Source organism: Neolamprologus brichardi, chromosome 16 (assembly GCF_056152115.1).
Source record: "Neolamprologus brichardi isolate AB-2024 chromosome 16, ASM5615211v1, whole genome shotgun sequence".
In the NCBI taxonomy this organism is placed as follows: Eukaryota; Metazoa; Chordata; class Actinopteri; order Cichliformes; family Cichlidae; genus Neolamprologus; species Neolamprologus brichardi.
Window position 1 is genome coordinate 9,922 of NC_142119.1, and position 72,089 is coordinate 82,010.

The 72,089-nt window shown below is 41.8% G+C and overlaps 2 protein-coding genes across 4 annotated transcripts; both read right to left on the bottom strand.

The window, feature by feature from the left end:
* Window positions 1–926: 926 nt before the first annotated feature.
* Window positions 927–4,020, bottom strand: LOC148098085 (uncharacterized; the record flags this gene model as incomplete). Its single annotated transcript, XM_087830004.1, is given in 5 exon segments — window positions 927–2,954; window positions 3,042–3,239; window positions 3,315–3,560; window positions 3,640–3,852; window positions 3,855–4,020. Coding segments are annotated over 5 exon segments (873 nt in total), but the record flags the coding sequence as incomplete, so codon positions are not given.
* LOC102798291 (GTP binding protein 8 (putative)) lies at window positions 927–31,016 on the bottom strand. Of its 3 annotated transcripts, XM_087853125.1 has the most exons (11): window positions 30,901–31,016; window positions 30,417–30,617; window positions 29,450–29,603; window positions 27,529–27,627; window positions 25,499–25,629; window positions 24,719–24,818; window positions 5,335–5,370; window positions 3,640–3,890; window positions 3,315–3,560; window positions 3,042–3,239; window positions 927–2,954 (listed from the first exon to the last, which is right to left on the bottom strand). In XM_087853125.1, exons 2-7 carry the CDS (start codon window positions 30,584–30,586, stop codon window positions 5,365–5,367), a joined length of 660 nt encoding a protein of 219 aa, XP_087709251.1. In that variant the 5' UTR covers window positions 30,587–30,617; window positions 30,901–31,016; the 3' UTR covers window positions 927–2,954; window positions 3,042–3,239; window positions 3,315–3,560; window positions 3,640–3,890; window positions 5,335–5,364. The 3 variants fall into 3 exon arrangements, with proteins under 3 accessions (XP_087709251.1, XP_087709250.1, XP_087709252.1); XM_087853124.1 differs by lacking the exons at window positions 927–2,954; window positions 3,042–3,239; window positions 3,315–3,560; window positions 3,640–3,890; window positions 5,335–5,370 and having other exon boundaries at window positions 21,601–24,818; XM_087853126.1 differs by lacking the exons at window positions 927–2,954; window positions 3,042–3,239; window positions 3,315–3,560; ... (1 more) ...; window positions 5,335–5,370; window positions 30,417–30,617 and having other exon boundaries at window positions 21,601–24,818; window positions 30,901–31,015.
* Window positions 31,017–72,089: the final 41,073 nt, after the last annotated feature.

The window sequence follows — 72,089 nt, forward strand, 5'->3', positions numbered from 1 at the left end:
AGGACACTTAACAATAGAGTAAAACACATAGTAGAACGATGACAAAATGAAGAATATAAAACAAGTTCAAATAAACAAACATTAAGTTCACAGTGAATATGCAGATTTGAACAGATGGGTTTTGAGCTGAGATTTAAACTGGGGGAGAGAACCAATGTTTCTTATATCTGGGGGTAGAGAGTTCAACAGCAGCTAAAATCTCTGCTTCCCATAGTGGTGAGGGGGAAGGAAGGCACAGAAAGCTGGATGGAAAGAAGATGTTTGATATGAGCGGGCAGAAAAGTGCTTAACAGGTCAGAAAGGAGGAGCGAGGATATGAAGGGCCTTGAAGGTGAGCAGAGAAAGCTTGTACAATATCCGGAATTTCACTGGGAGCCAGTGAAATTCCTGAAGGATAAGGGTGATGTGCTGGAAGGAGGGGGTTCTGTAATAATGTGGGGGGCTGAGTTTTGAACTAGTTGAAGCCATGGTGGGATTTTTGGAGGAGACCATGTAAGAGAGAATTGCTATAGTAAATGAAATGGGTAATGAGACTATGAACAAGAATGGACACAGACTTGCTGGAAAAAAAATAGGACTTAATCTGTTAATGTTGTGTAGATGGAAATACGAGATGTGATTGGAGCCAGGCTAGGGGTGTGTCGGAGACGTAAAGAGACGAAAGTCTGTTTAGAAGGATGGAGTGAGAGCCTTGGTTTTGCCATTTAGGAGGACAGAGGCATAATTTAAAGGAGATCTGAAGCGTAAACCCAGACTTCAGCTTCACGGGCTCAGTGTGTTGAGTCTGCAGTGTTCAGTAAAAGTAAGAAAAAGAACAAAAAAACAAACTCAAAGAGGATGTGTCGCTCTTTTAACCACAGCCAGACCACAATAAGCACACGGACTTTCCATCTAACTGATGAGTGGAAAAACACTGTGAGTGCCTCTTTATTGAAAAAACAAAACTTTATTTATTAGATGAATATAAGCATAAATATAGCATATACATATATATGTACAGTGTTGGGAAGGTTACTTTTAAAATGTATTCCACTGCAGATTACAGAATTCATGCCCCAAATGTATTTTGTAACGTATTCAGTTAAGTTACTCAATGAGAGTAACGTATTCTGAAGACTTTGGATTACTTAATATACTGTCATGCTTTTTACAACTACATGAACGTACTACTGCTGTGTGATTTATTAGTATTACTGAAGGCTACTCGCCAACGCACTAACATTGTTAGCTGCCGTTTGCTGAGGTTAGTTCATGGACTGCTTTCAGAACTGCACATGATTATTTGCAGCTAACAGGTTGTTAATCCTATCCATCAAGTCTAACAGTCTGCAGTCTATGAACTAACCTCTGCAACACTGTCGCCAAAGTGCTCGCTCATAGGAGGTTATCTGATTGTTGTGGTTTTCTCTCTTTTCTCTGTATTATTGTACAGAGAACATTCATTGTACTTACAATATAAAGCACCTAAAGGCAACCTTTGTTGTAATTTGGTGCTGCATTAATCAAACTGAATTGAAAACGTAATTGTTTTTATGCAAATAAAGAGCACTGAATATAAATCCTAAAGAAAAGAGAGGTCCCAACGGTTAAGTATTCATAATAATAATAATAATAATAATAATAAGTAACAATAATACAATGTGCCTTTCAAGACACCAAAGGACACTGCACAATAGGATAAAACACATAATAGAACAATGACACAATGAAGAACAATAAAATAAAAGCACAAGATAAAATGAACAAACAGTGGATTCACAGTGAATATGCAGATTCGAACAGACGGATTCTGAGCTGAGATTTAAACTGGGGGAGAGAACCAATGTTTCTTATATCTGGGGGGTAAAGAGTTCCACAGCCTGGGAGCAGAGCAGCTGAAAGCTCTGCTTCCCATGGTGGTGAGGCGGAAAAAAGGCAGGTCAGATGCTTAACAGGTCAGAAAGATAAGGAGGAGCAAGGTTATGAATGGCCTTGAAGATGAGCAGAAGAAGTTTGTACACCATCCGGAGTTTCACTGGGAGCCAGTGAAATTCCTGGAGAAATGGGGGTGATGTGCTGGTAGGAGGAATTTTGAACCAGTTGAAGCTTCTGGAGGGATTTTTGGAGGAGACCATGTAAGAGAGAATTACTATAGTAAATGAAGGAGGAAGGAAGAGAACGAGTCTATGGACTAGAATGGACGTAGACTGGGTGGAAAGAGAAGGACGTAATCTGTTAATGTTGTGTAGATGGAAATAGGCAGAAAGGGTGAGATTACTGATGTGAGATTTATAGGAAAGTGAACTGTCTAGGATGACACCAAGGCTCTTAACCTGAGGAAAAGGGAAAACTGTGGAGTTATCAATGGTGAGTGAGAAATGATTCGCCTTCAATAGGTTGGATTTGTGCCAATAAGGAGGATTTCAGTTTTATCCTCATTGAGCTTTAGAAAATTAGAGCTGAACCAGGATTTTATTTTAGATAAGCATTCTGTAAGAGAAGAAGGTGGGAGGGAGGGAACAGGCCTGCAGGATGTCATCAGCAAAACAGTGAAAGTGAAGATCAAATTTGCGGAAAATGGTACACAAAAGGAGGATGTAAATTATGAAGAGAAGAGGGCCGAAGACTGAAACTTGGGCACACCAGAAGTGAGCACAATATTCATCAATTAAACACTAAAAACATAAAAAGAAGAAAACAAAACTCTCTGTATTCGGTGATTCACATATTGATCCTAAGAATGTATTTAAGAAATTTTACGAGTGAAAAGCAACAAAAACAACTGCTATTAATGTTTTTAAAAGGATTTATGGAAAAAGCCTGACGTTAAGACCTAACAGGGGAAGATCAGGAAGCAGACATGTCTTTGTACAAAGAGTCTATGTTGACTTTTCTAAGCTGCATCTCACACTTGATGCTCAGTGGTCAGTCAAACAAGTCGTCAGGCAACTTCTGTCCAGTGCAGGTAGGTGGTGCTGTTACCAAAGAAACAAGGAGCGCCTGTTAAATAAGGTAATCCCAGATCGAGCTTTAAAAATATTCGAGGGGAATCAAAGTGTTACCTTTGGCTCTGCGTCGACATAAAGACACCATGAGGACAGTGGCAATGAAGTACGGACAGAACACCAGCAGGAGGAAAGGCAGTCTGAACTCAAGCTGGAGGGAGGGGGCATCAGGGTGTGGAGCTGATCCAGGGGTGAGGGATGTAAATGTGGGTGGTGGGGGTGTAGATGTAGGCAGGACTGTGGTTATTGGATTACCTGTAGAGAGAATCCCACCTGTTCAGGTGAATATGTGGATGAAATCAGAGGTGAAATCAGAGTGAAGCTCCTCACCTGTGACAGTGATCCAGCTGGATGGAGACTCTCCATGACCGCTGATGTCACACTTGTAGAGGCCTTCATCAGACCTGGAAACATGCTGGATGGTCATGTGACCTGTAGGCTGCTTCCTGATGAGGGAGCCATCTTTATAGAAAGCAGCTGGGAGGTTGGAAGGAGTGGTCTTTGTTTTTCAGAGCAGAGTGACGTCATCTCCCTCCATCACAGGGAGGACAGGACTCTGCAGGATCACTGATCCACCTCAACACAGAGACAAACTACAGCATTTCATCCATTTACACACAGCTTCATCAACACTAACTCCACACACTCAGCTTACCAGTGACTGTCAGGTTAACCATGTTACTGATGGGACCCTCTCTGGACTCACACCAGTAAACTCCACTGTCCCATGGGAGCGTCATGCTGATCTTACAGGAAGAATTGGACCATCTTCCCCACGTTTCTCCACAGTGACTCTGTCCTTCAAGTGTGCTTCTCCTCAGAGTCCATCCAGCAGAGTTTTCGGCCCCCTCACAGCTCAAAGACAAACGAAGAACTGAGAGCTGTTTGGGTTCACAGTCAGACGAACTGAATGAAACAGGGAAAAAATACTTGGATATGAGAAACTGTCAACCTGAGCACTGATCACAAAGGTCAAGCAAGTTTCCACCGTAAATGTTAAATTTTTAAAAATATGTAAGTCATCCAGTTTTGGCAATCACACTGATCCAGGTACAGACTTTTAAGGTTTATCAAATCTGGATTAGCAGGACTTTAATTAGGATTACTGGCAGTTCCTAAATTCATTCAAAATAAATAATCTTTAATTACCTGTGTTGGGTTTAAAACTAAGAGGTATTTCATTAGCAAGGCATTAATTTTTTTTTACACACAGCCATGTTTACCTCGTATACACAGTGACACAGAATCCCCTGTAGGACCACAAAAGCCACAAATAGGAGAGAAAAAGTTGCCTGCTGCTGTTAGCTAGAAGAGCTAGCAAAAATAACAAATGCTTCCAATACGAAGCACCAATCTTTCCACGCTTTTGTCTTTATGCCTTTACTCCACTGGCTGTAAACATTAAGACCATATGAACAGATTCTTATCTCAACTCTAATCTACTTGTGAGCATCCTTGAATGACTTAATTCATAATATATTTTTAAATGAATGTTTTGACTTTACCAAACAGTTAACAGTTTGTCTTTATAATTCTAATGAATAAAAACCTCTTAATATAAAGAAAATATTGCATACAGTTAATCATTAAAAACCTAAATGTGTACTACAAAATAAATATACTTCTTCTGCTATATTTATTTAATGGTACTGACAAGTGGAGGTGAGATTTTTAATTGTTCTAAAAGCACATATAAGATGTCTCTGCTCCAGTTTTAGTGATTGAAATTTCAGGATTTTCTTTGGATGTCACTTAGCACTAACTGGCTAGCATTAGCCAATAGCTTAGCATTGACCTCTCACCCAAGTACGGTCACTTCTAAGTACGATGTTCCAGATTGAAGCTAAAACTAAAGCTTTAAACAGTTCACTAATCATTAACATACTGTTGTTCCATTTGACTTCAGCCATCTTTTATATACAGTTTATAGTCCCAGACTGCACAGATGAACAAGCTCTGGTCACCTGCTGATGAATTTTCTGCTCTCATGCTCCGATCACTGTCTGTTTGTCTCTGTAACAGCGTCACTTCCTCCTTTTCTGCTTTCATTATCAATGAGGCCACCAACGGGAGCTCTTGTTAAAACCATCTCCTCCCTTTGTAGCTGTTTGTTTCCTTTTATTTTATTTTATTTTATTTTTTGTACCAGCATCTCTTGGTACAACACAAGTTTGACCTTTTTCATGTTTTATACCATCATGTTGCCCTGTGAAACATCAGGGTGAAGCAGATTGTATGAAATGAGAGTTTAAACATGTCATCAATGAGTAATAATAATCAAAACTTTTCCTTAAATCAACACCTGAATGTTTAAATTAAGTTTTTACTAACAAAGACGAAGCTCACTGACCTTGGTTTGTCATGTAGATCAGCAGTGAGGTCAAGACTGAAGACAAATGACACTTGGGTTAGTTTTTAATTTGAGAGGTTTAACGAAGTGATCAGAGGGCAAAGTGGGGAAAAAAAACACTGAAGAAAAGTCAGCAAAGGAAGGAGAAAAAGTGCTGAAAACAAGGAATTGATTCAAACTTGGAGAAAATTTAAATACAATTTCAACGTTTGTATTTATTTCGGCCCTAGCAGGACATAACAGTATTAAAATGTATTAAAATGAAAAACATGCAAACTTCCTGTAAGAGTATCATTACGACCTTTCTGAGTAAGTCTCACAAATTAATCGTAACAAAGCCAAACATCCCTAAAAGCATACTTCGGAGAAATGTTTTTGTTCCCTTTTGCACGTATCTTTAACTAAACTTTGTAGAAATTATTTGGCAGAATAATGAATGAGAAATCCATAGAAGTTGAATAATAGTATAATAATTCTGTTTTCTTTTTATGGCTAAAACAGACTTTTCTGCATCATCCATCCATCCATCCATCTTCATCCGCTTTATCCGGGGCCGGGTCGCGGGGGCAGCAGCCTAAGCAAAGAGGCCCAAACCTCCCTCTCCCCAGCCACCTCCTCCAGCTCATCCGGGGGAACACCAAGGCGTTCCCAGGCCAGCCGAGAGATATAATCTCTCCAGCGTGTCCTGGGTCTGCCCCGGGGCCTCCTCCCGGTGGGACATGCCTGGAACACCTCACCCAGGAGGCGCCCAGGGGGCATCCTTACCAGATGCCCAAACCACCTCAGCTGGCTCCTTTCGATGTGGAGCAGCAGCGGCTCTACTCTGAGCCCCTCCCGGATAGCCGAACTTCTCACCCTATCTCTAAGGGAGATGCCAGCCACCCTTCGGAGAAAGCTCATTTCCGCCGCTTGTATCCGCGATCTCGTCCTTTCGGTCACTACCCACAGCTCGTGGCCATAGGTGAGGGTAGGGACGTAGATCGACCGGTAAATTGAGAGCTTTGCTTTTACACTCAGCTCCCTCTTCACCACGACGGACCGGTGCAGCGTCTGCATTACTGCAGCTGCAGCCCCAGTCCGTCTGTCGATCTCCGGCTCCCTTCTCCCATCACTCGCGAACAAGACCCCGAGATACTTGAACTCCTCCACTTGGGGCAGGACCTCATCCCCGACCCGGAGTGGGCACTCCACCCTTTTCCGGCTGAGACCATGGCCTCAGATTTGGAGGTGCTGATCCTCATTCCCGCTGCTTCACACTCGGCTGCGAACCGCTCCAGTGTGAGCTGGAGGCCCTCACCCGATGAAGCCAACAGAACCACATCATCCGCAAAGATCAGAGATGAGATCCTGAGGCCACCAAAGCGAAAGCCCTCCGCCACTTGGCTGCGCCTAGAAATCCTGTCCATAAAAATTATGAACAGAACCGGTGACAAAGGGCAGCCCTGGCGGAGCCCATCACCCACCGGGAACGAGTCCAACTTATTGCCGGCAATGCGAACCAAGCTCTTGCAACGGTTGTATAGGGATCGAATGGCCCATAGCAATGGGCCAGACACCCCATACTCCCGCAACACCTCCCACAGGACACCCCGAGGGACACGGTCGAATGCCTTCTCCAAGTCCACAAAACACATGTAGACTGGTTGGGCAAACTCCCATGCACCCTCAAGTATCCTCGAGAGGATGAAGAGCTGGTCCAGTGTTCCGCGACCAGGACGAAAACCGCATTGTTCCTCCTGCATCAGAGGTTCGACTAGCGGACGAACTCTCCTTTCCAGCACCCTGGCATAGACTTTCCCGGGGAGGCTGAGGAGTGTGATCCCCCTGTAGTTGGAACACACCCTCCGGTCCCCCTTCTTAAAGATGGGGACCACCACCCCGGTCTACCAATCCACGGGTACTGCCCCTGATCTCCACGCAACATTGCAGAGGCGTGTCAGCCAGGACAGCCCTACAACGTCCAGAGCCTTCAGGAACTCGGGGCGGACCTCATCAACACCAGGGGCTCTGCCACCAAGGAGTTGTTTAACTGCCTCAGTGACCTCGCCTCCAGAAATTGGCGGGTCATTCCCCTCATCCCCAGACTCTGCTTCCTCCTTGGAAGACGCGTCAGTGGGATTGAGGAGGTCCTCGAAGTATTCCTTCCACCGCCTGACAATTTTCTCAGTCGACGTCAGCAGCGCTCCGCCAGCACTATACACAGTGCAGGTAGAGCACCGCTTTCCCCTCCTGAGACGCCTGACGGTTTGCCAGAACCTCTTCGAGGCAGTCCGAAAGTCTTTTTCCATGGCCTCTCCGAACTCCTCCCACACCCGAGTTTTTGCTTCAGCCACTGCCCGAGCCGCATTCCGCTTGGCCTGTCGATACCTGTCGGCTGCCTCCGGAGTCCCACAGGCTAACCAAGCCCGATAGGACTCCTTCTTCAGCCTGGTGGCTCCCTTCACCTCTGGTGTCCACCATTTGGTTCGGGGATTACCACCACGGCAGGCACCAACCACCTTGCGGCCGCAGCTCAATGCAGCAGCTTCGGCAATGGAGGCGCTGAACATGGTCCATTCGGACTCGATGTCCCCCGCCTCCCTCGGAATGCTGTTGAAGCTCTGCCGGAGGTGTGCGTTGAAGATCTCGCGGACTGGGGCCTCTGCTAGTCGTTCCCAGCACACCCTCACTACGCGTTTAGGTGCACCAGGTCTGTCCAGCGTCCTCCCCCGCCACCTGATCCAACTCACCACCAGGTGGTGATCAGTTGACAGCTCAGCCCCTCTCTTTACCCGAGTGTCCAGAACATATGGTCGCAGGTCTGGTGATACGATTACAAAATCGATCATCGACCTACGGCCTAGAGCGTCCTGGTGCCACGTGCACTTATGGACACTCTTATGTTCGAACAAGGTGTTCGTTATGGCCAAACTGTGATTAGCACAGAAGTCCAATAACAAAGCACCGCTCGGGTTCAGATCAGGGAGGCCGTTCCTCCCAATCACGCCCCTCCAGGTCTCGCTGTCGTTACCCACGTGAGCATTGAAGTCTCCCAGCAGGACAACAGAGTCTCCAGGTGGAGCACCTTCCAGCACCCCCCCCAGGGACTCTAAGAAGGCTGGGTACTCTGAACTGCCACTCGGCGCATAAGCGCAGATGACAGTCAGGACCCGTTCCCCGACCCTAAGGCGCAGGGAACAAACCCTCTCGTCCACCAGGAAAAACCCCAACGTACCGGCAGCAAGCCGAGGGGATATTAGAATACCCACCCCAGCCCGCCGCCTCTCACCAGGGGCAACTCCAGACTGAGACAGAGTCCAGACCCTCTCCAGGAGACTGGTTCCAGAGCCCAAGCCGTGCGTAGAGGTGAGCCCGACTATATCTAGCCGGTACCTCTCAACCTCACGCACTAACTCAGGCTCCTTCCCCACCAGAGAGGTGACATTCCATGTCCCTATTGCCAGTCTTGGCAGCCGGGGGTCAGTCCGCCAGGGCCTCCGCTCCTGGCCGCCACCCGGCACACAATGCACCCGACCCCTATGGCGCCTCCTGCGGGTGGTGGGCCTGCGGGAGGATGGGCCCATGTCTCCTCTTCGGGCTGTGCCCGGCCGGGCCCCATGGACTAAGGCCCGGCCACCAGACGCTCGCCCTCGGGCACCCTCCCCGGGCCTGGCTCCAGGGCGGGGCCCCGGTAACCCTATCCCGGGCAGGGTAAACTGTTCCCTCGGTGTTTTTTTCATAGGGGTCTTCTGAATCGCTCTTTGTCTGGTCCCTCACCCAGGACCAATTTGCCATGGGAGACCCTACCAGGGGGCAAAAGCCCCCAGACAACATAGCCCCTGGGATCCCTGGGACACACAAACCCCTCCACCACGATAAGGTTGCGATTCACGGAGCATCATTTCACATGGAAAGTGTTTCAGCCCTTCAAATTGAAAAAAGTATGAAAAGATTTTTTTTTATTGTGAAATACTTGCAGAAAGTCTGAAATATGAAAAAAATGTTAAACTGTGAAACATCAGGAATATAAATAGTTTCATTCTTTACACCATAAAAATGAAGGTTTATTGACATCTAGTGGTTCAAAACAAGAACTGTAGTGAACATGTGTGAGCACTGTCAATCAATTTAATCGAAAAGGTATTTTCTTAAATTAGTAATTAATATTAGAAATCATTTTCTGTGACATGAAGCAGGTAGGATAGGCTGAGACTCTGCACCTGTTTCATATATCACAGTAAAGCCTGTGATATTGTAAAGTGAGGGTTCATTATGTTGATCTGAATCTCTCTGAACCAGGGGTAGGGAACTCCAGGCCTCGGGGGCCGGTGTCCTGCAGGTTTTAGATGTGTCCTTGATCCATCACAGCTGTTTTAAATGGCTAAATTACCTCCTCAACATGTCTTGAAGTTCTCCAGAGGCCTGGTAACAAACTAATGTGATTCAGGTGTGGTGACCCAGGGTGAGATCTAAAACCTGCAGGACACCAGCTCTTGAGGACTAACATTCCCTACCCCTGCTCTGAACTAGTAGAAACAGCAAGATGGAGACAAATAATTTTCTTAGAAGCACCTTTACTCTCAGGACACTTCAACTACAACACTTCCTTTGTCAGCCCCCATGTAACTTCACTAACCAATCAGTAGCCAGGAAATCCTAGACTTAGGTAAATGCAGGAAAACAAACTAGGTAGATTTGACACATAGTTATTACTATGTGTAATAACCAGATACTTGATCAGGAGTTGAGGGGACAGCCTCTGATTGGTCTATCACCCCATGGCCATAGGTGGGAGCCGTTACAGTCTCAGGTTAAGGAAAGGGTTCAAAGAAGAATGGGAAAGGCGATGTTACTGATTGAGAGGTGCTGGATGACAAACCTTAGGGTACCAAAGAGGTTACGGGGCTGTGGCCCTGAACATTCCAGCTCCTCTTAGCTGTGGATTCTAATGTTTTGAAAGGCAAAGCACCTGATAATGCAGTCAACTGATGAAGCTGGGACTGTAGAGATATTTCACCTGCAGGTGATTTGGTCCCAACTTTGGGGAAAGGTTCATTGTAAGGCCTGAGAAGATTATAGTGAATAATTTGAGACTTTGGCAATTGATCAAGGAGGCAACAAATTTTGCATGTGACACCAGGAGTTTCTTTATCGGATCAAAGGCTCTCCAATATCTCAAATGGGGCCCTTCCAATGTAGTGCAAGTTTCATTTAGCTGTTGTGAGGTCATTTGACCACACAAGGTCATCAGGAACGTAAGGAGTGTGTTTGATACACCTATCATACTGTTGTTTCTGCTGGTTGTGGGCACAGTCTTCTGTTCCATGCAGCAGTACTGAAGGCAAACTGAAGCCTCTCAGTTAACATAATCAGCAGGACAACCTGAACCAAATATTTCAGCTGCCACTTTTTGAGAAGTCCATTGGAAGTTGCATTTTGTTCAGTGAGTGCATGTAGGGGGACACTGTGATGCACAAAGATTTTGCAATAACATGAACAGGGCCCCATAAATGCCTTTGCTTCTGTTGCTGTTCGTGGGATAAGCAAGTCTTAAAGAGTGAGAAAAAATACAAACTACTAGAGTATAAGAAAATGTTTGTCAAACATAAGCAATAAGAAAACCTCCATTAATAGAATGAAGCACACCGCTGTTATAGTGTGGGTTTACACTGCGTTTAGAGTTATTTTAAGCTGTTCCAGAGAATGAGAGGATCAACCAGGATCCAGCAGAACAACCAATGAAATCTGTACAGGTGTCAGGCCACATGGCAGGAAGCTATTAGGTCACAGTATAAATGCGCACTGTGGACTCAGTATATTCAGTTTTTGGTCGACCCTAAAACACGAAGGAGCCATATCAGGTTCAGAGTTTAGTTACTGAAACATAATTTATTTAGTTTATATGAAACAGCTCGTCTGTCACCAAGTATCTGTTGTTGAGGAAGTTTGTTTTTAACAGCTGAAGGAGGAAAGCCAAAAACAAGAAGGACATAGTTGTTGAAAGAACTACGTCACTCATCATCTTCACTTTACTGGTTGGGGGCTTGTTGATATCTGCAGGTAAGATTTTAAAACTGAATTTTCTGATTTTTTTAAAGGACACAAGAATTCCCTAAGTTCACTAGCGTAAATTAATTTTTTAGCAAGTTATATTAAAGTTGTATTAAAGCTTTCGGGTCAATTGAAAATGGCGTGTCAAGACTTCAGGAGAGAGAAAGTCATCAGTTTTTAATTAGATTCATTAGATTTGAAATGTTCACCTTGAAACATTGCCTGACATTTGAAAGGGTGTGCAAGGGAGAGAAAAAAAACAGACGGGGAAAAAAAAGATTCCTTTGCTTGGACCTCTGGCGAGAGGGACTAATCCAATTCTCTACAACCTGACTCATTTTCCTCACAAGCCCCTCCCACCAGAGACGCCAGGAGAAAGGAGGAAAATGAGTGAGGCTGTAGAGGAATGAGTCATTTGAGAGGAGGATGCCTGAGGAGAGAGGGAATATGAGGACAGGTATTTAACTCGACTACTCATCTCTCCTTTACTCTACATTTTATTTATTCTACATGTTTACTGGAGCCACATCATAAACAGTTTTCTTACAGCCCAACTACATATGGCTTTATATGAACAGTATTGTGACATTTTTTTTTTTTTTTTTGTGAACGTCTAATTCACAACAGTGAGCAATGATAAAAGCCGCTAAGTGTGAAGACACAGGAGTTAAAGTGGATTTTAGTCTACCTCTACCAACGCCTAAAGCGTAAAACCCTGATAAGGACTACCAAAAACACTATATTCTTCTGAACCACTTGATTTAAGTAACCCTTTAGTGGCCAGGAAGTGACTAGAACTGATTGCAACCATTAAATGTACTTTAGAGACACAAACCTAACTTCATATGAAGAATTAAAAGTATAATGTCAAGTTAAACTTAAATTTAAACTTGCACATTGAATTAACGCACATTGAATATCTAATTTACAGTTTACACTGTATGTCTGCTTTAGAAGTGAGCACTTACTCTTTTATCCCTTCAACCTCACTGCTTTGTATTGTTTTCTCTTTCAGACCAGATAATCATCTCATCTGAGGCTGGACAGAATGTCACTCTGCCATGCCGAGCTCCAAACAACAGCATTCTAGTTGTAGAGTGGAACAGAGCTGACCTGGATTAATATGTCCTTTTGTACCGGGACAGTCACTTATATCCAGACAACCAGCATGCATCTTTTAAGAACAGGGTGGAACTGCAGGACATAGAATTGAAGGATGGAAACGTGTCTTTGATTCTGAACAATGTGACGATTACTGATAGTGGAACATATAAATGTTTTGTTGTCATGGAAATTGGTAATAATAATAAGAGTCCCATCATCACCATCAACCTGAACATCACTGATCCTCCAGGTGAGTCAGAGTTCAGGGAGTCTTTTTGACAGAGCAAGTTTTGGTTATTGTATCCAAAATTTGTGATTCTGTTCTGTTGCTGCTGTGATTCTTTTCACTAAAATGATTTTTAAGCCATGTTTCTCTAAAATTGCCCCTCAGAAAACTGTGCTAGAAAGAAATGTCTAAAAACATCCCTACTTTTATCTGTTGAAATCTTTTTTAATTTTAATTTTTCGTTTGTCATATCAAAAGTAACTGAACAAACAAAAGAATCTGAAATTGTTTAAAAATAGCAGCTTAGGCAAGACTACAAGCACTGTGACACTGTCCAAAAACGTATGAACCTCACTTTAAACAGTTGGAGAAAGAAAGCTGACACATGACAGATGGGGAAACGCAAGCGCGTGCCCCAACCTGGGAAGTCGGCGGATGGGGAAACGCAAGCGGGCCCCAACCCGGGAAGTCAGCGGATGGGGAAACGCAGGCGGGCCCCAACCTGGGATGTCTGCGGATGGGGAAACGCAAGTGGGCCCCAACCTGGGAAGTCAGCGGATGGGGAAACGCAAGCGGGCCCCAACCTGGGAAGTCTGCGGATGGGGAAACGCAAGTGGGCCCCAACCTGGGATGTCTGCGGATGGGGAAACGCAAGTGGGCCCCAACCTGGGATGTCTGCGGATGGGGAAACACAAGCGGGCCCCAACCTGGGAAGTCTGCGGATGGGGAAACGCAAGTGGGCCCCAACCTGGGATGTCTGCGGGTGGGGAAACGCAAGCAGGCCCCAACCTGCCCGTGTGGAAAACTTAAATAAATACCTATTTTAAATGCGTTGTGTATTCAACTTATCTGTTGTTGTATGTTGAAATGTTGGGCATCATGATCCAATCAAAAGAATATGCAGGGGAAAGTGATTTAGATAACTCCAATGCCAAGAAAAATCAAGGTACCAGCATACCCTGCCTGGGACATAGCTACCGGGATCCTAATCTGAAGCCAAGCCTGGGGAGAGGCTCAAGGGTGAACATCAGTTGGCCCAGCCAGGCTCGAGCTGAAGAAGCTAAATGGGTCAATTCTTCTGTGGGACACTACTTTGGGATTTGTGGATCGGGCAGAGGTCCTGGTGCTCTGATGCACACATCTGTAGTGATGGATTGTGAGCTTCCTTCATAGAGGAGTGGGGCTCTCCCTTAGAGATGGGGTGAGGAGCTTGGTCATTTGAGAATAAAGTTGCTGCTCCTTCACATCAAATGAAGCCTGTTGAGGTGTTTCCGGCCTTCTCCAACCTGAAGGAGGCCTTGGGACTGACAGAGGAGATTGTGTGTCATGACTAGATCGCGACTGACTAAATTTCCCGCATATGATCTGGAACAAGTGGCCAGATGCAATCACTCAAATGTGTAGTTACATCTGAACTTAAAACATGAACTTGTTCAACCAGTTGAGTAAAGGTCAGCTTGTGGAGTAAGATTAGTTTTCACTTTTCTCAAAGAACAGCACACAGTACAATACCTACTCAAATTTCAATCTGTCCATGTATGAACTATTGTAAATTAATTTTACTTCCTTTGGTGCAAATAAAAGTGTAACTGTGAAATGACAACCTGAATTTTCTAGGAGCTCACTGATGCCTGATCCAGATTTGAAAGGAGTCCCATGAGGACATTGTCTATCATCCAATCACAAGCTTGTCCAGAAGAATTCTCATGCTATCAGAGTTGACAAGAACACAAACACCAAGGAAAACTAGGTAAAAAGCAGTCGGGAGGTAAAAGGAGAGAGCAACTGTCTGCACCACCTGCTTAAAGATTCCCTTTAGAGCAGTGTTCTTGTTGTGTCTTTTATTTGCACCAAAATGGGTAAAATTAGTTTACATGATTTGCAGTGGTTTGTGCTTGCTGGTAAACAATGTTTAAAAAAACAAACAAGGGAAACGACTTGTTTTTAATTGTTTTTCAAATCTCTTTCAGATCCAACGACATCTAGAACATGATACACCGCCTAGAGCCACCTAGCAATAGCTGAAAGCATAATTTAGCAGGCAAGAGACAGGGTAAGACTTTATAATCGTATTAAAGCATCTATCCGGTTGTTAAGTCTGACGTCACTAGCCGCGTCTGGGCCTAAACTCCGCTGCAGGTCCATATATCAAACGATCACTATGGCATTACTGAGAGTAGAAAAACTGTCTAAAGTCTTTCATCTTTAATAAAATGATCAGCGTTCTGCTCTACCAGGTGTAACAATTGAGTTTAACATCCAGGCATCCATGAAAACGGAATTTATGACATTTAACGGAGTTAGACGTTAGCATGAAGCTAGCTCGCTAGCTTCTATCTAAATACAATATAGCATGTCCTGACTGCGGGGTTTTGGAAACAAATTCAAATGTACAGCTCTGTTATCACTTCCAACATAAATGAAGACAGAAAACTAAACAGCAGTGACGTTTGTAGGGTTACTGAAGTTTGGCTAGCTGGTATATAATGATGTGCTACGTGACCGCTAGCTACACAGCTATGTTAGCATAATATAAACAAGCTAACTTTTTTTCCACTCGATAAAAGTTAACGTGAGTGTTCTCGGTGGTCAGGAACAAATGTAATCGCATGGCAGGATGTTGTAAAAGGACCAAACTTCAGCCAGAAGAACAACTGAGGTAATCCATCCACAATACGAGGTTAGTCATTCAAAATGACTTTTTTTTTCAAAAAAAAACCCAAAAAAAACTTCCGGCGCCGCTCCGAGCTGGCAGCCAGTATCAGCAGCTCCGACCTGACCGAGTCCCTTTTTCTCTTTAATATATGTTTCTCTGTTGTTTTTGTGTTATTGTTTTTGTTTTTCTATTGTGGACTGCTGTCCCCCACAATGGAGCTCAGAATTCTATGGACAATGGTATTCTTTATTACATTTTTTACTGCGTCTTTGTCCGGAGAGCGCGTGGAGGTCCGATCTCCCATTGTTTACAGCAGGGATCAGCTGTTAGCCCTCGGAGCCTCCGCTGCCCTGCCTACCGCTGAGCAAGCTAACATCCCCCGCGAGGTGAGGAGGAAGAGACGCGGTACTCGGGCTGGGATCGGCCGTCGCAGTAAAGTCAGGAGGTACCGGCCAGCGATTCCATCTATTATTATGGGGAATGTGAGATCTTTCCCCAATAAAGTAGACGAACTGGCAGCCCTTACCCGACATCAGAGGAGCTACAGGGAGTGCAGCCTGATGTGCTTCACAGAGTCGTGGCTAACTGCGCTAACTCCGGACTCACACGTAAACATGGATGGTTTTCATCTGATCCGGGCCGACAGAACAACGGAGAGTGGTAAGAAGAGAGGAGGGGGTCTGGCTGTGTTTGTGAACGATAGATGGTGTAACTCTGGGCATTTATCTATCAAAGAGACGCTATGCTGTAAGGACATTGAGCTGCTAGCGGTTAGCATGAGACCATACTATCTACCGCGAGAGTTTACACACATGATTATGATAGCTGTGTATGTCCCGCCCTCTGCTAACGCTGCAGCAGCCTGTGAGGTCCTGCACACTGTAACCAGCAGACTCCAAACGCAGCACCCTCAGGCCCTTTTCCTGATCTCTGGGGACTTTAATCACATCTCCCTGTCCTCCACTCTCCCCACCTTCACCCAGTATGTCACCTGCTACACCAGAGACAATAAAACATTGGACTTACTGTATGCCGACACCAAGGAGGCATACAGCTCATCACCTCTCCCTCCCCTGGGGGGCTCAGATCACAACCTGGTTCATCCCTGTGTATAAACCTCTGGTACACAGAGAACCAGTTGTGAAACGCACAGTAAAGAAATGGTCGGCAGAGACTGAAGAGGCCCTGAGGGACTGTTTCCGTTCTACTGTGTGGGACAACCTCTGCAGCCCCCTGGAGGATGACCTCAACAGCATCACAGACTGCATTACGGATTACATGAACTTCTGTGTGGACAACACCGTACCCATCAAAAAGGTACGTTGTTTTTCTAACAACAAGACATGGATAAATCCTGAAATTAAGGCTCTCCTCAAGAAGAAGAAGAGAGTCTTTAGATCTGGAGACAAACAGGAGCTGAGAGTTGTTCAGAAGAAGCTGAAATGGAAGATAAGGCAAGGAAAGGAAAACTACAGGAGGAAGATGGAAGAGCAGCTGCAACAGGACAACATCAGAGGGGTTTGGAACAGCCTGGAGACAATCTCAGGACAAAATCCAACCCCCCAGGCTGCAGGAGACTTGGGGTGGGTGAATGACCTAAATAAATATTTTAATAGGTTTGATCAAACACCCACCCCTCCCACAGCATCGTCCCCCCTGCTGCATTCTCCTTCATCTTCAGGGACTGCCTGTCCTTCATCTCAGGACTTCACACCTCTCAGCTTCACACCTCCCAACTCCCAGTCATTACACCCACCCCCGGCTTCTGTGGACTCCAACATACACCCCCCTCCCCCAAAATCCACTCTTTCTATCTCAGCACTTCAAGTGAGGAATGAGCTTCGCAAGATCAAGGTGCGGAAGGCTGCAGGTCCAGGTGGCGTCAGCTCCAGGCTCCTGAGATGCTGCGCAGATGAACTGTGTGGCATCCTAGGTTATCTGTTCAACCTGAGCCTGTCACTGGGGAAAGTACCACAGCTGTGGAAGACCTCCTGTGTGGTACCGGTACCAAAGACCTCCCATCCCAAGGACCTCAGCAGCTACCGGCCGGTAGCCCTGACATCGCATCTGATGAAGACCCTCGAGAGGTTGGTTCTAAACCATCTGCGCCCCCTGGTGAGGTCTTCATTGGATCTGCTGCAGTTTGCTTACCAGCCTGGCATCAGGGTGGAGGACGCCATCATCTACCTCCTGCACCGAGCTCTGACTCACCTGGAGAAGCCTGGAAGCACTGTGAGGATCATGTTCTTTGATTTCTCCAGTGCTTTCAACACCATCCAGCCACGACTCCTGAGGGACAAGCTGGAGCTATCAGGAGTGGACCACCACATGTCCCAGTGGATACTGGACTACCTCACAGAACGTCCACAGTATGTGAGGTCACAGGGCTGTGTCTCTGACACGCTGGTCTGCAGTACGGGGCCCCACAGGGAACTGTGCTGGCACCGTTCCTCTTCACCCTCTACACTGCAGACTTCTCCATCAACTCCCCACGCTGCCACCTACAGAAGTTCTCTGACGACTCTGCCATAGTCGGCCTCATCACAGGTGAGGACGACTCAGAGTACAGACAGTGGACTCTGGACTTTGTTGACTGGTGTCAGCAGAACCACCTGCTGATCAACGCCGGGAAAACCAAGGAGCTGGTGGTGGACTTCCGGAGACGCAGACCCACCACACTGACACCGGTGAACATCCAGGGAGTGGACATTGAGATAGTGGACTCTTACAGGTACCTGGGTGTTCACCTGAATAATAAACTGGACTGGAGCCACAACACTGATGCTGTTTACAGGAAGGGTCAGAGCAGACTCTACCTGCTGAGGCGGCTGAGGTCATTTGGAGTCCAGAGAGCGCTTTTAAAGACCTTCTATGACTCTGTGGTGGCAGCTGTCGTTTTTTACAGTGTAGTATGTTGGAGCAGCAGTTTATCAGCAGCTGAGAGGAAGAGGTTGGATAAACTCATCAGGAAGGCCAGCTCTGTTCTGGGATGCACCCTGGACCCAGTACAGGTGGTGGGAGACAGAAGGACTCTGGCCAAAATAACATCTCTGATGGACAGAGTCTCCCACCCCATGCATGTAGATGTTGCTGCAGAGCTGCTTCAGTGACAGACTGCTGCATCCTCGATGCATGAAGGAGCGTTTCCGCAGGTCCTTCCTCCCTGCAGCTGTCAGACTGTACAATCTGAACTGCTCCCAACGAACATAGATGTTTACATCAATGGTGTAACTGCAATATGTTAGTTAATTAACCAATTCGCACCACAACCTGGTTTGCCTCTTACCTGTAATTATTTTTATTTAATTTAATAACTGTACAGTACTCTCTGTTTATAGTAACCATTGTCCTTAATGTAAATATGTAAGAAAAATTGTGTATGTTTCTGCTCGGTGTCCTGTGTACTGTTTGTAGTATATTTATCCTTTTGGCTGCTGTTACAACCAAATTTCCCCTTGTGGGACAATTAAAGGATTACTCTATTCTATTCTAAATGTCTGATGTCCACTGCAGGGATTTCTGAATGTCAGCCAATTCCTCTGCCGGTGGTACATACCATGGAGTGGCCTGTCCTTATATGAGAATTCTTCTCTTTGCTCGTCTTCTTTCTTGGGTTTGTGCTGCCTGAGGTATTCACTAAGCACACGGTTGGTTGTGGCGATCTTCCTGATGTACTTGTGGATGTTTCCGGTCTAATCCTGGACAGTGTTTCTGACACTCACCAGTCCCTGGCCTCTTTCTTTCCGTTTAGCATACAGCCTTAGGGTGGTGGGTTTGGGGTTAAACCCTCCATGCATGGTGAGTAAATGGTAAATGGACTGGTTCTTATATAGAGCTTTTCTACTCTGTCTGAGCACTCAAAGCGCTTTATACAGCTAATTCATTCACCCAATCACACCCATTCACACAAGCACTTCTAAGCATCTAACATTCATACACAGTCACACTCCGATGGATGCATCGGAGAGCAACATGGGGTTAGTATCTTGCCCAAGGATATTTGGCATGCAGACTGGAGCAGCCTAGGATTGAACCACCGACCTTCTGGTTAGTGGCTGATCCGCTCTGCCACCTGAGCTACAGCCACCCCAAAGGAGGAGCTTTGTTGTCTTGATATCAGTGGCCTCTATATGTATATGTGTGTGTGTGCATATTTATAGAAATACAACACCTTATGGTATCATCTTAGGAACTTGGAAAGAAAAGCGTCTAGACTTCTTTAAGTTTCTTGAAGCCTACAATGACCTGGATAACTGAGAAACTCACATACATATTGAGGAACACCCATCAATTAGTATGGGAGTATGTAAGGGAATTTTAAAAAAAAAACGGATTATAGGAACCAGCTCTGTTTCAACATAAGATTTTCTAAGATTGGGACTTCTTCCCAAGAGTTTGCGCCTTGGATCCACGGTGAAGGCACACAGAGAAGAGTTGAATCTATGGAGAGCACAAAATCAACTTCTAAGTGAAAGGATAAGACAGGTACATTTCACTATAGATACACTCTGGAACAAGATTAGTCATACTTCAGGAACTCAAACACTTCTACTCTCCTCTACTTAAGATTAAGTTTTTAAGTTTGTGGACAAGGCTCAGTGGGCCAAACACTTTGCTAAGAAAAACTTGTACTTCACAGTCAAAATCTACACAATACAGACAAGGAAGGAAGACTTCACAACCAATGATGGTCAGGAAAAATGGGTGAAGACCTTTTCAGACAGAAATCTCACTGAACCTGAAAACCATTTCTCCACAACAGTTTCCCATAGTGGACCTCGTCAATACATCAATACATCATATAAGAAACTTAACAAAGTCCAGACGCTTATAGTATGGTATAATTTTCATTTCACAGATAATAGCATGAACAGGCAAACTACTGTAAATGTACTAGTAAATGGCGGTAATGATCAATGGATAAATTATGTTTTGTAGTGGTGGGCTCATAAGGTGGATAAAAACCTGAGTACAAAATCACCAGCATGCTCTGGTGAACCCAGTGACTTGTGTCATTGTGCTGTCGTTCAAAAAGTGAAGCTCCAGGTGGCACTTTAGTTTAATGAGTTTAATGACCAAAGTCATTAAAAATACAATGACGCATGAAACCTTTACTTCGGTTAGCCATTGTTTTTAAAGGAGGCTCTTGGAAATAGCAGGGAGAAACTGAATGTGCTGAAAGAGCAACTGCTAGTTAGAGAAGTTGTTATTGATGTGTTACATTTTTATGAGACTCCCTGGAAAATAACACATAAATTAAAACTGAGTAAACAGTTTTCAAAGTTTCCATGCATGCTCAATCATCCAGGTAAGGAAATTACAAAAAGTTTGATCTGTTCATCTGGACGTAGAATTTTCAGTGAGAGAAACAAACAAACAAAAGAAATCAAAACCTAATTTATCCTTTTCTTGATAGAGATAAACTGGCCTCACAGCCTATTATTTGTCAGCGGGTTCACTCATTATTCAAATGTACTGTTTATAATTTTGGGGAAACCTGCATTCAGCTGAGACTGAAAGAGTCACTTGGATTAGCGACGAAACATTTCTCCCATTGAAAACAGTACGTCCAGAGTAGAATCAACTTTTTGGGAGTCTTCAAAGCAAACACTGATAATTAAAACAAAGCAGTGTCTGATATATAATTTGTAGTTACATTTTATTTTATTTTAGTTTTTTAAAATGATGATCAGTTGTCTAGGAATGGCTCCAAGAGACCTTTCTAACTTGTGTGAGTCTCATCTCAATTCTCATTCTTAGACCGTCATTGAGTGCCTTGGACTTTTCCATTGTTCCGAGTATTGGTCAATTTAGTGAGCGCTGTCAAATAAATCTGTTTTATGCTGACCAGTTGTAGTTTCTAATATCCGCTTTTTAATGAAAACAGATTATGGAGTCTGATATGATACCCATTCTTAAACAGCTCTTTGTAATCACTTCTTCAGCAACTTTTTGTCAGGATCTAGTGAGAGAGTTATGTTGATGAGCTTTTACAAAACGTCTCTCTTAATCCATGCTTCAGTTTTCCAAAGGACAAGATCACATCAGCAGCTGAAAGATTTAAATCTTTAATCATTTCTTTGGAAGCTCAAACTGTAAATGTAATTGGTGGAAAAAAAAAAAAGGTTTGCCTATCACTAACAAAAATTTAATAGATCTTGGCCTTGCCAAGGTAAAAGACACTGTATAAATTTCAACACAACCTAATAAAATAGATATCTATATATTATTTTGCATATGTATATATTCAAACATGTATGTATAATTTTGAGTCTGTGTGGATTAGGTAAAACCTAAATTAAATTCAAACTAACTTTTTCAGTTAATTAAACATGTATGCCGTGCAATCATTCCTCTGTGAAAAAAAAACACTTACAATAAATCACTAAAAATGCCCAAAAGTTACCTTGTGAGGGAGGCTTTTTTTGATCGCACCAGTGTTTTAATAAACTGTAACATATAGTTGAGTAATGATGTTGCTGAATATCAGTTCTTGTATAAAGTGGGCGTATGTAAATATACATAATATCTCTTCTGCTTTTTAGCCCTACTACTTTAATAGGGCACCTTTAAAGTTTTCACGGCTCATAAAGTGTAAAGGTATGTGTGCAGATCAGCTATGAGGAATCATAGTCATCCACTGCAGTGTAAAACAGTTTGTCTTCAGAGGGCGTCTTATCAGTCTTTATCTGGGTTATCTTTTCTGCTCAATCTGACTTGTCCTTCATTCTGACTGCAGTAAACTTTAAGTATGACTTCTCTCCTGATGTGAACGAGCGTGTGAAGGCTTGTTGGGTCATATCTCCACAAATCTGTCTGCAGATAACAATCTAATCTGATAGGATTCACACCGTAGTTACTGCTCTACTGTTAAAAAGAAGAAAAAAAAAGACGTATGTTTTCCAAAGGACAAGATCACATCAGCAGCTAGAAGATGAGTCATTGAATAATTTCTTTAGAACGGGGAAGAAGGGGGAGAGGGGTGGGGGAAAGAAGGTTTGATTCTTTTAGATTTTTTTTTAACAATATAACAAATTTTATTCGCATGTTCAACAGTTATTGGTCTGTTCTTGCACCTTTTTTCACTGTGTCAGAGTAAACAGATAAAAACCTTCATAGAAACACAGCAATAAATTTAGACATTTTAAACCCCAACGATCTAAATTTGCAAAGCTGCTAAGCCTTGCAAAAGAGATTTCAATCTAAGTGGAACGTCCTGGTAAAATAAAGGTAAATGTAAGAGGGTATAACAGAGATCAAGGCATCATGAGTTTTCTTTTTTCAACCATGTAGATTTTTATTTTTAGTTAAGAGGTTTTTATTTTTTTTTTAATCAACAAAAAAAACAGGCCTGAGGTTAGGTAGGGTTAGGGTTAGGACCCACACCCAGTTTCACACCTTGGCTCAGGCGATTAGAGGATCATCAGGGGGTCCTTTGTCCCTCTGTGGGGGGAAACTCCCACTGGGTTTATATCTGGGACTCTCCACCATTTGACCTTAGAACTGAAGAAGCTTCTCGGATGAAGGTGAAACGTCTTCAAGTAACTTAAAGAAGTCCAGAGGCTTTTCTTTGCAAGCTCCTTTGACTACGATGACCTGGATGACTGAGAACCTTCACAGACATTGTGCCATATTATTCCACTTATCTCAGTCTGTCGGCCTACTTGACTTACATAGTTTCTAAAACTAGAATGGGAGACAAGGCCCTCTGCTGTGGAACCAACTCCCAGTTTGGATTCAGGACACAGAAACAGTCTCTAATTTCTCTTCTTTTAAGATTAGGCTTCAAACTTTTCTTTGTGATCAAGGTTATAAATAAGTTATGAATCAGATGATCCTGATCCACTGATAACTTTAAGCTAGTGCAGAAGTGTTAGCACTGTCACCTGTCAACCAGAGGATCCTGGGTTAAAATCCAGGTTGTGGTCTCTGAGTGAAGTCTGACCATTGTCCCTGTGTTTTTTTCTTTGGATGTAGACACCCTCACACAGGCCAAATGCATGCACGTTAGGTTAACCGGCACTTTTAAAGTGGCAAATGAAAGTGCTTGGAATGGCACGAAAGCACGGTTAGAATAGTTTTTTATTCTAAACTGTATTGAGTGCCCAGTAAGACTGGAAAAGCACTATATAAATACTGGTACCTTACATGGACCCTTCCCTTAGCAAGGATCTCTTTCACTTTATGCTTCCTTCTGCCATCTTGAACTAACACAGCAGACTAGCTCTGACACCTGCTGGCCTCTTAAAAACACTGCACTCCCTGATCAGCATTTTAAAGGATTCACTTTGTTGTTGTTCTCCTGCAGTTCAAAGAAATGAACGAGCAACCCGGGGAGTCTAAAATGGGCGCAGCCTTGACTGTAAAAGCTGTAAAGAAAATCCATCGACAAGAGAACGTAGACCTCCTGCCACCTACTACCATGTGACACACAATAAACTTCACTGACAAGTCTCAGTCCTTTGCCTTGTAAATCATTAAAAGAATCCGATCATTTGCAACCACTACTTCCATGTAATCATACTTAAAGTGTGTACACTCCCCATTTCTTTTTCAACTTCACAGAAATATCAGTTTTAAGTTTGAAACTGTCTTCGACTGTGCTGTCACAGCCTTAATGTGTTGCAGTGTTTAATCAGCTCAGAGCATGAATAATTGACCGCAGAGTGCGCAGCGAGCGGGGCTGCTTCATTTTAACGGCCAGTTTTTAAATAGCTGAGTGGGAACGTTCAGCATTAATTCAGTGTGGACATAATGATGAAGGACTGAGAAGAAGAATGAGCCACATGTAAGGCGGAGGGGGAGGCACTTCGATGCTTGTTTCCTCCTGGCGAACACGGCGGGTCTGGGCCCGCGCTGGAGTGGCGGCGCAGTGGCAGGATGGCTGCTGTGTTTGCTCAGGAGTGTGCTGTGGACATGTGCTTTCTGTGCAGAGGAGTTTTTTTGTTTCCTGTTCTCATGCTGTCCTCCCAGGAGCCCAGCATGAGTAGAGGTCTCTTTTTTCCTCTTGTACTTTCCCATTGTAGTGTACATTTCAGTGGTTTTCTGTAACCGATCTCCGACCTATATCCCCATGTGATGTCTGTGTTGTGTGTGTAAGGTCGGGGGCGGGTCCATTCCACTGCAGGGCAACCTGCATGTGGCGAATAAAGCTGATTGATTGGTTAGTGCTCAACAACTCCACCAAAGAGCGCAAACCCAAAGAGACCCTAATTCCACAAAATATTCCACATGAAAGCTGATTAAATTTAGTTACTTTCAATCAACTAACCAGGCTTCACTTGTTCTACAAAACGCAAGATCTTAAACCTTTTTTCGCACCAAATCATCCTGATGATTACAAAACTGAAATTAAGCCAGAGTCCTACCACATACGGACATCCGGTCTCCTCATACATCTCCAAGGCAATCAGGTCAGCCTTCTGCAGACCGACGCTGCCATCGACCAACAGGAACGTCCTCACGAGGCTGAAAGAAGACATGTTACGCAAGTTTTTATTTAGTGAACACCAGGTTCACACCAGGAAGACACGGTCGCTCACCATCAGAAAGACAGGAGCACAAACGCTGAGTGACATTTAAGCTCACCGCAAACGTAGATGTGTCACCTGAGACCTGGTGAACATCCATTTAGTTTTTATTAGTTTCAGTGTTAGTTTGTACTTATTAGGAACTCCTAAATAAGCGGGAAGGATCAAATTAATATAAGAGACTGCATTTAAAAGCTTAAGACTACTAATGTTAAACATTTTCCTTTTTAAAATGTTGGTGGTCAACCACCTTTTAAGTTTTGTATATATTGTCTGTGAAAGTTCTCAGTCATCCAGGTCATAGTACTCTAAAGAGCTTGGAGCTTGGAAAGAAAAGGGCTGATTTTTGTGAACATGTCTTTGTTGGCAAAAACATCACAACAGCAATGACCAATCACTACAAGGCAAACTAAACAGGCTTATATTAGCAGATAGCATTAGCCAAACTGGTTTTTCACTGCAATAAACAACTTTTTCTTACTTACCTCAACCCCTCAGGATAGTTTCATAGCATGATTTCTTTGGCTAACTGTCAGAGGAAATCCTCAGTATTGCTCCATCATAGACATCATGAATAAACAACACAAACAAGTCTTTCATCAGCTCTTCATCACTTACTTTTTCCGTGTGTAGAGGTAAGGCTCTACCATATCCACAAAATCTCTGGGTGCCTTGTGTCCATACCCTGGCATGTCCACGATGGTGAAGGCTTTGCCCACTCTGAAGAAGTTCATCTTCTTTGTGTGACCCTGAAGGTAAGACACAGGCAAAGCTTATGATGTCCAGATATTGATGAACTCAATCATTGCAGCATCAGTGAGTGTGTTTCAACTTTTTAACATTAAATTACAATGTTTAGTTTTTATTAGTTTCAGTCTTTTTATTTATCACAAGGAGGAGCAGCATGTAAGAAGTTCCAGATGGGTAAAACATGCAAACATGTAGACATCCTAGTCTCTATAATCAGGCTGATTATGTGTAAAATTAAAACCATTGAGATTTTTTGGTCTAGTTATTTTTTCCACTCTTACTTTGATTTTCAGATAAGTTTTAAATAACCAGAAAAAATCCTGATTCTTGCTGATTGTTTGTAACCCTCATAACGCAAACACAGAAATGGAAATGGAAGAAAAGATGGAGTAGCATGTCAGTGCAGTGTGTGATCTGCGTACAAGCGAACTTGTAGAACTTTGGCAAACTCATCTGAGGATTTTCGATGTGGCTTCACAAAATTATCACGATCAAAACAACCGTGAAAACTGTTGTATGGACTTTGCTGCTCAATTGCAGCTGCCTGGTCAATGTTTTTCATTAGCAATTTAGCAAAGTTGATGGTGTGTGTGTGTCTGTGTGAGTGAAAGACAGAGAGGGGGAGAGCGAGAGACAGATTTTGTATGATAAGCTTCATTTTATGGACGCACAGTTTGAGCATCAGGCCGTATAGTGTGAGACCTGCATCGTGCCCTACGAACTTCTAACCCTTGCGATTCAATTGTACAGTTTAGGCAGGAGCTGAATTAAGCGACTGACGACAAAGAAAAATAAAAAAAAAGTCACACAGTGTATGCCCAGTTTTAGTTACATCCTAAACAGATCGCCAGTCTGTTGCAGGGCTTAACACATAGAGACAGACAAACCTTTACACTAACATTCACACCTATGGGAAGTTTAGAGTTACCAATTAACTAATGCTCACTAACTGCATGTCTTTGAACTGTGGGAGGAAGCGGGAATACCTGGAAAGAACCAACACAAACACAGGGAGAAGATGCAAACTCCACAAAAAAAAAAAAAGACCACGATGGTGGAAATGAACTCAGGGCCTTCTTATTGTGAAGTTTCTATCTTATTTTTATCCCTGTGGCAAATGTGCATCTTCTGAGCCAATCTCTTTGTAAAACAGTGACTTTTATTATTTTCTACATGTAACACATTTACAGAACACACACTGAATGGTCCCCACACCAACACAAATTCAATTAAAATGTGCACATCATATTACCAACACTTTCTATAGTGCAAAATTTATGTTTTTAACTTTTATGCTCAGTTTTGTCAAACTGAGAAGTATTTTTGATGATAGCAGGGTACTGAACGTACATCAGTACCTTTTTAATACATTTTCAGTAAGATAACTAATGTTTGAGATGACTGATTTATAATAGAGGCAGATTAGAGTTTCCTGTCCAAGGTCCAAACTCATCACCTCCCATCATGTCATGGCAGAGGGAATGATGGGAAATTTGCAGCTTAAACAGGCATGAAACTGAGAAACATGTGTACCACCTGAAGTAGTTCCCAGGATTTGCTCCATTTCTTAGATGCAGGTATAAAAACATGTTATTTTTAGAAAAAACGTTTCTACAAGCTAAGCCTCGTCTGTGTTTAAGTGCGTTGGTCAGAAATTCTTACATCTCCTCCCTCACCGTAAGAAAGAAACTGAATATGCAAAGTGTAATGTGAAGTTTCCACTTCCAAAAAAGGTCATAATTTTAAGAGTATTTAAAAAAAAAGCCATCTAATAGCATAGAGAAGATCATTTTAAGTCATTTTCACAGCCAGAGTGGCCAAAGAACAACAGAAAATCAGCAACAATCAGGTGTGAATGTAAATACAGCATTTTATAACTGGAGTGACGAGTTACTCACTGGAGTTTTAGAGACTCGGACTTCCACCTCAGGGGTGAGAGAAAACAGAGCTTTGATGAGAGACGACTTGCCCACGTTGCTCCTGCCGATAAAACACACCTGGAAAACACCAACAGGGAGTCAGCTGCAGATTTGTGTGCTGTAATTTACAGTTCTGTGATTTTTATCCTGGAATCTTTTTCCTGCTCCAGTTGCCACCATATCGCCTTTAGTGCCATTTAGCCACGTGGCACACCTGCCAGGTGGACACTGTCATCAAGCTTTGAACGCTTCGCCTTCTGGAGAAGGCCGAGTGGTAACTGAGCCTCTTGGTCCTGTTAACACTCGCTGCCAGAGCTTAACGTTCTTCTCCATGAGGTTATAAATCTGATGATTTATTAGCCATGTTCAGTTCTGCTTCATTATTCATGAGGATGAAGAGACATTAGGTTACATTTTTCATCCATTTAGGGTTGAGGAGGGGCGAATGCGCTACTTAAAGTCCACATTCTCTTTCTTTACCAGCTGCTTTCTACACAGCCATCCTACCTGACCCAGAGTCAGGGAAATTATTCTGCACAAGTGTTTTGTGTTAAACCTCAAGTGACCACTGAAATAACTGAGTAAAGTGATCATATTTTACACAAGAATCCTTTTTTAAATGGTTGTTTGTGCTCCTCATACCTACAACATTTACTTTATCATTCAGTTATGGTTTTGAGTCACTTTTCTGCAAGGAGGAGTAATCCAACCCGACTCATCTTCTGAGCTGATTTCATTGTCACTTTGAGGCAAAATTTCCACCTCAAACCTTTTCCAGCAAGAAATGTTGCTACCCTCACTCTGTTAGCAAAGAGGCTTTGTCCAGTAAATGTGGTTTACTTTGTGGAAGTGCTTTGAGTGCCCAGTAAGAGTAGAAAAATGACAATTATAAACCAGAAAGGAAACAATTATATTGTAGTGACAAGAAGTGGAAAATTATAGTCAAAGCATCAACATGTTTGAAAGAAGACATGTTGTCATGACAAATGCATGGGGGGGAAAAGCCCACTTTTATCAATAAATATATCATTAAGAGCAAACAGAAATATGCGTAACCCTTCCCTTTGTAATCCACTTTGATCAAGTATTTACCTATTAAACAAACCTGCAATGTACTGTTGGGTAAATTGCCACCTTACATTAACTATTAATGACAGGCTAAAGAAATTCATGATGGACGCAGCTAAACTGGCATCACTTATTGATTTGTGAACTCCTGTTGATCTCAGCACTGCAGTCCTCAATATCTTGTTTCTGTGGCGTCATATTTAGACAAGAGGAACAAATGCTATGTTTTCAGCTAATGCTGCATCCACAGATACCAGCTAATTAGTGCTCAGTAACATCTAAACAAAATCACTCCAAAACTGGAGCTCAGACTTTTTGGATGGTCTGTTAGTGAAATGCAGTGCACAACACCCATATTATTGGTCAGAACTATGGAATTAAAATGCTCCAAAAGGCTCCAAGAGCACAAATGTGGTCCAGAGGTCCAGTTCAGAGACTCTATTTAGCAGTTAAGAGTCAGCTGAGCGTCTGTGAAAGTTAGTGTATCATGATAGTATCAAGATATGGATTTTGAGCTTGTCTGTCTCACTGTGGCAATGGTAACATACACAGATTGGCATTATACAACTTTGTAGATAGATATAGATATAGGCCATAGACTGTATATAAGAGATGGAGGTCACTAGCAACTAAGACCACGGTCTCATCAGAAAAGTGTTTTATGAGGTCACAGATTTAGTGAGTAGGCTTATTCTCTCACGGCCTTCTTTTTAAAAGCTGAGGAGTTGCCTCCTACTGGCCATTAGAAAGAATGCATGTTTACAGCACTCCCAACACAAGAAGTTACGTCCATGATTTATGTACAATGTTTTGAGCAATGCTGTCCTCTGACCTCTGGCTGTTTGAGATCGGGTGCGTGCTCCATCCTTTCTGCAGAGATATAGTAATCGATCTTATGAGACGGTGAAGAGTGGAAGAGCTTCTCTGCCTCAATCATGTCCTCCAAAGTGGGATCAAAAAGCTGGAACTGTGTCCGGTCCACAGACCTGAAAATACAAATATGGTTCAAGTTCATTAGAAAATGTCTGTATCAACAGCTATATGCTACAGATTGAAACAGAAGCAACTGGCAAACTCATTTATATTTTTTAAATGGTAAAAATACTTCCTCCAAATCTTTTACAATAAAAACCTTACTAAAAATGAAGTCTGTCAAAATGATACCAATGAGCTGCCTCATTAGTTAGAAATATGCTGCAGTGTAATATTATATAATAAGATAAAGTTATTCATGTGCAGTTATTTACAGGCTTGTACCCATTATCTATTACCTACACCTACATTATGTTTGTGTAATCAAAGTAAAGAGCTGACATGCTACCCTCCGATTTTTGGAGGCTTGCACTCTCAGAGTGTTTTTTATTGCTTTATTATTTATATATATTATATATATTATATTCAGGTATTTTTATTTAATTAAAGTGAGTTCACATGTATTGCTGTCTTGATTGTCTGTTTTCATTTTGATTCATGAAAACTTTCACACAGATTTATAGTTTCATCCGTACATTTTTCCATAACTTACACATACATAAATATTTTAAATTAAACATTTTAAATTAAATTAGTTGTGAGAACAGTGGCATAATTTCTGTTTTATTTGTTGTAATGTTTAATTTCTTTTGTGTCTTACATGTTTCTGTGAAGCATTTTGTGCGACTGCTTGTAATGGGTGCTGTACAAATAAACTTGATGATGTTATCTTTCACAGTTATCAGTGCAACTCCAGCCGATGATGCCAGCTCACATTCACAAAATCTCCTCTACTGATGACTAAGAACCAGCCCTGTTTTACGCACCTGTCCAGGTAAGCCTCCAGCTCGCTGAAGGGATACAGCAAGCTATGCAACTTCTTTGGGGTAAGTGATGTGACCTTCTGCACAGAGGCCAGTTTATGGATCCTCTGCCCAGTGGCACAGCTGACAGCAACCGCAGGCCGGAGCCGCAGGAGCTGCCGGACAGGAAGCATGTTACCCCGCTGATTTCAGACCAGTCAGACCCTGAGAGGAGATGCACACGGGGAGGTCACCTGACAGTTTCGCACAGGCGCAGTCCCCCCTGAACTACAGCAGCATAAAAAACCTCCCCGCTTCCACTTCTGTAGTTTTACTGTGGAACACAGTCTCTCACTCTTCATGTTTCATAAAACTGTAAATTAGAAAACGTCCGAGCAGATTCTGCGGCTCTTCTTGTTCTCTGCGAGCTTTTCTGATCACATTTAATGGGGGGCGGGGGGAATAAAAGCGTCCAAAGTGACTCCATTCATTTCCTTATATTGCTTACCCGAAGACCTCCACCTTCACGGCTTCATGCGATCAGAGAGCAGCGGAGTTTCTTTGAAAATGAACGTTTAAGCCGCGTCCATCGCTTCTGTTTACACACCGTCCTCCATGTTGCGTGCACTGGTCAAATGCATCCGAATGAAACAGCTCAACAACAGTTCCGCGACACAAGTTTAAAATTCCGATTTTCCTCAACGATTGAAACTTTATCGATATACTTTTTTAAAGTCCCAATTAACAACAAAATAAAACAATCGAACAACCATTTTTTAAAGATCCTGTTATTCTGTTTTATTTCTCACAGAATGAGATGTTTCACTTCATGCAGCCGCTTTGTTGTAATACATTGAAGTTTGTACTTTTTGTGTAGGCTGCTTAATCTATATTTTTACTTGTTGATTCTTTTTTAAATTTCATTTTATTTTTAGTTAGGGATTCACTAATTATTTTTCTCGCATGACCCACATCCATCATTACAAATCTAATTTCGGTGGTTGTTTATGTAGTCTAACATAGGATGAGCAACTATCCTATTTTTTTGCACTTTTGACTTGTAAAAGCCTATATGACATTTTTTTTTATTTCATCATTCAATAACTGCACGGAGAAGGCATCGTTTAAATATGGTAAAATTTTCTTTAAGCAAACAGTATTTTTAAAGTTCTTCACGACTGGGCCAAGTGTCCTCTTTTTTGGAAATCAAAATATGGTCACCCTTAGGGATGGGTATTGATAAGTTTTTCACGATTCCGATTCCATTTTCAATTCTGTTTAACGATTCTATTCTTTATCGATTCTCTTATCGATTCTTTTTAAAAAAGGAGAACACTAAGGTCAATTAGCTTAGAACTTTGTTTTATATCTTCTCTTTGAACAAGATAGAAATTTAGGAGTAACATGGCCTTACAAACCCAACAGTGAGATCTTAAGAGATCCACAGCCTACGGCTCTTCAATGGGGGGTCACAGGGTCCCCAGGAAAAAAAAATTGTAAATGTAAAATAATAAAATAAATATTCTTCTGTAGCAATTACACAAGAATATCCAATAATGTCCCTGCCTACAATTAAACACATTCACTTACCGAAAATCATCTGCTGTGGCAAATGGGTTCAAGCCTTTGACCACAAACTGAGTCACTGCTCAGTGACATTCGTCTATCCTGCCTGAAAGGAGACGCTACGGTAGACTGCAGCGAGAACTGCCAGCATCTGAGCCAGACTCTGTCTCTCTCATGATGGTCACCTAAATGCACAGTAATGGCAGGTTTGTAATAAGGCAGATCGCACTAACATAATATGCACTGTTGTTGATTATTTACCTGCTGCATTAACGGGAGAGGACGTGCAAACGTTACCGCTGCTGCTGGGTTGAGATTCACGAGTTCGGAATTAAAAACACGACATTCATTTAAGGTCATCGTGTTTGTGAGTAAATGCTTTTGTATATTTGTAGTGTTTCCTCCCTTAAATGAAATATCTACTTTGTAAGTATTGCAAGTTGCCCTGTTGTCATCCGTTCTCGTAAAGTATAACCAAACTTTTGAGCGTTTGAGCCGCCGTGTTTCCTGCCAGGTAAATGACGCTCCGCAACGTGGTGACGTCATTCGGGGCGACTGGAATCGATAAGGGAATCGTTTGCAAAAATGGCAAACAATTCCAAGGAACTGAAACAGTGGGAACCGGTTCTCAACAAGAACCGGTTTTCGATACCCATCCCTAGTCACCCTAGTATAACATCATGAAACTAAAACCATTTTTGTTCATACTAAACATATGTAAACCAACACTGCTTGGTTTACAGGAACAAATTTTTAAGAGTGTAAAATATTTGGATTTAACAGAAAGTCAAAGTTTATAGAAGGTCCCCAGATCTCTGCAAATGTTATTTTTTATTTCTCCTTCAATTCTATTCTGTTCTGATGAAGTAGATAGAAACAGATGATAAAAAGCAGTCTCTGGTGTGTAGTTCTTGTTTGTGTGTGTATTATTTTATTTTAGCTTAGTTTGGATTGAAGAAGGTTAAAGACAAACAAACTTTAGACATTTTACCATCATTCAATTTTTATTTTTTATTCTTTTAGTCTATTTATTTATTTATTGTTCAACCCAGTTCAGTTTTGAATTTTGTTCTGTTAAAGTGAATTTATACAAAATGTTGCTTCATTTAAATTTGCCTAGTTTTTATTTTTATTGTGGTTAATTTTCACATTTTTTTCAGTTTTCACTCCAGGATGTCCTTCATAACCTGTCATAAAAGTTAAACTGTAGTTCCTGGTTTATGATTTCAGTTTATTGTGTGTTATCTGTTCTTTGTACAGCTTTTTATATCACTGGCTTTGATAAGTGCCACGCAGATAAACATTATAATTATTATCATCATATTACTGGCACAGCATATGATGATAATCTGTGTTTCCTTTTGAAATGCTGCTGTGATCTGTAACAGCCCAGTTTACACTCTAAATCCCGCTGATGATACCAGCTCCCATTCAGAAAACCTGCACGAGGAAAAAGGAGGAGGGAGTAATCCCAGCCCTGTTTTCTGTAACTGAGACATTTGTGAACAGACGCTGGCAGCTGCCCATCATCCTGTTTCCCATGAAAATGTCATGTTATGAAACATTTTTCCATGTGGTTTAAATGAGCAACGCTGAAATGAGTCTGATGATTCCATCTCCATCCCCGTGCTGCTCTAACGTCACTCTGCTTATTAAAAGGTGATTTATGAGCGTGAATCCTCGCTCAGATTTCCTCACGCTGATGCACAGAAACATTCCTGGTACAGCTCGAGCTGTCTCATACATCCTCCCTCACCCTCTCACTGAGGATTACTCAGGATTAGAAATCTGACGTTTAGGCTGAGCACGCCAGAGAAATGTCTCTATAAATTTGCTTATAGGAGGTGGCAGTGATAAGAGCGACTCCAGCCTCGCTCCCCCCACAGCATTCTTCTCCTCTGAGACTCCCAAAAGGAAATGGACTTTCATTGGAAATGGTGGCAATAGAGCAGTTCTCCTCCTGCCTGTAATACTCTCATATTCATCCAGCTTTGACCGATGGTTTGTAAAGCAGACTTTTATTTCAAGAAGGAAACGTTGGGCACATTTTGGGGCTCTCATCTATACCTTCGCTCGCCACACGGTGGCAGCGCAGACTGCTGAAAGCACTCATCCACATATGTTAAACATCCATCCTGCTGCTCCATCTGCTTTTATGATTCATAGTATGTTCACTGAACACATTAATTCACAGTCACCGGCTTACAGCTCTCACATCCCCCCGTGCTTCAGTCTTTTATGTGCTAATACCTGCAGCTTTTTCATTACCTCCCATTTAAGAAAATATATGCTGGGAATCCAGCTGCATTAAGTGTCTGATCAAAGTAGAAGATGAAGATGGAACTGGTTGGTTCTCCCTTTACTGTGTCTGGCACACGGAGAAGGAAGTGGAGCCCAATTTACAAATTAAAAGCTCCTCTCTGCCTTACATTATCATTTTATTATTTCACAGAGGGATCTGCAGCAGGGGCGACTCATAGGTAGAATCTTCGAACCATTAACCACAAATCGCCCTAAAAAATCTATAAGAGAGAGCATCAAAGGTGAATAACTGCAATGAGCCAGTACTGCTTTAGCTCAACCCCAGTCCAGTGCATTTAGTGATTTATGAAGTGACACATATCAGACAACTGGCTCATTTAAATGCTTATATAGCATCTGGAAGGTTTTTAAATTTGGATTGAGTGGGTGTCCCTTTGCTTACTTTTGATAAGTCAGCATGGCTCTCTGTCCATCCTTGCGGTTTGTACCTCACAGAGAGCCTTCTTGAACTTCTCGTCACCTTAATGTGATGCCACAAAAAGGATTCTTAAAAGAAAAAATTCAAAGATTAATCGATGTGCTTGGAAACAAGGTATCCTTTGTATTTTTACATTTTGAGTGCAATTAGTTTCTATCACAAAGTCATGTTTCATTCAGACTTTAAGTATGGAATTAAAAATATATTAAATATCATCTTAAAAGCAGACGTAACCAGGCCTTTTTGTTGGGAATCAAGACAAATAGGGGGAGATAAATGATGGGAAAGGGATGAGAGGAACCACAGAGGTGGGGAATGGTGAGCAGTGTGGCCATGAGTGCTCTCATGGCTCTGTGTCCCCATCCTACACTGTGAGCCACAGGATCAAATGCCAGACCAATCAATCGTTCACCAAGCAGACATCTATAGCACGAGCCATGATGGCATTTACCTCCCCAGGGTGCATATCAATAAAAAAAAAAGAGATATCATACAAAATTGATTGTCCCCAAACAACCTGCACACCCACACCATCAAGCCTGAGAAAAGCCATCGTCACTCGTTATGTTACTAATTCTCTTTGCTTCTCCATCTGTTCCTTTTGTTCGGTTTGATTTATGTCCAAGAGAGCTTTATTTTATTAATACTGATTTTTATCTACTATCACTTGATACACTTGATTTTCCCATATTTTTATAATTTTTTTCTTTTGTGTTTTATTTTTAAAAATTATTTAATCGCTTAATATTTCATACAAAACATTTTTATTGTATTTTTATGTTTTTTTTTTATTTGTACTGTTGTTACGTTCCATTTAAAATTTGTTATTAATTACACTGAATTTAATTGTAAATGTATGATTTCATCTTGTAATCGATTTAAATTGTTCTTTTTTGGATAGATAAAATCTGCAGTTTCTGAAACAATCTGACAATCTTACTCGCCACGTCGACGCTTTAAAGCAGATCTATTCTGCTTCTATCTATGCAAAATATGTTCCAGTGGTGATTCGTCATATTTAACATGTCCAAAAGTTTCCAGTAATTCATGAATCATGCAAAGCTAATCTCGTTTAGTTCACAAATACAAAAACAAAAACAAAAAAAAATAAACATAAATAGCTGGAAATGCACAGAAGAGCTTCTAACATTGTTGAGCAAAGAAAGAAGTCCAGCTGCAATGCTGCTCAGCCACCCACAAACACCCACACATTTGCTTCGATGGTGCTTTAATCTCTTTCTCGATTATCACAGAGCTCGACCTCCATGACCTTTTCAGGCCCATTAAACGCTTCATTTGCATGTTAACCAGGCAAAGGCCAACCCCCTCCCCAGCCACCCCCACCTTTCCTTTGGCCTCCTCCCAAAGCGATGTGACAGGGCCACAATGGAGGCGTGCGCCACCAGAATACCAAAGCTCGCCCCTCCCCATCATTCCTTGCTTTTGTCTGCTCCAGAGGATGAAGTACAGAGGAGTTTATCGAGTCAGGAGGTCAAACCGTCAATACGCCTCATGCAAACACCCTTGACAGTCACATCCACCGGCCACAAGGGCAAAAAGACAACTGGAGATTAACACGGCCTGTGTTTGCTCTGCTGCCCATCTGGCAGAGCTGGGAGCTGTCAGGTCTCACACCTGTGGCAGACCATTCACCAGCGATCAGCACGCGGAGGAGAGGAAGCTCATGTCTCCCTTTGTCTGTGTTAAATAAACACCCAGAAGAACGAGGTCATCCACCCTCCTGTAACCTGCAGATCAGTAACATTTATCCTCCTCACCAAACTTGAGCTAAGACTGAGTGGAGCTGCATCTCTTTAATGAGAACAGCGTAAATCATGAGCTACTGTGATACGGTCTCGTCACTCCTTATTCTTCTCTGTGTCTCTCTGAAAATCTCCCATGAACACAGCATAAACATTTTGGCAGGCGCCGCTCGGAGGATATTAGAGCACAAGCTCCGAGCGCTCAGGGATATCGATTTTCCTTTAGCGGCCAAGAACCTTAGCTCTCCTGGCATCGATACGTTGAGGAGAGGAGGCTGAGCAAGAAGAAATGACCTTGAGCCAGGAAGCAATCACGACAAATAAAAAACCCGGGAAGGAAACCCAAGGAAACAAAACACTGAGGATGTTAAAGGGTAAAGAGACTGTGGGCTCTCCAGAATCCCAATACAGATGAAGTACTCAGATTATTTGATGTTTAAAGGAGCTCTTTGCTTCCAACTCTTAGATTTTCCCTTGGGATGATGCCTGCATATCTGTTCAGGCTGGATTTACATTAAATAATTAGAGTCTGTGCATAATCTGTACATCTAGACGATTAAAACTGGCAACTGAAGACATAAAAAGCACATCCAGAACGCATGCAAACATCTTCCTTCAGCAACACGAGTTTAACTGCTCAGTTTAAACTCAAAGCAGAGGTCAGAGGGTTTAAATCTGCCTGCTTTCATGTATACTGTAACTGGCATGTACCCTAAGTGCTGAAAATAAGATGGTGTTTCATAAAAGCAAAAGTGTCAGATGGAAAAAATAGCACCACCTAGTGTTCACATGAAGACAATTTAAACTTGAGCAGACAGAAGGACTTAAATTTTTTGCTTTTTAATCTTTAACCTTTTTAATCAGTTTAAAGATGTCATATTTTGCTCACTTCCTGTTTTTATTCTCGGATTATACTAGAATTAGAGGGCTTCAGTTCATCCACTCTCTGAAACAAGCTTTTATTAGCTTGTCCTCCTTTAGTTCAGGTTTCCTATAATTGGCTGATTTTGAAAAAAAGAAAAAAAAAAGAAAAGACCAGCAGGTAGGTGGAGCTTCTGTACTTCTGACATGACCATAATGTGGATATCATCTCTGTGACGCCAGAAACAAAGAATGTGTGAATCTGAGTGTTTTAGGCATTAACACTAAAATGTTTCTGGGGAATTTCCCAGTTAAAAGAGTTGTTCAATTCCTCAGAGTGTCTAAAAAATTCAAAAGAAAACATTGGCTACTGACCATCTGACAGCGTGTGCCATTATCCGATCTCCTCTACAAACCAGTTTTGAAAAAAGCATCGATCAGCTCTTAAGTCAAGACTGGCAGGGTGAAGATATGCTCAACAATCATGTTTGTTGGGCTTAATTTTGCATTTCATTCTATCTATTTGTACTGTACCTACATTATTTGGTGCACAGATGAGATGATGGTATGTAAAAAAACAAAACAAAATACCCCAAACCTGTGATTTAAGGGTTAGATCATTTTAGGTTTTATATTTCATATCAGCTACCAAAACCTCTTTAGATGATTTGAGTCAAACCTATCTTTCTGAAAGTTAAAAATCTCCTGAAATTTGTATAACGGCTTTGTCTTTGCCTCAGAGTTGACCTCCTGTTTAGATTTCTGACTTATTTTAGCTAATCTGCTTATTCCAGAGAATTTGTTGATGCTACAGTCTGTTTCAGGTCAAGGGGAAATGGAGTTTAACTTGTGTTTGCATGCTCCAACAATAAATAGCACCTGAAACAACAAGCACAGACTCTATATTTCTTTTTCTGGGTCATATACCGAGTCATAGGAGACCAATTAAAAACCACAGGACACCAGTTCCTTCAGGAGCAACGCAGCAATCTATCTGCCGTGGGAAAAGTGGAAGAAATGAGAGATGAGGTAAATGGCATTGAGCTGATAGTCCTCGATCCAGAAACTGTGAACTGTTGTTAATTCATCTGATGCATTTGTCAGTGTGGAAATGAAGTGTGATCCTCCCACAGAGCTGCGCTGTGAGGTAACCTTCAGATTTATTAGGTCATGTTTCAGGATTTAGACTGCTCCCCACTTCAACAAGACCATTACCACTGCCAGCAGCTAACTCTCTCTCTCTGCTCCGTATTGCTTCTTCTCTACAGTCTTTGTCCGTCACACACTCACAAACCCACAATCCTCTTTGTGTCTCAGTCTTTCTCTCTTTCATTCCACAGAGATGATTTATTTTGTTTCTCCCCCTCTCCTCCTCCTCCTCCTCCTCTACTCCTCAGCAGCCCTCGGGGTCAGCGCCGAGCTCCATCACTCTGTCTGGATTCTTAATCCCCACACTGGAGACGCCCGTGCCAATACAGGAGAATAACAGATTAAAAAAACGCATCCAAAGCCCAGAGTATCTCCCCTTCCTCTGCCTCTGTCTCTGCCTCCCTCCGTCCTCACCACAGATAAGTGGAAAAATAAACTCGGGGGAAGCTAAGCCGGAGTTGAGAGGCAAGTCATCGACCCAGGGATGACAGGGAAGCTTCCAGCACGGTGGTTAATGAAGGTGATGCAGTAAAGCAAGGCCCTCTGCAGAAGCTCCTCTGAGTTATAACACCGGAGCCTTGGGAGGTGACACGAGTGCTGGCAGGAAGGTTTCCACTTGGCTGCAATTGTCTAAGGAAGATACATGGATGACCCGCAAATACACGAGTAGCTGAACATAAAAATAATGAAACCCAGGACTCTGCTTCCACATAACTAAAACTGATGGCATCTTCACCTCCGGGAGGTCAAAGTCACAACTTTGGCTCCAAAGTGAAAGGTGGGTGGATGGGTATTAAAGGGTTTCATTATGAAAAATGTAAATATACAACTTAAAAAAGCTTTAATCGGACAATCCACTAATCCATGGCTCATGCTAATATTTGCATGGCTTTACAACAAATCGGTGACCTTAAAGCAGAATCTTTAGACAAAGCGGCAGCCATCCTTTTGTTCGGGTACGAGACTCCCCTCCCTGTTGTGTGAGAGATGGGAGAGTGGAGAGGAGGGAGGGCTGAGACAGAACAAGATAATGGCTGTGTCAGTTTCACACTGCTGTCCTCTCAAAATCTGAGCCAGGAGGAAGATGAGAGGAAAGGGGAAAGCAAGTGTATTTGTGCCGATGCACGAGGTGTAGCTCAGCCCAGTCCCCATGTGAAGATTTTGCAGTGTACTCCCCTCAACACTCCAAACTCAAGCAAATTATTTAATTATCCTACAAAATCACAGTGATTTTGTAATTCCTTTGTGATTAAACTCTTAGCATACAGTAGCTGCACCAGTTAGCAGTCCAGGATAATGGTTGTTAAGGCTAATTTTCTTTGATTACCAAAAACAGGGTTTGAATTTCAAGTCTAAAAAGACAATAAGAATGGTCATGTGCTAGGTTAATGTTACCTTTACTGGAACGTGCTTCTGTTGAAGCAGTATTTTCACCTTTAAAACCCACCGACTAGTTCTGAGGCTGTTTTTTGTTTTAGCCATATGCTAAATGCTAATTTTCACATTTTCAAAAGATGCTTCATATCAAAAGAAATCCTATATTGTGGCATTACACGAGTTTAATTGTAGGCATTTAAAGAGAAAACACAGAAATGTAGTGCCTAACCTTAACTCAAGACTTTATTATCAGGACTGAATCTCTTAACCTTAGCAAGTGATGTTGACTTGCCTCATCCTAAACAGACATATTCCAGTACTTCATGATGTGAAATTATATTATAAGCCAAATCACAAGTACTTTGGTGACCAGGTGAATTGCACAAAGCTAAACAGATGGATTCAAATGCTGGATTAACTCTCAATACGAACTCTCAATATAATTCTGGATACTTAAGTTAATAAAAAAGGGAAACAAATACAGTTATGGAGTGACGTAGGCACTGGTGGTTTGAATGACAAGTGATGGCCTGTGAATTATCTTTGACTTCTCTGCTCCAAACCACCTTAAAGTTCCTTAAGAAATCCAGTTTCAAAAATTCACCTGCATGGACTTGTACCATTTGTCCAGGCAAGAAAACAGTTATTGAGACACAAGGATAAAGACAGGTGTCAACGACAGAGCAGTTGTCAAAGTATTGTGGTAGCACAGCTAAATAAACACTTCACCCTTTTCTCTCTATGAAGGCTTTTTTCACTCTTCAGCTAATCCTGGTTTCTATTACATCTGCATACTTATACTGTGATGTATATATTTTATATCAGCATGTTTACACAAAACAGTTCTTGGCCTTAACACTGAAAAGCTGACTTCACTACCTGCTACACCGGTGACCCTGAGAGCCGACAGAAAAATCGATCAAAACACCGAACTCGGTCTGATTGACCAAATCATCACCAAAATGCACAACAGAAGCTCCTGTGGGCAGCAATGACACAACACAGCCACAGTCCCACTCATTTCAGCTGGATACCCTTCTATAAACCTCATATGAACCAACGCTTTTTAACCTGCTTCCACCCCAGCTCCTCCTTAATGCAAATGCTGGTGTGTCTGCACTGAAGCACATATACCTTTGAACTGAAAGCTGATCTCAGCTACACACCTGTAAAATTTCCTGACTAGAACTTGTAATATTGACATGATAAAATTAGTCACCAGACAGACATGTAAACACCTGCTGAAGTACTTCAACCAGCCTTTGTGGTTGCACCTACTGCTTTAGGTGTCCCCATAATAACACATACAGGCACACATCACAGACAGACTAACATAGGGCTTGTATCAGCTGGTCACATGAGTGTTTTGTGCTACACAATTGCATGTCCAGCGTGAGTTCTCCCACAGATGTGTGGGATGAATCAAACTACCAGTTTCTTACACTTTTTTCAAACTAGCCATTTTACTTTTGGGCCATCCAGTCTTAAAAAACATTCATTGCTCCAGGGTTCACTGAGAGGTTTGGTATCATGAAGCTCCAGCCCCCAAATTCCCTGTATGGAACAAACCAATGCAGCGATTTCCACATGAAATCTGAGGAAAAGTATTGTGGTTGCAAAAGAAAAGAACTTATGTGTCTTGCTATGCATATCTTATGCTAACAGCTCCATTCCAGCTTCACCTCTAAATACCTCAGGAGATTGGTTGAAGAGGGATGCACTGTCCTCCCTCCTCCTCCTCCCTCCGACAACAGGATATCACTGCACCCAGAACACACACTGTTGGCTCATTGTGACTCGTTGGACTCGGACAGCACGGCACAATGTGTTTATTGGCTGCATGTGGCGCTTTAGCCATCCGGCTCCCACCCCCACACGGGCCCCTGAGCTCAGTCTGCGTGGTGCCAGTGGCAGGTGGGGGCTCCGGCTGGACCGTAAGGTCATCTGTGCGGGGACGATGAGGCTGAGAAGGGGAGGGCAGAGTGGATATGTGTGTGGACAGTGAGTGAAACAGAGCAGGGAGAGTCTGTCTGCAGGAGCAAAGAGGATTAAAGCCAGAAGTGTGTTTAGTGAGGGAGGGGCGGGCAGAGGTAAACAGCGAAGGAGCAAAGCGCTGTTCAGGTTGAAGAGAGAGAGGTCGGGAGAAAATATTTGCTGTGTTCTCCGTTACGTAAATCCACGCTTAATTATTGGAAATGCAGGAAGTTAGTATCACTGTAATTCCTTTGACAAGAAGCCAATGAGAGTATTCCTAGGCCTCCGAGTTATCAATGAAAATAAGATATGTGAGAAATAAAAGTTTAGAGTCAGAAAAGATTATCCTGCTGAACAAAAAGTGTATGACTCATAAAGTAAAATATTGAAGTTAGGCTGTAAACAAACTATACCATGGACCCATGACTTTAACGTCAATGCCTTTACGTTGCTGTATTTGGCACGATAGCCTGGATATCCCCAAACATCTTCCTCAGTCTCAATTAACTACTTGTTAGCAAATAGTTAAAAAAAAAAATACACAATTACTTCAAGACAGAGAACTTGAACCGCAAAAGGGTAACTGGGTATTTCCATATAAAATCAACCAAATGTGAAGCAAATTTTCCACCTGATCTTTTCACGATAATTTGTTTTATTTCTTTGTACAATAACTTTATCATATTTAATGAAGTTGTAAATATTTTTAGAATGACAGGCACGTAGGACTGAGCCAAAATTTGGTGTTCATTAGCTCAAGTTTCTTTTTCCAGGATTTTTGAACTCTCATAACCACATTTAAGCTCCAGTTAAAAAGGCAACAAATTACAGTCTAAAGGCAAAATCTGTTTTTAGTTCAATATGATTATTTCTATAACCAGCTCGGAACATCAGTATGATGGGACACATCGCAGTTTGAATAACGTGCAGCAGTTTAATATCTGTGACGCAAAGGAAAAGAAACCAGCACTGGTACTCTGGATGTTTGATGAGTTTTCTAATAATTTGCTGGAGGAAACATCAGAAAAGTGCATTCTGGGTAAATTTCCAAGGCTTGTATCATGATGGGGCTTAGGTGACTATTCAAAGCACATTAGATCATATGAAACTCTTTTTTTAACCAACATTTTAACATCGTATGCCAGATGACATTGGCATTTACATGCTCTTTTAAATATTTTGGACACATTACATAATTCAAACAATTTAAGGCCCTAGGAATTTAAGCATGCATGAGGTGGGAGGTGATTTTTTTATGAAATGACCCAATTTATATCTGAGTTTTAGGACTCATTGCTGCGGCACTCCATCCACATCAATAATGCAAAAGAAAATCATACTCCAAACTGTGGCTGAGGGGGGCCGAGTAGTTCAGCTAAAGTTTAAAGTGTGGCTGTGATCCTGAGTTGAGTACACCCATTCACACAGAGCAGAATAGAAAATGAGTTTTATTCATATTTATGAATATGGCCAATTTTTGTATTCGTTGGCTATTTGTATCTCCAAAGTTGAATGTTTTTTTTGTTAACTAACACAGGTTTTATTTGTGGTGTATATTTACTACAAGTAAGTATTTCATATTTCGGCACTTTGTGACAGATTTAGCTTCAGTTGTCAAATATAATTAAATGCTCTTAACTTACAAAAGTTCATCTCTCCCATCCCTGCAATACCTATAGAAGTTGTTGCTGAGATACTTGACTTTGGCCTGAAGCGTTGGAGTGACCACATGGCATCTGTCTGTCTGTAACACTGGTGTGCACAACAGCAGACACAGACAGAGCTGTTTGATGAGTTCTTAACCTTGCAAAGCCTCATAAACATCCTGCAGAGAGACCTTCCAACTGCTCATTCCTCTTTTTGTGTGCGGACTTGTGTGTTTTGTGTGCCACTCTCATTCGATCGTGGAATTTGCCGCTTGCAAGTCTTTCACTTTGAGACGACAGCGCGCTGCCCTCCGTCTTGTTAGAGCGGTGATTGATTGAGAAGGTCTGGCAGTCCTGAGCCCCCTGCTCGGTTCATTTGTTATACATTTATAGTTCATAATCCATCTGCTCTCACCTCTTCACATTCCATGCCATTTTTCATCCCTCCTTTTGTATCAGGGGGGTCATTTTTCTATACGCCTGTGATAGATTGTTTAGTGTCTGCAGCCTATAATTGGCCCAGATAGTGGGAAGACTCACATGTGTTTATGATTAGAGCCCGAGGCTGTGTGGAGATCTCTTCATCATCACTCACAATAGCTGTCGAAACCTCACTCATTGCACCAAGTTGATTCATTAAGCAGTTCCAGGGCGTGTTGAGGGTAGAGTGGTGCTATGTGTAAAAGTGGCACACAGTGAGCATTTAAAAAGATGGCAAATAGTGCAACTTTTCCCCTTATTTGTAACTTAAAGCGCAGTCGATCCTTACTGCATGTGACCTGCAGGTGCCAGTAGAGGACCGTGCATGAACGAGCTGCAGCTGAGTCACTCAGAGTTTACCATCTGTTGCTCTGCAAGAGTTCCCGGGAGATGCCAGACACGGGAGGTAGAGCTAATGCTCGTTACAGCCTCATCCCAGGTTTTATTAGTGTTTTTTTTAATTACTATTTATCCCCACAGCTCTCGACTCTGTTTTTCCTGGTCACTCTTCACAAAGCCTGAGGGAGGGTGAAGCTTTTACTGACATGGCCAACTTCTGGGTCAAGACAAAAAGTGGCCTGAAATTAAATCCTCCTGAAAAAGAAAAAAAGTCTAATACACAATTTATTTTAATGATAGCTTAGCTTTATTACTGAAATGAAAAACCCAAATTGAACAGATGACGAGCTGCACTCGGGCCAATGTGAAAACAACCAGAAGCAGCTGAAAAATAGCAGAGAACATGCAAACTCCTCAGGCTTATAGTAACTACAGGACAAGGTTAAACAGCACGGCTTTCGAATTTGCAAGCCAGAGGAATTTTCTGACCTCGATTTGTGATTGCATGCCAAACATGGTTGTAAAGATTTTGGATTAATGTTGACCTATTTTCCAAACAGGGATTTTTCAAATGTATCAGCACAGCTACTTCACCTATGCATGACCTACAAATGATAAACTCCAAGCTTAATTTACTGCTAAAGAATAACTAAAAGATTTACTATGGAACATTGCATGTTAAATTTACTGCTTCTTGTTTTCCTTCCCTTTCTTTTTTTTTCTTTTTGGTTGTATGGATGATTCACCAAGATTTAGAATCATTTGTGGTTTGTTCAGTCTGTCTTATATTTATTATAAAATGCTGTATTATTCATTGGTGCAGTGTTATTAACTCAACATTTATAGTTATTGAGACATTTTAGGGGGAATTAATAGAAAAGGACTAAAAATGGTTTTGACATTCCACTTTAGATGTACAGCTTTTATTCATATACACTAAATCTTTCAGTACGGTGTCACTAAGGGAAACATTGAGCGTACATACAGTACGTTTCAGCAGTGAATTACAGCCAGTTTTATTGTCATCTTGCTGCTTGTCATGCTGCGTGTTAGCTTTAGTGAACATGAGCTAAATGTGCAGGTTTGAGTGGAAAGTGCTCCAAGCAGATGACGATCAGTCGAAGGCGCTCCAAAAATAACAGTGTCAAAGTGAGAGCTCCCTTTAGTATCAGGCAGGAACCCACCCACAACCCCCACAGCGGGTGTTGTAATCTGGATGGATGACTGACCTCTGTGTGTGTGAGAGGAAGAGAATCCTTAGAGCAAAGTGAGGGTGGTGTGTAATGAGAAAGAGTCTGATCTCGCTCACCGTGTCACTAAAAGCACGCTTTGGTGGCTCGTTCCCCTTCTTTGTCCTCATCGCTCCAGAGGACAGCTGTGCTTTTTTTGTCCTGTTATGAGACCCGCAGCTCAAGTGAGGACACTGTCACACAGAAGGAAAAGAAATATTATGGTGACGTACTGACAGCTAAGTATGTCTGAGTTCTAACCTGACGTGAAGATGGGTTTAGCTTAGCTTAGCATAAAACTCAAGAAGGCCTGCCTTTGTACAAAATAGTAAAAAAAAAAAAAAAAAGTCAGTTAACTTTCACCTGGAACCCAGAAACAGCAGCTTTCCTTCATTCTGTTCATTAATAAGTTAGTGAAAGTAATCCACCTTGGAAAAAGACAGCATTAGAAGTGTAAGTAGCTAATCGGCAGCTAAGACCAACGAACCACTGCTGCAAACTCGGCATTAAATATCTCCAAAGACCTGCACAGGTAACATGCTAACACACAAGCAATAGTTAACACTGAAAGGCTGCAAAGCCCAAAATGATGCTGAACAGCAAACAGAAGCACAGACCTGAACCATGGTGTACAATGGTATAGAAGCTTGTGTCCTGCTACTGAAATATAAACATATTTTGATATTCATGAGCAAAAAAAAAAAGGTCATCGTCTCAAAATTCCAGCGTGCTAACTTAGGCTCTTGAGAAAATCAGTTAAAACTGAGAAAATAACTTGAAATTTTGACTTATTGTTGACTTATTGACTGGTTAAAAAACAAAGAGATTTTTTTCAGCGGGCGAAACAAGCTTTCCTATGAAGTGAAATTGGAGCGTGTTAATGTAACTAAAAGACTTGGTTAGCAATATTAACCCTCACACTCTATGGTTCAGATGTCTGCTAAATATTGTTAAGTAACATTATCTTATAGGCTTACTTCTTTAGCTCTTGAGGCTGTTTAGTTTCTACCATAGTCTCCAAGTGACCATTCTGAGTGGGATGATGAAGTGCCAGCTTTCAACAAACACTAATTACCTTGTTTTGCAAGCTAGTTAGGTTTGAGTGCATTGTGCAAAGATGCCTGATTATTTTAGTAAAATCCAAATAAAATCTGATAATTTCACTCATCAAAACTGGAACTCAGACTTTTTGGACAGTTTGTTAGTACAATTAACCGCAGATCAACCAAATTCTTGATCAGATAATTAAAATGCTACAAAAGGATCCCAGAACAGCTCAATTAGCTGAGGTGAGGCAGACAGCTAGAAGCTACAGCTGCCTGTGTCACCATCCACCCATCATTCACAGACACCAAACCCCAGTTTTAAGCCTTAATTCTATACGAATGGGTCAGTTATAACAATGATCACCTCTTATACAGCTGTTATGAAGGGTGAAATTAGCTATAACGAGTAAAACAGTTTTGTTATCAGGCTGTGAACATACTGATTTCTGCTGTAGTAGTAGACATTTTAACTTAAGAGACTGACTCACTGCTGGAGAGAGCCATGAGCGGTAATCAGAGGAACTGCAGTTTTTGGCTCATCAGAATTAGCTTCATTTGACAGTTATGGGAGCTGCTACTTTATTTGTACAGTAGAGTTGTTGCTGCCACACATCTCAGTTAAACACAGTCAACTTACTTATGGTCAATTTTCAATACTTATTTTGTTTCTGTCCTCGCTTAAATGTCAGGGGCTTGTGCAGATATGTGGGCATATGCTAGGTTTAAAGATATTGAAAGTCAAACAATAAGGAAATGCTTTGCCTTGTATCTGAAGCCCTTCTCTCCCTGCCTCTAAAGGAATGTTTAATGTCAAATGTGAACGCCTCTTTTTGATGTTTTTCTAGCCATTCACTGACTCATGGTCGATGACTTCAGCCTCAGTGGAGTGCAGTATATCAGGCCACTTTGCACTTACTATACCCACTACTCTTTTTACCCAGTGTTTTTATAGGAAACCATAGCAACAACACGTCATGCTACATTTCCTGTCATTGCTTTCCGGTGCAAAGAACAGCAGGTGCAATGCTTCTGGCTGCATGGCATTCTTGTCTATTCAGAGGCATTCTCAGGGTGCAAGGCTTGGTTAAGAAGCCGTTGCTATTATTTTTAATATTTTCATATTAGAGCTTTCTTAGAGCTTTTTTTCAAGCTGTAGTCACAGCTCCACCACCTTATGCCAGCTGTCTGTGTGAAAATGAAATATACACTGTGAGAATGTGTCTGCTTTTCTTTTCTCCTAATCATATCCAGTGGGTGCACTCAGCAGATTTAAGTGTGCTAATGCTACCTGAAAACTGCCCTATTAAGAGTAAGATCAAACTCTACCCAGTCTAAAATCAGAAATATTGCTAACCTAATGCCAACCATTACGTTATTTGTTCATAACGACCCGACTTAGGCTGTGAAATGGTTTTTCCCTCCAGCTTTACTGCTTTTTGAAGCCCTGTCACTACTCTGTGGTGGACACTGTCCAGACATACCCTCAAAGCTAGTTTATTTGTTCTGCGCTCATAAATAGACCAGTTTCATCTTCACCCACAACATGCTGTAATTCCCTATGTTATTTCATTATGGCACATTTTTGCCCTGTGAGCAATGCCTGATAGGTTTAACAGATTGACAAGTGGGACAGCCAAAAAAAAAGGAGAATGACGAATAGAGCAGAAGCCAAAGGTGGAGGCAAAAACTGACAGAGATGGAGAGAGGCTGAAGCTGGAGAAATGAAAGAGTGATGGGTTAAATGAAAGGGACTGAGCAAGCGGTTCGTTCCAGGCTCTGCGGTTGTGGGTGCCTGTCCAGGCTTAGATGAGAATGGGCCACAGCCGCTAAGATGTGCTGCTAGCTTTGGCTGCTTCACTCTGCCTCTTTTGGCTCCATGCTACCCTTCTCCTCTATAAAAGGAGAGCGCTGGCTAACGTCAGTGTGGCCACACTCCTTATTGCCCAGAACAACCTCTGGCTCTTGGGATCGCTTACTCATCCCCATTTGGCACTCACAAAAAAGACTCCACCGCCTCCACCTTTCACAATCCCAACAAGCTCTGGTGGAAAAAGCGACACTTTCTCATGGTTAAAATTCCCCCCTCAAGGACACTGAACTCGCACCCAAAGCTTTTTCTCCTTTTTCCTCTTTAGTTCAGCATCTGAGGACTGCAGGAGGGTGATAATGTAGCAGTCTGGATGATCAGCTACAATATTAAAACCACTCGCTGATGAAGTGAACAATGATCATCTTGTTCCAGCACTGGGAAATGTCGGGTTCTTCCAATCATGCGGATGTTACTTTAATACTTACCACCCACCTAAACATTGGCATAGCCTAAACATGAACAGCACTTGCCCGCAAACAGCTGCCAAACTCTCGATATCCCAACTCAAACGAGCATCCAGAACAAGCATCCAGATCACCAGAGGCTTCGCCCATCAACTGCTGAGATCTCAGTGTCGGACACTACTGGACATGTGGTCTACAGTAGCCCACATGTCCTGTGGGTCTAACATGTTAATGTAATCACATTATATTTTTCAGTGTGTGATTGTTCAAAATGTTGTAATCACATTACAGTCACTAATCAACCTCAAAATCATCAAATGTGCCTGTTGTGCCTATGCAGCTTTTTTTCCCTTTTGTGCACATGGTTTGCATGTAGGAAAACAGTGGAGCAGTCTGCAAGTTTTGAGGAGTGAAAATATGGACATTAGTTTTCTTTTTATTCCATGAAAGGGTAAGAATGTAACAGTAAAGTGCAAACTATTGCCAGGTCAGAGAAAACGTTGGCTAACACAGAGACTCTCTGCAAGCATCTGGACCGACAGCATGCTAACACAAAGCTAGCTAAGAACCTGGAGTGATGTTCAAGTTGAGTGTATGCTGTAGTGTATGTAGCCAAGCAGTCAGAGCTTGATCTTCAGCAGCTAACAGAAGCAGGAGAGAAGCAGTCAGCCTTGTAGCCTTCATTCATGTCCCAGTGCATGTTTCTACAACAGAATCACAGTGGCCATGTTTTTCTGTCAAATGGTCTTTGGGCTGGATGTCAGCTCAGCCCTCAGCCTTGTGCTAAAACTTCAACATGGAAGAGCCTGCCTGTGTGTCCTCATTAGGAGAGTGATTTAAGGTTTGTATTGATCTTGATGTATTGTTTGTATTGATCAGGCCATGTAGCAAAGTAACTGGTCAGGCAACACGTTCTCACTCCCAAAGCGTAACATTTTACGCTAGGTGACAAATCGTCAACATATTACGTTTTCGGCTACCCACCACGTTCCTAAATGACGACCTCGGAAAAATGAGGAAATATGAGAACCGTATGGACTCAATCTACACATGTTGGCTCTTTTTCTTCAAATCGCTTAGAAACACGCTATTTAACATCATTAAAGTCCTGGTCAAGATCAGGAAAAAGGTTATGGTTAGGAATAGGGATAAGGTTAGGTTTAGGGCTGGAATACAGGGCTGGAACGTCTATTACCGCGGGAGCGTCATTGCACTGGATTTCGCCCATAACCCGCCGCGTACCATAAGAACGCCGAAGGTCTCCTTTCGCGTTCCACAGGAACGCCGCGGGACGTGACAAAACGTCGGCATGTTACGCCTCGGGAGTGAGAACGGGCTGGGTCAGGAAATACATATTTTCACTCAGAGACCAAAGGTGACTGAGGTCTTAATGACCTTTTAAAAAGATACAAAATTGGATCACATATTCATTTTTTAAGAGACTAACATTTGTGGAGTGCTTTTATAAATAAAATACACTGGGAGCAATCAGGACAACCAGAGAAAAGGCACTGTGAACTACGAGTGACATAAATGCTAGTGACATGAAATGAGTGGCACCTGAGATAAACCTCTTTATCCAGGTGAGTTATTGATGGAACTATCAATGAGAGCACGGGATACTATTGATTGACATAAGACTGATACATGACAATAAATACATTAGACGATTAGCTAGACAAGTGAAGCATGGAATATCCACGAGCAACCCACCATCATCTTCAAAGTGAGGCAGTTTTCAGTTTGGGTGCATCTTTAGTGCGACATGAAAACTGCTTTTTTATGTACTACTTAACTAGGATGAATGAAATCAGTTTAGGGGACAGTTAAACTTTGAATTGTAATAAGAAAATGAATATTTTAGTAAATTTCTTTTTGTATTTGCCACAACTCAGACGCTCTGTTACTGAAGCTTATGAAGCTTTCACTGCTTGGGAGCATACATGTAATATGTATGTAAGTTGACACTCAAAAGAGTATACACAGTTACCCTAAGGTCCATTAATAATCCCTTGGGGATACATTGATGCACATGGTATCTGTGGAGACATAAATGGACTTTTACTGTACCCCTGTCTCTGAGAGTATACAGTGCTAGTAGTCAACATGTCAACATGTATGCATGTACAATGAAACACTGCACTTCAGCAAGACTCTGAAAGAACCACATCCGTGGACCTTTAAAGGTTTTCTTGGGTCTAACAGATCAAAAACAGAACTTTGCAAATATCCAGCTGTTTAAATACTTCTTACATCTTGGTTTATGGATTTGTCTGAATAAAATTTGGTCCACATTTTGGGTCATCATCATCCTCAATTTTTTTTATTGATATTTTCAGTCTCATAAAATTCTGTCAGTGGCAGCATGGTCACATTTGGCTTCTTATTCAAGAATCAAAGATTTAATTATTTTTTTTGTCAATCCATGTATACATGGATTGACCTTTTTTTCCATTTTCCTGGAATGGAAAAAAAAGGTTCTCACGCTTTAATTTCCTGAAGAATATGAAAAGAAATAAAGGACACTAAGTAATATATTTAAAGTAAACCTGTGTACAGTTGTGGAAGTAGTGCAGGATGTAAAATAAATAAATAAATAGAGCTAATAAATAGAGATTTACAAGCACAGTAGTGTAAAAGACCAACAGCAGCAGATCTGACATTAGTGCATTCTTATTATTTTATTACTGTTGTGGCTGCAAGAATGTACCACCTGTAACTGTAGTTTAAAGGCTTAAAGCTTTTCATAGAAATACTGTCATTCTTACACAGAATTTCTACTTTTGAAGAGTGAGCTATAGCTGCAGTCTGATAGTTTGAGGTTTGGGATGGAAGGTTGGTGGTTCGATCACTGGCTGGTCTAGTCTGTATGCCAAACTGTCCTTTAGTTTCCCACCAAATCTATTGCCCCATGAAACCACACTCTTTTCTTGCATTCAACCTATAAACATGTTTATTTCTGCTGAAACATTTTAACATGGGAGTAGCCTATATATGGACTAACTAAATTTTAGAGCAACCCTCAGGTGGCCACTAGAGGAACTGCAGATTTTGGCTTTATGTTAGACCTTTGATGCTGCCACGTGATTTAAAGCCTGCTTTCGGTGTCCAATACTACTGCAGCCGTTAAATCAAGGCATCAACAGCAACTCTAAAAAATTCTAAAAAAAAAAAAGGCAAAATTTGCAATATTTGAGTGGGAATGAAAACTAGTTGGTAAAACAAAGAGATATGAACGTGTCTTTAAATTTTAGATGGACACATGAAAGAGAGCGGGGTGATGTTAAGTCCGAAAAGATTAAAAAAAAAGTCAGATTAACTGAAAACAGCCATCTTGTTGGTCTTTGGGGAAAAAAAGTGGCTTGATTTCAACTCTTGACATTTTCGTGCCTGGATTGAGGATTAGCAGCTTGTTCCCTCTGGAGTGAACACATTGTGGTTGTTTAGAAAAAATCAGTTTTTCCTAAATGAGTCGAGTTTTCATGCCCTCCTCTAATCACAGGCTCCAGATTGTCTTAAGTCAGAGGGAGTTACCACTTCTCCTGTAAAAACAGGAAGGCGTGGATACATCGAGCGCCATAGTAGCCATGAGTGACACTCTGCGAACACGAATCCCTTCTGTCATTCATCAGCTTCCCAGTGGTCTATCGTTGCTATGACTCCTCTGCCACAAACAGTAGGACTTTCTCTATTGTTCTTCACAACTACATCCCACTCTCATCCAAGACTTTCTAAGACATGCTGTGATTTGTCATTACTCATTCTGTTAATAAAACACCCGGTGATTTTATTCAAAAGAGGATCACAAGAAAATGCAAAAGGCCCCATGTCATCACAGGTAAAAGGTGTTCGCGAGCAAGGATGAGGTGAAAGTCGTTTACGCAGCAAAACTAGAACTTTACGCTGCAGCTTGAGGCTTCACTGTGTCCCCAATGGCTAAATGTTTGCAATCGTGCTGCATGGGACCACCACTCGTGAATGAATGACAGCTTCTTGACAGCTTCATTAAGACCACAGATGGCAGGGGAAGTGGAGAGGAGCTGGAACAAATGTAGTGCTGGTGAAATGTGAACAAGGCCGCGGGACCTTTTCACAGCTTGCGTGGCTGGCCTGAGCCCAAGCAGCCTGTCTGGGCAGCCCGTTCCCCCTATCCGAAATCTGGCTTCGGCTGAGATCATGGTGCCCCTGCAGGTGAGATCTGATGTCGTGGTGGTAACTTCTCTGCTGCTTCTGCTGGTGGGCAAATTTCAACTGTTGCCCCCTAAAGACCGGGATGGGGTGTGAGAACTACATGTGTGTGGTCATATAATTACTTACATCTGCACTTACACGCAGGACAGTCAAGAACAAGGTTTTGATGAATTAATGAGAACGCTGATGTGACCACAAGTGCTTTTTTACATCCTCCATATGGTGTTTTTGTGTAACAAAGGAAAAGATCTGTCATTCGGTCATTAACTATTGATTCCCATGTAAGTCAAGCTCCATTTAGGCTTTTATGAAAACAAACCACAGGAAAGAAACCAATCAATAATTATTGAGTATATCGTAATGTAGGAACCCACAAGGTCTGGGGGTCATTTGGCAACAAAAAGCTGGATGAACTTGAGAAATCCCACTGTCGCCGCACTCATTTTTAATAGCTTTAAAATGACATGTGTGTTAACACCAGGGATTTATGAGGGGTTAGGATAGAAATACAAGCCAACTAGCATCAGGAGCAGAGACAGAACTTTTCTTCTGGGTGAAACTGCTCTTCTAAAACATGCTGTAAATACAGACAGAGGTCAAATGGCCTCTGCGGCCCTATTTGGATGTCTCATTTTCTGTCTGGCCAAAACAGTCGACCATGCAAATTATGGGAACATAACTGACCACTCCCCAAGCAACCACCATCAGGCACTGCAGGGCGGCTGAGATCCACACTGCTGCTGTGGAGAAGCTTTGCATAGAACAACATGTAACACTGCTATTCATTCTAACCACTCTATCAGATTTTACAGTAACTATCATTATTATTGCATCTTTATTAATGAGGCAATTCCACTTCATTTCCCTGAATTTCCTACTGTGCGTTTGCAGTCTAGGGGTTAGTTTTGCACTCTCCAGCATCTATATAGTTAACCAGGGAAACACGTTAAACCAAATATAACATGTTGGGGAAAAAACACAAGCTCTTTGTTAATTTTTATGTGATTTTTAAATGCTATAATTTTTTCCAAATATAACTGAAAAGCTTTATTCTTGAAAATCAATCAATCAGCATGCTTGTACTATGTAGTTAGACTGCTACCCTGATTTGTAATTTGCTGCTGTGGCTGTTGTGTCAAGGAATTAATGGCAAAGGGTCTATGTATCTCATGTGTCTGAAGAATTAAAAAAGAGAAAGAGAGCTGACGTGTGTCTCAGAATAAAGTGAAATTAACTGAAAAGCCAAAAAGACAGAGTTGTACAGGTGGAGAGGTGGACACGGGTTTAACGCATGCATTCAGCCCTACAAGAGGTGAGATAAAAGAAATGCCGAACACACGCGAATTCAGCTCCAACGTCACATTTTTGCCAGGGAATGATTAATGCCTGTAGAGGAGACTGTGCATCATTGCCCTATTCAGACACATGCGGGCACCTTCATACACAAGCACACGCACACAAACACGCACAGCACCCAGGAGGGGAGGGTTATCAAACATAGAAGGGGATGAATAAACTTGTGTCGGGAAGCAACTAAGAGGAAAGTCTCAGGGGGTCTGCAGATAGAGTTGCCAAAGGATCTGTCTAGACTCTTTGCTACCACCTACACAGCATATGGTACAGGCTGATAACTGAGGCACAAACAAATAAGACTTGTGCATGTTGACAAGGAGGGAAAATGACCAGATGTGCTAATGAATGTGTCCAGTGACAGCAGCAGAAAGCAGAGGCTGCAGCAGGTGAAGCCAGAGGTACAAAGAATGGAAGGTGGTGCTATCAACAAGTTTTAAAAAAATCCTTCAGGGTGGAGTGTGAGCGAGTACTGACATTTGATTTATCTGTCATTTCCTCAGCTGACGTTATCGCTCCAAAATAAATCATTCTTCCTGGAGCCATGGGAAAAACAAAAATACTGCGCAGATTAGTCCCTGCTGTCTCATTTGAATCATACTTTTTCATAACTTTGTTTGCTGAGAGATGTACAGTATTTTTGTCTCATATGAGTGGCGGTGCGAGGGCAGTGTGGTTAGCCTGGCGTGGGCCTGGGCCAAAGGCGCCTCATATAAAAACCAGCCACAGTGGGTCCTACAGCTGGGACCGGCCGTGAATTGACACTATGCCCATTCCATTAGTGGTTAAAATGGGCTGTGGTGTATGTATGAAACTGTCCAAGCTATCCACTCTGTGTTATATTTTAAATCTCCTAACTAACTTTCTGCTTCTCAACTCAGATAAAACTGAGGTCATTGTACTCGGCGCTGAAAAGCTTAGAAATTTGGTATCTAACCAGATTCTTACTCTGGATGGCATTACCTTGGCCTCCAGTAACACTGTGAGGAACCTTGGAGTCATTTTTGACCAGGATATGTCCTTCAACGCACATATTAAACAAATATGTAAGACTGCGTTCTTCCATTTGCGCAACATCTCTAAAATTAGAAATATCCTGTCTCAGAGTGACGCTGAAAAACTAGTTCATGCATTTATTACTTCCAGGCTGGACTACTGTAATTCATTATTATCAGGATGTCCAAAAAACTCACTGAAAAGCCTTCAGTTAATCCAAAATGCTGCAGCAAGAGTACTGACAGGGACTAGAAAGAGAGAGCATATTTCTCCTGTTTTGGCTTCCCTTCATTGGCTTCCTGTTAAATCCAGAATTGAATTCAAAATCCTGCTCCTCACATACAAGGTCTTAAATAATCAGGCCCCATCTTATCTTAATGACCTTGTAGTACCATATCACCCTATTAGAGCACTTCGCTCTCGCTCTGCAGGCCTACTTGTTGTTCCTAGAGTATTTAAAAGTAGAATGGGAGGGAGAGCCTTCAGTTTTCAGGCCCCTCTTCTGTGGAACCAGCTTCCAGTTTGGATTCGGGAGACAGACACTATCTCTACTTTTAAGATTAGGCTTAAAACTTTCCTTTTTGCTAAAGCATATAGTTAGGGCTGGACCAGGTGACCCTGAATCCTCCCTTAGTTATGCTGCAATAGATGTAGGCTGCCGGGGGATTCCCATGATGCATTGAGTTTTTCCTTTCCAGTCACCTTTCTCACTCACTATGTATTAACAGACCTCTCTGTATTGAATCGTATCTGTTATTAATCTCTGTCTCTCTTCCACAGCATGTCTTTATCCTGTCTTCCTTCTCTCACCCCAACCGGTCGCAGCAGATGGCCGCCCCTCCCTGAGCCTGGTTCTGCCGGAGGTTTCTTCCTGTTAAAAGGGAGTTTTTCCTTCCCACTGTCGCCAAAGTGCTTGCTCATAGGGGGTCATATGATTGTTGGGCTTTTCTCTGTATCTATGAAGCGCCTTGAGGCGACATTTGTTGTGATTTGGCGCTATATAAATAAAATTGAATTGAAAATTGAATTGAAATCTGCTCCCGCATTACATGGATGGAACGTCCCATTCAGCAAAAAAACAAAGCACAACCAAAGCATGTTTCCTCAAGTTTCCGCCACTCTATTTATGTGTTGTTGTTGTTTTTTTTACAATACATATTGATTGCTACCTAAGCAGGGACTGCTGGCTCTGAGAAATTAAAATGATATGAAATAAAGTAAACTTAAAAAGGAGGCGAAAAATCACTCTTTTGGAGCCTTTGATGCAAGGTGGGGGCATCTTTGTCCCTTTCACATGCCACTTCACTGCTCATCTCTTTTTATCCTCACACACACACACACACACACACACACACACACACACACACACACACACACACACACACACACACACACACACACACACACACACACACCTTACTTAGAAAACATGTTTGAAATGTCAAATATGTTTGCCCGTTCAACACTGGCTGCAGCACGATGGTAACATTTGCACTGTAGATGGACACATGTTGACATTTTTTTCTATGTACAGTACTGTTTTAATCAGACTGTTTTTGCAAAGCAACAGATATCTTCAATAAACTTTTGACATTGAGAAAAGACAGTAAGGCAATGCTTGAAATGGTTGCCAAGTAGTTATAGAAGTGAGGAGAGGACATTAAGTGTGGATAAAATTCAATACAGCTGATGCTGACAATTCTCAACATTACTGAAAGATTAACAATTAAACTCTGCATTTCCTCTAATGTCCACTTGAGGCTCCAGAAATAAGTCAGTCCCCAGAGACTACTATGCAAAAACATCGAACTTTACAGCAGTAGTTGTTTACAAACAAAAATGTCTTAATCTTTATAGCTAATTTCCCCCTTCATAACAACTATTTAAATTGCATTAGCTGTCTGCTAGTCTTCACCTCAGCTAATTGGAGTCCCTGAACTGGACCTTTGGAGCATGAGCTGTCATTAGCAAGTATATGTATCCACACAACCTAACTAGCTAGAATTAGTTTATATACAATCTATTTCACTACTGCAGGTTTAATTTGTTCACTCTGAGGAGCACGGTGTGCCATAATGGTGCCTTGCCTAATGTCTGCTTTGGGTGGAATAAAAAAGTCTTAATAAAACACAGGACCTTTGGCTTATAACAGATGTTGAATTTTGAACACTTCCACGAAACACTTGATATGCTGTGACTTACAAAAATCTGCTGCATACACAGAAACAAGCAGCATCCAGGATGTCCTTGTGTTTTTCCTGATACATTCCCTCATTTCACAGTCGACCCACTACGCCGTCCTTCGCACTCCCTCGGACACCGCCCTCCTCTTCCTCCCTCCTCCTTCTCCTCCTCCCTCCTCTCTACCTGCAGGACCCGAGCTCATTGTTTTTGCCCTGCTGATTAACCTCTCCTACGCCTCAAGGAATGTTTCACATTGGGTTTCCGGATGTTTCTGGCTCCACAACATGCCCAGCTTTTTCTAATGAGCTCCAGCCACTCTGAGCTCTGGGCGAGTTTGCCTGCTGTGATTGGCACCTGCTCGGGAGGACAGTGTGGCTGTGAAATAGGATGAAGTTTAGGCCCATCCTACAGCAATCAAATGACAGAGTGAGGCTGAATGCCTGAGTGAAACTGCAACACAGCATGCAGCTTTAGATGTTCTGTATTCTGTAAATGTCTTTTTGTTTTTTTTGATCTATAAATAATATGAAACAGATGTGAAACGTTATAAATTCACACTCCTGTGTTCCAGTACACATCATTTTCATTTCGTTTTCATAATCCATCCATCATCTTCCAATTGTACAGTCCGGGGGGACTGGAGCCTATCCCAGCTGTCTTAGGGCAAAAGGTGGGGTCCATCATGGACCGGTTGCCAGTCTGTCCTAGAGCTAACACAGAAAGACAGACAATCATCCATGCACACATTCCCTCCGGTGGGCAATTTAAAATCACCAACTGACCAAACCCCATGCATGTCTTTGGACTGTGGGAGGATACTGGAGCATCCGGAGCCAGGATTTGAACCCAGGACCTTCTAACCAATGCACCACAGTGTCACCCTCATTTATAATTTTATTGGATTTTATTTATAGCACCAGTTCACAACAAGTCCCCTCAAGAGATCTCAAGAGATACGCTATGAGCAAGCATTTAGCAAACTCCTATTTGACAAGAAAGAGACCTCTATCAGAACCAGGCAATTATCTGAACATATTATTGGTCAGATAACTGCATTGAAAATGCTCCAAAAGGTTCTAACAGTTCAACCATGGCCCAGAGGTTAATTTTAGAGTCCAATTAGCACACAGCTATCACCTACAGCCCCCTGTGTCACCATCATCTATCAGTCAAAAAGACCAAACTACTTAAACTTAGGAGTTTGGCCTACAGTTGTTATGAAGGGTGAAATTATCTATAGACCAACAAAGTTTTTTGTATCAAGCTATAAACGTGTTTACTTCTGTTGTAAAGCTGGACATTTTAACATGGGGATCTGATCACTCACTACTGGAGCACCCAGTGGGCTGTTTTATTTTTTAAATCCCAAGGGATCCAAAATGGGACAAGAACCACAGACCTCATGGGTACTCAACTGGCGATTTCATAATTGGTAGCACAATCCACAGTCAGAACATCAACAATGAAGAGTTTCTTTGAGTTTCAAGGACAAAGCTGCACCTTCCTCTGTGATCAGGACATTTGCTTTTCTTTATCCCTGTGAATACTCTACTTTTATTGGCCAGACTTGGATATGGTCAACAATAAATTCATCCTACTAGCAAGTGTTGCTTTATTGCCTAATTCCTCTGTGCCAAAAAGCTCTATTATTGTGCAAAACGTTTTAAAAACACATCAGTGAGACATACTAGCTGGCAGGTTCCTTCATCAACATAAACACACACTTTCATATGTGTTTTTAATTCAAACATCTATTTCACTGACATCATTTTATTTGACAAAGAGTTGCTGAGTTTATGTAGAACTGTCTTCCCAGACAACAAAATATCAGTATCTCTAGAACGGTGGGAGTTCTCTAACTGAAATGAGCCTCGACTTTCCATGATTACCCCATCAAAGCTTTTTTTTTTTTTTTTTTACCATGAAACACCCACTTTTGCAAGTGACTGTATGCTTGATTAACAACCCGGGGTCCCACTCAGGCCTGCATAAGACAAGGAAAACCCATAAAAACTTGTTCCAGTCTATCCCCAAGACAAACACATGCTCTCCCCGCTCATCCGGCCTCATCTAACCCATGAATTTGATCTACTCAAAAATTATTTATGATTCACGAACTGAACAAAGGTCCTACAAACATAAATTGAAGCGCCTTGAGGTGACTTTTGTTGTGATTTGGCGCTATATAAATAAAATTGAATTGAATTGAATAAATTCCACTGACCCAGCAACACAGTTTTCCTGTTCTCCCTTCACAGTAAAAGTTAGGCACTGGGCTTCTAAAAGCTTGTCTTGTGAAGCAGCAGAATGAGGATATAATCAATTTGCATTTGCTGAAGATCTAGGACCAAAACATTTAGCCTTAGCACCATCCCATTTATAACTTTGACAGTGTATCAGCACAGAGAATCCTACACATGAAAGTCAATAAACCCAGCAGACTTTGACTGCGTGGGGCTCACTCACTCTCACTTCCTCAGCGTTTTCTGACTATTGTCAAATGACTGTTCTGGCGCAAAAGGGTGTTAAAACACCATGTCCGCTTTGTTTTGAGGAATAAAACATGGCATCACCTGATGCAACCAAGGCGCAGCCTCTCCCAGACTCCTGGGTAATACTTGAGTGCATGCTGCTTGGTCACCCGGACAGAACCTCGCCAGCAGGAGTGATGCTTCACATAATGGGAAATCAATTCTATTTTTGTTGCCTGGGTAGGTGGGCTTAAGGAGTAATTACTCGGTCAAGAAACAGGAGACCAGGGTAGAGAGAGAGAGGCAGGCTGTCCTCACAGCTTATCCACTGTGGGCCTGTGCTGATGTGAAACCAATACCATTATCCAGTTAAATCCGCCATGGCCTGCTCCTGCTCACTAAGAAAAACAGTGGTGCAAGGCTGCACCATCGACGTGTGGAGCTCCTTAATGAGATTCCTTGGGGTACATTCTCAAGGATTTCATGATTCTTCCAGCGCTGACTTGTCTCCAACCGGCTGGTGGGTCTACAGGGAGGCAACAAATGATTACACACTTAAACACACCAGTGCTCTTATCAGGACACTCCATTTGTTATAGTCATCCCCCGAAACCCCAACCCTGCAAACTCAGTATCCCACTACAGGAGAAACAAGGCAGTCTTGACTCAGACAGACAGATGTAGTTTCCCTTACATAACAGGTCTGTGTGGGCTACTTGGCCTAAAACTGCTCATATGTACGTGCATACATTTCTTTATTCAATACATTTTGAAACCACAAAGATGAAAAATTAGGAGCGAAGTTAAAGTTAGACAAACAACACAAGAAACAGATCAGAGAAGCTAAATCTTTGAACAGGAGAAACTTTACCTTTGTTCCAACCAAGCAATTATTCCATAAAAGGGGCTGGACATTCACTTCACTTATACTGTAGGTCTTAGAGAGACTCCAGAAATGATCTTTCTCTTAATCTTTCCTCGGTCAAATAAAAGTCTTTGGTAGCTTAGCATCAGATCATGATCGGAGTATGTCAACCATCAGATGTGATCTGGGCAACCAGCTAACATTCCAGTTGCATCTTCTGTTAACGCCTTTTCCTTATCCACAAAAGTAACCCATATATCCCCTTGTGTTAATACCATGCGGAAATGGGGTCAGGTAAAAATCGATAGGTCCTTGTGGCTTTGCTGACCTTTGAGCTCAGCCACTCACAATAATGGGAAAAGTGAGTCAGTGTTGATTAAGTGTGTAGAGATCCAGAGGCTTTATTCCTCCTTTCTCAAACATGCTGTAGGTTCAAACCCTGAATCAATTCTACTTTTCTTCCAACGCCTCCCCTCCCGTGTTCTCCCACTCCTCCCTTTCCCTCACTCGGCTTCCGTCACAGCAGGCTTTTAAAATGTGTGAAAAACACAATGAAGGTTTAAGATGATTGAACTTGGGGTTGAAATCTGGATGCATCTCTCCCCGACCCAATTAACGCAGAGTCAATAGAGACCAAATTAAAAAGCCCCGGGGTGGTGGACCTTGCCAGAAAATGCCAACGAAATCAAGACAGTCAAGGCCGGCACAAAGGCAGAACCCCTTTAGTTCTGTACAGTCCTCCTGAGCTCCCCTGATTAGAGCAAAGGGGGATTATTTAGGGCCTTTTCTTTCATAGCCAGAATAAATGAGGGGAGAGGGTATCCATTCACACAGGGCAAAGGGCTGGGAAAAATGGACGACTTTGGGCTGGGAACCATTGACGCTGCTCACTGATGGGTGAACAACCCACCTCCCAAAGACAACACCCACAGTGGGAAAAAAAATCGAAATTAAAATGGAAAATAGCTCTGGTAGGCAGGGTTAAGACAAACATTGGGAAATGGCAACCTATCCAGTAAAACTGTGGCATGATTCCCATGCAGTTTTCCACAAATACCTTCTATATGGACTCATTGTATCTTTAAGCACCAAATTCAAACATGTTTATGGTTTGGATGACCATATTTAGACCCCAGATTTAAGCCACCATATATAAACCCCCGTGGAAAAATGCAATTTGTGCCACATGATATAGAAGAATTTAAAAACAATCGTGCCAGATGGAAAATGCTTGTGAACTTCCTGATGTGGCCGATCCCATTCATCTGTAATTATGCTAAAGCTTGTTTTCAAATTCCTGAATGTAGACTGGTTTAATGAATTCTTGACCTTTATTTCAAGAGTTATACAAGGATGCTGGTCTCAGCGGCTGCATGAATACTCTACTATCTCCCCCTACTACCTTCATAATTAGGTCCCTTCACTCTTCTAAACACCCATCTTGTGATTCCCTCTCGTACAATTTAGTCACAGCATGTCAGGAGGTTAAGGAACCCTACCCCTTCCATAGGACCTTTAGTAGATGAGCGCCATCATTTCAGCCTTAGAGCCCTGTGGAGACACCTTTCACTGGGCAAAGCCCTCTCCTGGCGGGATGTGAAGCAGTGAGGGAGCTAAACTAATTACAGCTGGTCCTGTCTCCCTCTCTGTCTAAGCCAGGGGCTTACCCAGCACAATGGGGCCTTTAGCAGAGTGCCTATCCTCTTTTGGCTCCACGGTTTGGAAGCACTGAGGCCTACAAAGAGACTTCCATTAGTGTAATTAGAGGCAAAATGAAGTGCAGTTTTGTTCTGTATCTGTACTAAGTTGTTTGGCATGTTTTTGTCTGTCTTTTTTGTGATGCAGGGACCTCTGGATTCTTTTAGCTTTTGCTGAGCACTTGGGTGATAATGAAACACACCCTATAGGCTCAGAGGCCATATCTGATGAGGGCTCCTTTACTGTTTGTTTTCCTTTTGTGTTGACACTAAAAGAAAATACATTAATCTTATTCCTATGGCAACGGGCCTCTGGGATACTTTTTAGGAGAATATTTATCTTAAAAACATCTTGCACTATCTTTGCAAGAGATTTTTCCCTACGTCGGTAAAATGAAAATGCTGGCTATTTCACATAAAGCTTCTTTCCTCTCTGAGTATAAGACGCAGGGCTTAGCTGGGATATAATTGTGTTTATTTTACGAGAACCATCTGAGCTGAGACAAAACACTTGTATCTGCATTTCCCTGCTAAGTCAGCCAGAAATCTGTTGTCTTTTTCTGAAAACAAAGACTTACAAATAAAACCTCCAACCATGGCTTTTATTTTGCAGTTGTTAATGGATCAGATAAAAGGGCACCTTCGGCACCCTTTTAAATATCAAAATCGGTGTTTTCTGGAGGACTGCTTCTAATGAAGCTATGTCAAAATGATGTATTGCTTCAGGGCTTTTATAAACAAGTCAAAATTGCATGTTGGATATTGAGATGTTTAACAGTCCAATAAATAAATCAATGAATCATAAACTCTGGTCAGTCGATTTGTTTCTTTGTCACATACAACAGAGTAAATTCTGGATTCTCAACAACTGGTTGGAAGAATAAAAGATTTTTAAGATGTCAATTTATATTGATGGTTTTTGTCACTATCTAGGTTATAATCTAACCTTTTGTAAGCCTGGTGGTCCATCAGGCCCAAAATTAACTATTTTAAGGAATTTTGTAACTTTCCATTTTGTTTCTGTCCCTCTCTCTTTACAAGTTCGTGTTCTTAACAAATGCCAACATGCTGCATCATATGTACTAAATGTAAGGACCTGCTGGAGACTATAATGAAGTTGTACTGATTCAGTTCTTATATTAAAATGTTGCTCAATACAAAAACGTTTTTCATGTCTATAGAGATTGAAAATGTGACGTCATTCAGGGGTAAAACCGCAAAGAATTCTGGGAACTCGTGGCAAGAGGTACTAGCGCACGCAGGCTTTCAATTGAAATCAGTTACACAGCGATAAAAAGAAACACAAAAAACTGTCAAGAAGCTGTTGTATTATTAACTGCAATAGCCGGTCGCATGACAGCCATGAAGCCGACGGGTAAAGAGATCGTTTATTTTTATCGGATTACGTCGTTGAAGAGAAATTATTCGAGCCATGTTTCCGAAGTAAAAAGAGGCGACAGATGGCCTGGATTGCAGCCATTCAAAGACCAAATATAACGTCCCAGAACACTCCAGCTCACAGGTTAGTCTGCTCCAAGCATTTCCACAAAGGTCAGTGTTTTGTAGTAGTTAATACGTCATTTTTCATAACATAATTGGTGATATAGGTTACAAGCAAGTCTGGCGCTGAACAGAAATTGTGGCGCTATGCTATCACTAATTGCTCAGTACGATTACAGCATACAGTATTATTGTCACAGCTACATTTCTGTAATGCGAACCAGAAATTATTTCCACTACTAATTAATTACCGTTGAGCTCAAAAGTTCTATTAATAAACGGTTAACGAATGTGTATTTATGAAGACGATTTGTGAGACTGGTAAACTTATGATACGTACGATGGTCTTTCGTTCTACACGGTGCATTTCAAGGTCCTGTACCCATCCGTCGGTAAACTGTACCGGGGCTTGTTGCAGTGACCTGAAGTTACTGAACTTCATGAGTGTATGCACTCACTCCAAGAACCGTATAATTATAAATATGAGCGTGGTGAAAGTTGGGCAGCACGCTAACGTATTTTGTCCACTCTGTGTGCTCGTAAGGGTATAACCCTTTCAGTCCTTTGATTTTTTCCTCGTATCTTTTCTTTGACTTTTCATCAAGTCTGTCTTTGTACGGTCCGGCATTGTTCTCCTTCGTTTTGTACATAACTTTTTTGGGGGGCAAAGAAAAAGCAAGAAGGTTTTGGAACCGGAGAATGAACGTTTTGCGGTGCTGCAAATGCTTGCATTTGATGCAGTACTTGGATTGTTTTGCCACGAGTTACCGTCATGCAATGCGCGAAAGTCACGTGGTCTGTCAATCTCTATAGGTAATTTCCCGCGTTCATAACAACTGTACAAGGAGAGACTATTTTTCCAGCTCAATCTTTAAATTGTATCAAGGCTTAAAGTTTGCATTATCAGAGGCATGGCATCTTTGTCTGCTAGCTGTCTGCTAGCTGTCTGCTAGCTGTCTGCTAGCTGTCTGCTAGCTGTCTGCTAGCTGTCTGCTAGCTGTCTGCTAGGCTTCATCTCAGCTAATCCTTGAACTGGACATCTGGACCATGTTCGTGCAGTTGGAGCTTTTTGAAGCAATTATTTTATTTTAGTTTAATGCAATTATCTGACCAATAATATGACTCCTGTGCAGTTACTTGTACTTTGAGACCATCCAAGAAATCTAGTCTAATCTAATCTTTGGTTAGCATTTTTAGGATTTTATTTTAATGGTACTCAGCACTTCTGTAGCCTATGAATATGGCTTTTCTTTTTAAGCTAGCTACCTTTAGTTGTTTAAAAATTTTTCACTCCACCCTCTTCTTCAACTGTAGTCACCTCTGTATCCAAAAATCAGGCACAGATAAATGCTAATCTTGTCCCCTAGATCCATATGTTATAACCAGAAATTATTTAGGATAAATGCAGCAAGTCTTCTGCGTGTGTTTTTGACTGCCCAGCTTACAGTTTATCTCATTTTGTTCCCAGTGTGTTATGATGTCTCGCAGCCCACACACGGAGGCCACTAAATCACAAAGAGTGGTTATTGACTGATAGTAACTATTTATTACCTAACTTTTAAGCTGCATCTGTATTCATAAATTCATTTTCACAGCACTTGGAGGATTTAATGGACAGATTATTATTTCAAAACTATGCTGCTGCAGTTTCAAATTCAATTTGAAATTCTTCTGCCTTTCTATTAAATTTTGAACTCTAAAAGTCTTTCTCTTAATCTCTTCCTGGTGGCTTTTCTGCCCTTTAGCTAAATCCCACAACCTAGCCCTGCAAGTCTTCATTTATACAAATCTTGTAAGAGCATGCAGGCTGCCAGAAACGCCCCGCCGTCTGTGCTGTTCGCCTCAACAACCGCTGTCATGAAGCTCAGCTTGACACCGAGGAAACAGTGATGAGTGAGAGAAGTGGACCCAGCCGGGTAGGAGATGACGACAATGTCCCAAGCCACAGCCCGACTCCCACCCCCAACTCCTTTGGGGGCAAGCTTCTTGGAGACTCAGGTCTGCACCTCCAGAGGCCCCAGACCCTGGTGCTGATGGATGTCCAGGTGGCTGACCATGAGAGATGAAGGGCCCGCTAGCAGATGGACGATGGACCCTGAAGCTGACAGGGTTAGTGTGAGATGCAGCACAGCTGAAGGGGGCAGCAGGGGCTGTCATCAAGATCATCAGTCCAAAATGGGCCGTCAGCCCTGTGCTAATTGCTATGAACCTATACATGGAGTACAATGAAAAGATGTTCGTGCAGTTTGTACTGGCTGTTTGCCCGAGCAGGCTGTATTTCACCACATACTAAATAAAAGAACTCTAAAATATACTTATGTGACCATTTCTCATCAGTTTACTGTGAGGCACCATCATCTGCAATCTTAGAAAAACAAAGTATCCACAGAGTGCCTCTTGAATAACATTGTAAAATATTGCTTCGTGGAATTAATAGCACATGTATAACACATGCCTCAATCGAATTCTGTTTAGCAGCTTAATTTATAAAAAAATTATTCCCCCCCCCAAAAAAAATAAAAAGTAACACTATTTAAGTGCAAAACATATCCTCAAGTGTTAATGTTAAGAAATACGTAAAGACAAAAGCAGAAGCTTAGGGTACTTGCAAAAAGTTGATGTACTTTTAAGTCTTTTCAATTATAATATATAACAATGAAATTTTCATTTAAAAAAAGGTTTTAAAAACAAGTTACAGTGATATAAAAATAAAAAGGAAAGCATTGATGACCATATAATATTAACTAAAACCTGACAGACTATAGAGACAAAGGAGCACAGAGAGTCCTTTGCCCCAAACTTTGGACATGCTAATGACATCATCACATGAGATCAGCATGTTTGATTAGAAACTGACATTTTTAGTTACCAGTGTTGGAACAATACGGTTGCTGTCATGGTGACTTCTACACTTTGAGAGAAGAGTTATTATTTGCTCTTGTATTTCTATCCACTGAGTATCAGACTTCAATGGACACTGTTTGGTCACATGTGGCTTTTAAAAAGTTGACCTCTTAAGTCTAAATTTGGTTCAGGAGTGAAAGGTCATGAATAATCAAGGTTTAGAGGACACCAGATCACACATAGTCATTTTTTTTCTTTTTTCAATCCCGCATTTGTTCCTATTATAAGTGGCCGTGAAATGGTTGTGATCAGTCTGCGAGCATTTGTGTGGCCATTTCAGTACTGTAAACCTCTGAGCCTGTTGACAGTAAAAACTATATATTGGCAAAGTATTGCAGAGGCACTGAAGAGTATCTTTTCAGCAGTCTGAGATGACCTTTCCCTTTTTGACCAAATCTCAATGTTAATTAAATGTCTGGCAAAGTCCTTTTTTCAACACGGTTTTGCTGGGCACAGCACTTCTGCAGGCAGCAGTAGTCGAGTTAGACTATTATTTAAAAAGCAGGATATATCAATCGTAGTATTGCAAGAAAGTCAATGCACAAGTCTATTTTTTTTAAATGCAACATTTGATTGGCAACTAATTTGCTTACTAAATGTGTGTGTATAGTCCAGAAATATGAATAGAACCTGCTTTTTAAACTACACCTTTTGCCATTTACGTCTAGATGGAAATTCTGCTTCATTGTGTGCTGTTGAACTTGACTTTTTTTTAGCTGTTTCTTAGGCCTGAAGCGTTATTTTGCTCAGTTGTGATTTTACAGAAATGTGTAATTGTCCATAGACAGACAGGCACTGCTCAGCACATGTCCCATTGTGTCTTTATAGAAGAAGATCATGTTGCAGACTAAGGCAGAGCTCAGGTTACTGTGTGCTTTTTCATATGAAAAGTTTCCGATCCTCAGACGGAGGCGCACGCAGCTGGAGCACTGCACTCTCCCTTGACTGACTTCTAAGTGGTGTTTAGCCATAACAGGTCATAGAGTCTTGACTGAATGTAAACATATTTGACAGCAGTAAAATGATACCAGCAACACAGAGCGACCCCCACAAAGCCTCTAAATCCCTCTGTGGGGGTTTGCCTTTTTACACCTGCAGGCCATGAGCTGCAACACCACGGTCACAATCCATCTGCTCTTCCTCTCCCAGGCCAAGGTCGACAGTCTGAGGGGGCACAATGAGATGGAATAACAACCCACCCCAGGGTGTTGGGCTCCTTCAGTTTGGCTAATGTTGTAAACACCTGACGTTGAGCCAGGTGCAGACAGGGAATCACAGACCTGTGTCAGACAGTTTTCTAACAGATTTGAATGACTAAGGATGATTCAGACAAGGGGAAAAAGCCTATCAATTAATGCCAAAAATTATAATTAAGCCTGTCATTCATAACATGAACCCCTCCTTTACTGTAGGGTCTCTGGCTTACAGTGTTAAGGCAGCTGCTTACTGTTTGTCTCCCTCCAAACACCCAAAACGGTCCAAAGCACCGCTTCAGACCTCTTCATCTTTGAATTCAGGTGTTTTCATTCTCATTGCCACAGGTACACCTAGCCTCATATGCCATTAACACAAGCACAGAAATTGTGTGCTGGGAGCTTCACTGGTTTTGAGCCAGTTCCGTAGGTGTAAAAATAAGTGTCCCAGTGCTGCTGTTGTGTTTGCTTGTTTTTATGCTGTAAACATGCTTTTGAATTCCATTAAGCATTTTAACACAGCAGTCTATGAAAGTGACTCACTTTTGGACACATCAGAGAAACTTTTGCTCTGTGTTCATGTTTCAGGTTCGAAGGCTGCTGCTTAGCAATGAGCATCAAATCTCGTTAAATGAAATCTCCTTGTCATCCTCACTAAGATGAATGTGTGTGTCACACACAGTTTGAGAAGTTTTCATTTTTCTTTGTGTGGAACAGCAAAATGCATCATAATTTCCTCAGTACTAAAAGCAGAAGCACAAAATTTGTTTTCACTGCAGAAATGTGTCTGCTTTTTAAAGCAGTGCCTTATAAAGGTATTTTTTTTGTAATTACCACCAACTTTGACTTGTAATGGGAAGCATTTACCAGAAAGTTTTGGTGTATTTTCTCACTTCTCTATTAGGAAAGAAGAAAATGCATTACTTGGTCTGAGATCAGCCAGTTAAGGGTTGGGTAGATAGCAATGAAGTTAGCACGTCATCACTTCGCAAGCAGATTAGAAGCTTTACCTGCTATATTGTTGATAATGCAAAGAAAATGAAGAAATGCAATTCCCTTTAGGGATCAGAGGCAGATCCTACATACTCCTGTCACAACCCAAAATTCACCCACTCAGGCGAATGCAGATACAGAATGATAAGAAGTTGTAATTTACCGCAGGAGAGATCGCTGTCAACTGATAAAACAACACAGTTTTATCTCGTAAATATGCTTTGCAATTACTCATCTTCTGGGGGCCTGGAGGTTAGCAGCAAATTGTTGTTTGCCTATCTGTTATTTGGAATCTGTGTTAGACCTCCAGACAATAAACTGTATGTATACATCTGAGAATACAGTCTCAGTTTGTTGAAAAGTCAGCGTGACAGAGGGTCACCCGTACAGAATTTTAATGAACTTTTTGATTGGCCTGAAATTTGTGTGACTGCACCATACTCAAGAGATTTTGCAACAAGTGAAGCCCGGGATGCTCCAAGTTTTCCTGACACCGTTTGGCTGTAGTGCGGCTCAAAGTGAGAAGTGAGTAATGAAGTGGATTCGGCAGCTTTGAGGGAGAGTTGAAGAATTAATGTCAGAGTTGAATTAATAGACTTCTAGGCTCATCCAGCCTCAGTGTACATGGATGAAGGCTTGCTAATTAATAGCAAAACAAAAGAAAGGATGATAAAAACCTCACACTGAGGCTGTGCACGGCAGATGAAAGACACTAATGCTGCTTGTGAAAAGGAGGGCAATTATTAGATGGGAACAAAGCTGCTGAATTAAAACTGTTTTCTTTTGCAGTCTGTGTTATCCACCTTTCCTTAAAGGCAGAATACCAAAGTGCCCCCTCTGCTTGTAAGGGTTACACAGACAGTTTTATAATGGCCTTTGATGCTCTAACAGCCACTGTAATTGTCGCTCAGCACAGGAAGTGTGCTCCAACGGTTCCTTGACTGACACTAGTTTGCTACACGTTGCCATGGAAACAGCATAGCAAATTTTACCCAGGTTTATTTACATGGGCAAACATGTTGGCTGCTGAATAATACCTAGTTTCACAGACGGACTGATAATGTGGTTAAAGACAATGACTGGATCCGTGGTCGCCCACTTAAACTCAATCAATAACAATTTACATCATCCTTTTGTCTAATTTGAAGAACTGTCCTCTTGTTACATGAGCAGCTGTTGTAAACATCTTTACGTTCTGAAAATGTAAACATTTCTAAGATTTTATTATTCTGAAACTTGTGGTTAACATGTATCTCTGTCTCGGTGATGCCCCAGTACAGATACCCAAGCTTGCTGACATGTATCATTAATTTAAGACGCCATCCCTGTGTCTGAATATCGTTACTTCTAACTCTAAAAATTAAGATGGCAACAGTCAGTAGCTCAAAATGCAGAATCCAAAATCAGAAGGTGACACAATGTTAGCTAAGTAATGGGAGCTGAAACAGTGTTTATTACTCATTTCAAAGCCGTGTAGCGGGTCATGTTGGACCCTTCGGCTGTGCCACGTGTTTGACACGGCTGTTGGGTGACTCATGGTAAACAAGCAAGTCTAAAGAGCAGGGGTGATGCTTTTGTGGCAGAAGAAAGACAGCTCATTATTAAGGAGTTGGTTTAAACCTCTAACTCACAGGTGTTAAACCGATAAAGACATCGCATGGAAATTAATAAAACACCAGCTGAGTCGTAGACAAACAATTAAATAACAGAAAGTTGTTTTTTTTTCTACAGAAATTTTCATTTTTTTTATTAAAACAAAAACAAAAAGAAAGAAAAGGAATAAATATATTCTGTCAATTAACAGAAATTTAAAGTTTTATAATTAAAGGACTGTTTTATGTACAATTACAGTTTTATTTCTTTTAATTTCTTTGTCATTTAGAAAAACTGAGACATCGTTTTCCTATCTTAAAATGTCTCAGGGATTTAATGTGTGGTTAAGCTTCCTTACGCTGACAGAAAGAGGAGTTTTGCTGGTCCAGCCCACTTTGAGCTGGATGTGGCCCATTTGTGAGGGCTACATTGTTGCTACTGACTTCAGATGCTAAAGCTCTCAGTGTCTCCAGGTTCATGACCAGGAGGTCTGTGACTCAACTGAGCTCATCGGGACATAAAGACATAGAAACGCTTCAGGATAATAACTAATTAATTAATGTATTACTGCAAACCTAGCTCGGCCTGTCTTCTCTGAAGGCCGTGAGACGTTTTAGGTTGAAATATAAGAATTTCTGAGTGCAATAATGTGACTGCTGGTTGAAGTGTGTATAAAGAACTTCATTGCAAAATAACTTTTGCATTAAGTGTTCAATTAGTAGGTGGTCACTAAAAAGCCTCTCACATCTTTTGAAAGTTAGGTTAGAATAATGAGCGTCCTTGGAAGAAAAATGTCTGAAATTGCCTAAAATGAGCAGAGCTCTGTGTTCTCAGGCTGACGGGGGGAGAAACTGCCAGAACACGCCTGCTTCTATATATGTATTAATGAATTTCTTTGATGGAAAAGGGCAGCTTAATTATTTTTTCTTATGTGTCCAATTTTTGCTCGATTAAGCATGATGACAGTGTGATTTAGAGATGAGTAGTGTAATTACTGATAAAACTAGTCAAGAACTACGGGGGCCCATGTCTAATTTAAAATGCCTCAGCTTTTCTTTGAACCTCTTGTACAAAGATCTTTCTAGTAAATGACATGCACGCATTTCTCTTATTCTATTTAGGTGGGCATGAGCAGAAAATCACTGTTTAGCTTTTTCCCTCCATTCTGCTACCTTTCAAGTCTATGATTAAAATCTGGAATGTTCCAGATTTAATTAACTTACGATTTACTTTTTCTTCTTGTGCTTCCCGGCAAGGATATTAAAAAAAGGGGCATTGTTCAGGAGTACGAATGGATGCTAAGCATCACTGGAAAT

Excerpts from the sequence above, each read along its gene's own strand:
- LOC102798291 (XM_087853124.1), bottom strand. The coding sequence starts at position 30,586 with ATGCTTCCTGTCCGGCAGCTCCTGCGGCTCCGGCCTGCGGTTGCTGTC. Across the intron at positions 29,604-30,416 it reads CTGGAGGCTTACCTGGACAG|GTCTGTGGACCGGACACAGT; the intron begins GTGCGTAAAACA and ends TTGTATTTTCAG. Across the intron at positions 24,819-25,498 it reads TACCTCTACACACGGAAAAA|CCTCGTGAGGACGTTCCTGT; the intron begins GTAAGTGATGAA and ends GTCTTCTTTCAG.